The sequence below is a fragment of the Dasypus novemcinctus genome, chromosome 9 (assembly GCF_030445035.2).
Source record: "Dasypus novemcinctus isolate mDasNov1 chromosome 9, mDasNov1.1.hap2, whole genome shotgun sequence".
Taxonomy (NCBI): domain Eukaryota; kingdom Metazoa; phylum Chordata; class Mammalia; order Cingulata; family Dasypodidae; genus Dasypus; species Dasypus novemcinctus.
Window position 1 is genome coordinate 24,673,845 of NC_080681.1, and position 61,264 is coordinate 24,735,108.

General features: G+C 39.0%; 1 protein-coding gene, 1 long non-coding RNA gene and 1 pseudogene across 3 annotated transcripts; 1 reads left to right on the forward strand and 2 right to left on the reverse strand.

Moving 5' to 3' along the window:
* Positions 1-2,856: 2,856 nt before the first annotated feature.
* On the reverse strand, positions 2,857-8,624 carry LOC131279701 (uncharacterized). Its single transcript, XR_009187116.2, has 2 exons — positions 8,501-8,624; positions 2,857-7,910 (listed from the first exon to the last, which is right to left on the reverse strand). It is a non-coding gene; the product is annotated as an uncharacterized lncRNA (long non-coding RNA).
* A 5,599-nt stretch (positions 8,625-14,223) lies between these two features.
* Positions 14,224-38,428, reverse strand: RTCA (RNA 3'-terminal phosphate cyclase). 2 transcript variants are annotated; one of them, XM_004471683.5, is made up of 11 exons: positions 38,153-38,428; positions 37,947-38,047; positions 36,602-36,745; positions 33,017-33,140; positions 32,012-32,070; positions 30,556-30,697; positions 30,158-30,282; positions 29,072-29,130; positions 25,160-25,254; positions 16,933-17,037; positions 14,224-14,597 (listed from the first exon to the last, which is right to left on the reverse strand). In XM_004471683.5, the coding sequence occupies exons 1-11, from the start codon at positions 38,195-38,197 to the stop codon at positions 14,496-14,498; spliced, it is 1,101 nt and encodes a 366-aa protein (XP_004471740.1). In that variant the 5' UTR covers positions 38,198-38,428; the 3' UTR covers positions 14,224-14,495. The 2 variants fall into 2 exon arrangements, with proteins under 2 accessions (XP_004471740.1, XP_012385786.1); XM_012530332.3 differs by lacking the exon at positions 38,153-38,428 and having other exon boundaries at positions 36,602-36,760; positions 37,947-38,042.
* A 658-nt stretch (positions 38,429-39,086) lies between these two features.
* LOC101418408 (double homeobox protein A-like) lies at positions 39,087-42,664 on the forward strand (annotated as a pseudogene).
* Positions 42,665-61,264: the final 18,600 nt, after the last annotated feature.

Consider the following 61,264-nt stretch of genomic DNA (forward strand, 5'->3'; position numbering starts at 1 on the left):
GAAAATAATAACTTCTTTTAGCATCTCCTAATTGTTACATCTTTGTAAGTTCTGAGTAAGTTTCTATGGATTTATTTTTCTCATAATTATGGGTCAGATTTTCCTGCATCTTTGATTGACCTATGCATGTAACTACTACATGACTAGAAAGTTAAAACAGATTTATAATTTAATTATAGTCAAACCCATAAATGAATAAAATTTTAGTTTATATTAATTTAAGGTGACAAATGATGTGATTTGTTTGAAACTAAGTAGGTACTGATTTCTCAAGTACAGGTTTGTTTTAGTTTGACTGTTTTATGCTATGTGATAACTCATTTCTCCCATTAGTTTTCTATATTTGAGCCCCTGAGAAAACTTTCATCTGTGCAATGCACCATGATGTCATTTCAGCCTGTATTTAATTCAAGTGCATCATTTACATATTAAGTCCACCTCTGGTGGCAATTATGTGTACAACTATGAATATGAAAATATTTTGACAGTACTTAGCTGTTAAATGGGTATCCAGATAATCTCATATAGGCTTATATTAATTTTTAATAATAATTGAACTGGAAAAACAAAATTTTTTAAATTCTTGTAGAGAATAGGCAATTTAATATACACTGCTTTAATGCAAGACAATAAAACTCTTCTCAGTTGGTAAGCCAAGCTGAGAAGCTAAAGCTGTGTTTGAGCCAAGAGTTTCCTAAGAGAGAATTTCTACTTTGCCCAAAGGATTGGTAATGGGGAAGAAACAGAGAGTTAATTGTGATGCACTAAAAAACATACCTGCATGGAAACGGACTTTGGCCCAGTGGTTAGGGCATCCGTCTACCATATGGGAGGTCCGCGGTTCAAACCCCGGGCCTCCTTGACCCGTGTGGAGCTGGCCATGTGCACTGCTGATGCGCGCAAGGAGTGCCGTGCCACGCAAGGGTGTCCCCCGCGTGCGGGAGCCCCACACGCAAGGAGTGCGCCCGTGAGGAAAGCCACCCAGCGTGAAAAGAAAGTGCAGCCTGCCCAGGAATGGCGCCGCCCACACTTCCCGTGCCGCTGACGACAACAGAAGCGGACAAAGAAACAAGATGCAGCAAATAGACACCAAGAACAGACAACCAGGGGAGGGGGGGAAATTAAATAAATAAATAAATCTTTTTTTAAAAAAAATTTAAAAAAATAAAAATAAATAAAAATAAAAAACATACCTGCAAGAGGAAGGAGTGGGAAACTCTAAAAGAATAACAAAAAATATCTGCCAGAAAAAAAGCACAGGGTAGAAAAGATAGTGTGACAGCAGGGCAATGAAAGGAGAAAAATAGGAGAAAGAGAAGCCCAAGAGGGAGAATCCAAAGAATAGTACTGTCTGATGGAAAAAACAAAAATAAGGAAACAAGGGAAAATTAGATTATCCAGAATCTTTATGGATATAACAGGAGTGACAGAAAAAGCAGTATGTCTAGGACAGGAAAAGAGAAGACACATCAGGCAAAGAAGTGCCAAGATCAGTGCACCTTTTCCCAACAGTCACAGTGTGCATCTGGAGCACAAACAGGACAGACTCAAATCCTCTCAGAGGAGGCAAGTTGATTTTTAGGTTCTGCACTGGATCAGCCTGTCTGGGAAACTAAGTCACTGGGGTCCTCCTACAGCAAGAACTCAGTGAGACAACAAAAAGAGAGTACTGTACAGTGTTTCCTTTTTGCAGGAGACTTCTTTTACTTTCAAGGTCTTGTGTTTGCTCCAGATTTCCTAAATGCTCTCCTGTTTGACCTGTAACTTCTCCATGACTTCTGGCTTTCACTGATTTTTTTCTCAGTGTGACTTGAGAGTGCTCCTTCAGTTTTCATGCTTCATTTTGGGCCTTTACATTGGCTTTCTTGGACCTGCTGAATTTAATCTTGTTTCTCCTTGATTCACTGCTTCCTGCCACTTACCTAGGTGAGAAAAACAGTCTCCCATCGGGCAGAAAGGCCCACAGTACAGAAAGGAGCAAAAGGGCATTCAAAATAGCTATATTCCTATGGGCAAGGTCCTTATAGAGGACCAATAGCTAAATTGAATGCCAAGAAAAGTATCTGTTCAGTTTTAATTACAGGCCCTTTGGCAAGAATGCATAACTTGGGGCTTTAACACTGAGCAAAGCCGACTGAATGATATCAAGAAAGCTTGAGAAGAAATCTCTAAGGCTTATGCCTCAGAATCCCCACTATGTAATAAAAGTCAGTTGTCTACATAAACCTAAACAATGTGTGTTCGAGTGGACAACATGGGTGCCAGAAAAGTGAGATAAAGTGGGAAAAGGCAGGAATTGTGGCTCTCGGTTTTTGATAGGACATCTTCCCCCTTTGTATTCTCTGGTGGTGACTGAGAATGGGAAACCTGAGACAAATCAGGGGTAAAATGAGATGTCATGCCCTATTTCTGCTCAAAGCCTTCTTAGGAATTTAGTGTCATTCATTTTTCTTACACCCCACTTTGAGGTAATTATCTTCAGGGTTAGTGTGACACAATTTCAGTTCCTCATCACTGGCCATTCTCCTTCCAAGACAGAAAGTCCACTGAGGACACTCAAAGGATTTGTCTGATAGGGCAGTATGCAAGGGGCAGGTCCAAAGACTGTTCTTAGTTCAGGAGACCCTGCAGCTGCACAGTGTAGACTCATTTCATTTCACCTGAATTAATCACCATTTTATCTGTCTTTATTCAACTGACTTTTTAAAAATTGTCCAAGGAAGCAGAATTATTAATGGCTTTTATCTCAGCATTGTGATTTTGTTTTGTGCAAGTTATTTAAAGGCTTTCACTTAGTTCATAATAGAAATAGGAATCTAGTATAAAATTCAAATAAATTTAGAGCTGGAAAGGACATCAGAGATTTTATTTCTCTTTATTTTATGAAAAAAGTGAGGTATAGAACAATTGAATATTTCAACTCAGCATAATTCTGTAAGAGTTAAAAAATATGTATTTTTCCCATGGAAACTCTAAAGCTCCCTCTAGAGAGCTTTAGTTAATGCACTTGAAGTAGACAACTAGTAAGTGGTGAAGCTGGTATTCAAACTCAGATCTGTCTCCACTGCCTTTAGAGGCAGCTGTGATATGGTGGTGAGAGAGCAATCTAATACCAGAGCCGTTATGTCGGGAGGTCTTTCTCATGTCGACAGAGAACTGTTCTGCTTACCTAGATTGGTCATGTGAGTGCAGTGACTGCTGTATATTTCATCAATGCTAACCAAAGGCAAAAAGGACTTTGTGCTGTCTGTCTACTTGTGTTTTTGGAATCTGATTCTATTGGCAGAATAACATTTGCACCTTCTTATTGCTGAGTCTTACTTGAACTCTTCCTAGCTTTTTCTCAGCCTTGAAGGTTCCTGTAAATCTAGAGCAGTGTTCTTTAAAGGATGTTTATGTGAACCACATAAACTAGAGTCACTCATTTGGGATCTTTAAAAATATATACAGGGAACGAATGTGGATCAAGCAGTTGAGTGCCCGCCCCCCACATGGGAGGTGCCCGTTCAGTTCCCGTTGCCTCCTAAAGAAAACAAACAACAACAAAACAGACCAAGTGCAGACAACAAGCAAAAACAACAGATGAGTAAAAAATACTAAAAAGCACTGAATTGTACACTTTAAAAATGTGTGAATTATAAGGTTTGTGAACTATATATCAATAAAATTATAAATATATATTCCGGGGTCCCACCCAGAATTACCCAGATTTTCCTTGGGAGAAGAGTGGGCTAGGATTTTGCATTTTTATAAGTCTCCCTGAAGATGCTTATGTACGAAGAAGTTTGAGAGTCACTGAGATAACAGAGAAAATGGACATTGGCTGAGATTGCAATAATTTATGCCTGAGTGATTGGAATATAATAGAATTTAAACTCTGACTAAAATCACAAGACCCTGCAAGCAATCATCTTAGTCAAGAAACTATACAGTCAGGAGTGCCGTTTTTAAATTAGCTTCATAATTTATTTTAATATATTTTCCAGGTGCATGATAATTTGGAAAACAGGAAAAAGCTGAAAGAAGAAAAAAATTTTATGCTAATCCCCATTAAGCAGAGAACTATTTTCTTTTCCCAAGTTTAAGAAATTTAATGTAGATATAAAGCTTGCATTGTTTCCACTTTTTTCTTTTTTTAACAAGTCAATTTTATTGATACACATTAATAAAGCACACAATTCACCCAAAGTGTACAATTAGTGGTATTCCATATAATCACATAGTTGTGCATTCATCATTTTGATCATTTTAGAACATTTTCATTATTCCAATACTAATAATAAACAACAAACAAAACTCATCACCTCTCAATCTTTCTATGCTTCCCCTGCTATTCTGTTTCTGTCTCTCTAGTTTATTTGTATTTATATTTTGTAAACTTAGTCTTATATATGCAATATCACCTATATTGATGTTTTACATGAGGTTTTACTATCTTATACAGTCCCACGTTACAGTTTTTAGCTTTCTTTCTAGTAATGTACATGACCTTAGAATTTCCCTTTCAAGCACTGTCATACCCATATAATAGCACTGCTAGTTACAAACATTATAATGTGCTTTCACCATTTCTATCTGTTTCCAAAGATTTATAAATAACCTTTTTACCAATTCTGCATAGATTAACCTTCAGCTTTCCATTCTCTACTTTCATTCTATTTTCTGGTGACCTGTATTCTAATTATTAACTCTGTGAGTTTACACAATATATTTAGTTTATAATAGCACAATCATACAGCATTTGACCTTTTGGATCTGGCTTGCTTCACTCAACATAACGTTCTCCAGGTTCATCCATGTTATCATATGCTTCTGACTTCAGTTCTTCTTACAGCTGCATAATATTCCATCGTGTATATACACCACAATTTGGACAATTCTCTTTCCAAGTCTTTTGCACCCCTCCCTTTTTTTTTTCTTGTTGTCTCCTCATTGTTTGTCTTCTTTAGGAGGCACCAGGAACTGAATCTGGGACCTCCCATGTGGGAGGTAGGCACTCAACTGCTTGAGCCACATCCACTCTTTTTTCCTTTTTTGAGGTACCCAGGCTGGGGATTGAACCCAGGAACTCATATGTGAGAAGCCAGCGCTCAACCACTGAGCTACACTGGCTCCCCTGAGTTGTTTTTCCCATTTGCTTGTTGTTTGTTTTTGTCATTAGGAGGCACTGGGGACTGAACCCGGGAACTTCCATGTGGGAAACAGGCACTCAACTGCTTGAGCCACATCCACTCCCCTTTTGCCCATTTTTAAATCAGGTAGTTTATCTTTTTATTATTGAGTTATATCATCTTTTTATATCTCATGGATATTAAACCCTTATCAGATATGTGATTTCCAAATATTTCCTCCCATTGAGTCAGCTGCCTTTTCACCCTTTTGACAAAGTCCTTTGAGATGCAAAAGGGTTTAATTTTGAGGAGATCCCATAAATCTATTTTTTCTTTTGTTGCTTGTGCTTTGGGTGTAAGGTTTTAAGAAACTACTGACCACAGGATCTTGAAGATTCCATTCATTTTCTTTTAGGAGTTTTACGGTTTATCGTTTTAATATCTAGGTCCTTGATCCATTCTGAGTTAATTTTTTGTGTAAGGTGTGAGGTAGGGGTCCTTTTTCTTTATTTTGGATATGAATATCCAGTTCTCCCAGAACCATTTGTTGAATAGACTGTTCTGGCCCACCTGGGAGGGCATGACAGCCTTCAGACAACTACTTTTAACCTACTTTTTTTTTTTCCCCAAAGCATATGGCAACATGGATGAACCTGGAGGACCTTATGTTGAGTGAAACAAGCCAGACACAAAAGGACAAATACTGTATGATTGCATTACTATGAACCAAAATATTGGGTAACATATAGTATGATTCCATTATATAAAATGTGAATATAAATCAATTTATAAAGATGAACTTTGATTAATGGTTATGTAGGGCTAGGGAAGACATCGTAAGGGGTGGGGAGTTTTTCTTTTCGGAGTAAAGAAATAATTGTAAATCTTTTTGTTATGATGAATGAACATCAGTGTGACTATACTAAAAGCCATTGTTTATACACTTTAGATAGATTGTATGATAAATGAATATATCTAAATAAAAATGCTTTAAAAATTAAAAAAAAAAAAAAAGAAAAGAAAGAAAGCTGGCTTTTCCTAACATAAGGATGATTCCAAAATGAGTTCCTTGGTCAGAAGCTGTATCAAACATCCGTAAGTACACAGCCATATTGGCAGAAGCAATATCCTGCATATGTTCTTTCCAGTGAGGACAACTGGCTGCTCCTCCATTGGTCATCTACCTACCATGTCCACCTGTCATGAGGTAGTCTGATGGTCTTTCCCAGGGAAACATGCTATGCATCACCACCAATCTCTACTGTTGGCAAGTTAGGTACTCCACAATGGCAACAGCCAGACTAGACTCAGTAAGGAAAGTCCTTGTGGTGGAGCCCGTGCACAACCTTTATCCCCACCACTGTGGTTACTCTGTGCTCATTCTTTAAGGTTAATACACATACCTCTTCCTTGTCCCCAATTTGCCAATCTTTTTTTTATCTGAGTCCCCAAGCATTCAACCAGTCAGTCATGATCTATGAATCAGTGTGTTTGTACTTCTGACCATCTCTCAATCCAGACAGTGGACAATAAAATTAATGCTTGAAGTTCAGCTCACTGGAAGGATTCTCCTTCACCAGTGTCTTGCTGGGCCAACCCTAAGAGGGGTTGTAATGCTGCAGCTATCGGCTTTCAGTTAATACATACCAACATATTGTGCAGAAATATCTGTAAATCAGGCCTCAGCTTTTTCTTCCTCAGCCAAGTGATGACAGGGAACTTCCCAAGAGGCTATAGACATGAGTTAAAAGGAAGAGTGTAATGCAGAAGTAGGTACAACAAAGACTGAGCCACCTCTCATGCAACTTGCTTATGTCCTCAGAACCTGCTTGTGCTTAATCTCATTTATACCATTTCTACTTGATGTTGGATTCTGATGCCTTCAACCAGACTTATGTGCTGGTGGCTCAGAAAACATCCAGTATGGGAAGCGGACTTGGCCCAGTGGTTAGGGTGTCCGTCTACCACATGGGAGGTCCCTGGTTCAAACTCCAGGCCTCCTTGACCCGTGTGGAGCTGGCTCACGTGCAGTGCTGATACGCGCAAGGAGTGCCCTGCCACACAGGGGTGTCCCTGCATAGGGGAGCCCCACGCGCAAGTAGTGTGCCCCCGTAAGGAGAGCCACCCAGAGAGAAAGAAAGTGCAGCCTGCCCGGGAATGGCACCGCACAGACAGAGAGTGGACACAAGATGACACAACAAAAAGAGACACAGATTCCTGTGCCGCTGACAACAACAGAAGCAGACAAAGAAGAACACGCAGCAAATGGACAAAGAGAACAGACAAGGGGGAGGGTTGCGGGGCGGGGAGAGAAAGAAAAAAAGAAAACATCGAGTTTGTTATGGGCAACTCAGATCATATGGTCACTAAATGTTCTATGACTCAGTGAGGGTCCAGTAGCAAACCAAGAGCTGTTTCTGAAAAGAAGAGTTATCTGTTTCAAAATCCTAGTGGTCTGTGCGTCTGCCAGTCTGACTGTTGCAGGGAGCTTCTGAGATGGCCCTCAATGACCCCTACCTCCTGTTGTTCATGCCCTCGTGTAATTCCTTCCCCTTGGATATGAGCTGGATTAGTGTCTTGCTTCTAATTAATAAATACAGCAAAAGTCAAAGTATATCACTTCTGAGGTTAGATTACAAAAAGATCCATACTTCCATTTTGTGGGCTCTCATCCTTGCTCTCTCTCTTTCAATCACTCACACTGGAAAAAGCAGCTGCCATATTGTGAGAAGTCCTATGGAATCCTCCATGTGGCACAGGAAGGAACTGAGACCTTCAGCCTTTTAGCCTGTGAGAAGCCTGCCAATAAACACATGAATGAGCTTGTAAATGGATCCTTCAACTCCAGTAAAGTCTTGAGATGACTACAGCTCAACCCTCTTGCAATACCATGAGCCAGAACTACCCAACAAAACTGCTCTGGATTTCTGACCAACATAAATTGTGAAATAAATGTTTGTTGATTTAAGTTGGCAAGTTTCGGTATAATTTGTTACACAACAACAAAGTAACAAATATCATGGCTATCCATGGATATATAAGTATTCTACACATTATTCCTTCTGAACAAGGAACTCGTTTCTCAGCTAAAGAAGGATAGCAATGAGCACATGTTCATAGAGTTTACAGATCTTACCATGTATAAAATACCTCAGAAAGAGCGGGTCTGATGAAACAGCTGACTAAAGATTGTTATAGTGCCAACTGAGCGATAGCACTCTGAAAGGTTAGGGCACCATTCTATAGGATTCCTGGAATCAGGAACCAATATAGGGTATTCTTTTTCCCAGAGCCAGAGTACATGGATCTGGGAATCAAGAGGTAGAAATGAGAGTGGCTTCTCACTATATGGTTAATTACCCACAAAATTTTGTTTCCCATCCCTGCACCTGGGATTGCTGTTGGTTTAGAGGTTTTAGTTCCCAGTAGAGGAATGTTTCCACAAGAAGTCATAACAATGGCTCCACTGATTTGGAAGATGGGACTTCCACTGTCCATGTTGTGTTTCTCATGCTATTGAAAAAACAAAGAAAGGAGGGATTATTGTTTTTGTTGGGCTATTGCTCCCCATTATCAAGGGTAAATTGAGTAGCTGCTTCAACAATGGAGGGAGGGAAGATCATGTTTTCTGAGGTACATTTTAGTACTATCAGATCTAGTAGTACAAGTTAAGGTAAAACTACAGCAACCCATTAAAGACAGACATCTTAGATTCAGGCCCTCTGAGAGTGAAGGTTTGAATCGCCTCCAAGAAAGAACTCCTTCTGGCTGAGGTGCCATTTGAGGACAAAGGGAACATACACAGGATAGCAGGTATGAGTACACAGGTCTGTAGCAGTTATGCAAATTTTCTTCCTTGCTTGTTATGTATATATATTTTTTTCTTTTCTTTTTTTAAAAAAGATAGATGACACAAAACGTTACATTAAAAAACATAACGAGGTTCCCATAAATCCTACTCCCCACCCAATCCCTGCTCTTCCCACATCTACATTTCCTTACATCAGTGAAGCACATTCACTGTATTTGGTGAATACACCCTGGAGCACTGCCACACTTCATGGACCATAGTTTACATTGTAGTTCACACTCTTCCCCCAGTCCATGCAGTGGGTTATGGCAGGATATACAATGTCCTGCATCTGTCCCTGCAATATCATTCAGGACAACTCTAACTCCTGAAAATGCCCCATGTCACACCTCTTCCTCTCTCTTCCTGCCCTCAGCAGCTCCTGTGGCCACCATTTCCATTATCAATGATACAATTTCTTCCATTGTAGAGTCACAACAGTTCTATAGTAGAATACCAGCAAGTCCACTCCAATCCATATTATATTCCTCCATCCAGTGGTCCCTAGGATAGCGATGTCCACTCCACCTCTAAATCAAGAAGGGGCTTACACTGGATGGAGTGGGGAGGAGTGTGGGCCATGGTGTGGACCGTTGTCTGTGGGGTGCGGGGGTGCCCAGGGATGTGCTTGCCGGGTCCAGTGGATGTGTCATGATGGTGGGGACGAGTGTTGTTGGGGGGGGGAGGGGGGGTGGGGGGGTGGGGTTGAATGGGACCTCACATGTATGTTTTTGGTGTGGTATTGTTACAAGGTCAACAAAAAAAAAAATAATAAAGGCTTTTTAAAAATAAAAAAAAAAAAAAAAGAAGGGGCTTAGATCCCACATGGCTGATGGACGTGATTCTCCTGCTTGCAGTTATAGACACTCTTGGTTCCCTGGTGTGGTGGTTCGTTGGACTTACCCAGGTCAGCTGACGGGGAGGTGTTATGTATATATTGATATATATTTACTTACTTCTCCCTCCCTCTTTCTGTCCCCCTTTATTTTATATAAGAACTGCTATTGGCTGTTAACGTTACCATTTAGTCTATATGTACTATAGACTATTCAGGTAAGATTGTGTGAAATAGACAAGGAATTAATATCATCCAGAGATGGCAATGGTGATTGTTAGATCTTTAGGTCTCCTTTTTGAGGAAGAGAGTGAAAATAGATTTCGTAAAAAACAGTTGCATCTTGGGAAGCGGACTTGGCCCAGTGGATAGGGCGTCCGTCTACCACATGGGAGGTCCGCGGTTCACACCCCGGGCCTCCTTGACCCGTGTGGAGCTGGCCCATGCACAGTGCTGATGCGCGCAAGGAGTGCCCTGCCATGCAGGGGTGTCCCCCGTGTAGGGGAGCCCCACGCGCAAGGAGTGCGTCTCATAAGGAGAGCCGCCCAGCATGAAAGAAAGTTCAGCCTGCCCAGGAACGGTGCCACATACATGGAGAACTGACGCTGCAAGATGACCCAACACAAAAAGACAGATTCCCGGTGCCGCTGACAACAGAAGCGGACAAAGAATATACAGCAAATGGACACAGAGAATAGACAACTCCCGGGGGGGAGGGAGGGGGTAAGGAAGGAGGGGAGAGATAAATAAATAATAAGTAAATGAAAGAAATCTCCCAGAAAACAAAACGAAACAAAAAAAGTTGCATCTTGTGCAAAAGGCAGAAGATGCTGTTGAGCAAGAAATATGTATTTGGAAACTAAATGACCAAAGTGATAGATTCTTTTGGCTATTTATCATCTCTCTGTCCCATCATGTTTGGGTGTGCAAACTATAATTACCAGACTCCCTTGCCATCTGGCCTTTGGTTAAGTCCTGAAAAAGGGAAGCCCTCAGTGGAACCTGGAAAGGAGAAGGGAGAAAGGACTCTTCTGCTTCCAGTTTCTGTCAGGAAGTCTCCTGCAACATACAACTATGTCTCTAGCTTCTAGTTGTTGTTTTTTTTAATTAGTCAAGGCTTTTTTAATGGAGTATATACAATCAACTTTCAACAATCTATGGCTAGATTATCTATGGCATGCTTCTCAGACTTCTTTGTGCACACTAGTGTCAGTTTGAATTTCGTGAAACCCAGAAAAGATTATATTCTTGAACTAATCTATTCCTATAAGTGTGTGTGGGGGGGATGGTCTTTGATTGTATTAGATTCAATTAAGAGACCCTTTGATTGGATCACTTTCAATTAGATTTCTTTAGGGCTTTTGATTGGGATATGTCAGTGAGGCAAGACACAGGTTGGGTCTCTACCGTCTTGCTGGGTCTTATACGAAACGAGAACAGAAAGAAAGAGAAAAGGAGCTCTGCCATTTTGACCCTCCATTGAGAGAAAGGGCTCCAGGTTTGCCTACGGCTGCAGAAAGACAGAGAAGCCGCAAGAGGCTCAAGGAGATGAGGCCCAGGGAGAGATGCCTCATTGCCCATAGCTGACCTTGAGGAGAAAATAGAGAGGGACAGGCCAACCCGCTATCTTGCCTCACCATGTGGCAGGACTCTTAGGATCTGCTAGTAACAGAACTTTGATGAGAAGGGAGCTCCGATGATGCCTTGATTTGGACATTTTTGCAGTCTTCTACCCCCTAATAAATTCCCTTTATAAGTGCCAATCCATTTCTGGTATTTTTGCATTGGCAGCCTTTGGCAAATTAATACAGTTGGAAGCTTCTTTATCCATGTCAGGTATCCAATATTTCCATCTTTCAAAAAGGAGGATCATTATTCCAAATATAATCTGTGAAAGTATAAGGGCCTGGCACATGTTAAACTTTCATTATTATTAACTGAATGAAGTTACTTAAATGTATATTTTGATTCTGCAGATCTAGGGTGGCTGCTGAGATTCTATATAACTGAAAAGGTCCACTAAAATGATGCTAATTTTCCATGGAGCATACTTTATGTAGCAAGGTCTTATATTTTCTTTTACTTCTGTAGTACTTTTCCGGTAACAACATAATTTAATCTAATATTGAAAGCTTCACATTGAGGCCTTTCATCACTGTGTAGCCCAAACCAAATGGCCCTCCTGACCCCCAATGATGAGTTGACTTCAAGATCATATGATGTTGTACATGATCTGAAATAGAACATGTTGACTTTAGTCAATTCACTGTCCAGAATTAATCAGGCTAAAGCCAGATTTCTTCTGAATCCTCATCTTCATGTAGTTTCAGGAAGGGATATCATGGTGTCAGAGGCTAGAAGGCTTGCTTCCACTGAGTTGGTATCTTCTGGCTGGCCAGCAATCTTTAGGGTTCCTTGACTTTTCCGTCATATGGCAGCATCTTCCCCTTTCTCTTCTGGGTTCTGTTGACGTCCAGACAGTGGTTTCTGTTTTCCTGACTGGGCGTTGAATGATTCAATTGCACTAGATCATAAATAAAACTGGGTGAAATATTAAATCAGTGTTTGGGCCATGACTGGCTTCGGAGAACAAACATATTGTAGAAAAGAAAACTCAAAATAAGCCTCATGAGTGATGTGGTAGATGGATCTATTTATGTGGTAGAAATGGTTGCCTCAGTGGTCCCCTTCTCCTCCCCCTCCCTCCCCAATTCTAACTGTCCTAAACTCTTACAGGGTAGTATATATGCTTTTTATGTATTTGGCCAACAGTGGCAGCTTTACACAATTTCAAATTGTTCCTTTATTTGGTGCCTTGGAGATTCTCTTACATTCTGGGGGAATGTACCATAGTAAGATTAGGATGGATAAAAAAATATACATTTGTTTTGTAAAGCAAAGTAGTGTAACTGTGAAATAGAAAGTGAAAAAAAGAACTGCAAAGTCCTACCTTAAAAATGCAGGTATGTTTGCAGGCAGCACAATTTTATGAAGAAATATATATTTGAGAAATTTAGAAACCAATTATCTTAAAACTACTGATGTCTGCAAAACTGAAACTCTTGGAAAGGCTCTATGAAAATTTAGGAGTATATATATTCCTGTTTGAAGGACATTGATTTAAATAATATTCTTAAGAACAGTAGTACATACAATGTCCTATCAATAGAATTACCTATTTTAGGTGGTCACTGAAATAGATTTTGTTTTGGCAAAAGCAAAAGGAATTTATATCACTTCTAGGACATATAATGACAAACACAAGTCACAGGTAATAATCAATCACTATGTACACTGTTAAATTTGGTCTTTCAGTACAAGACTCCTAATCTATGAACTCCACCCTACCTCTTTAACTCTGCTGCATGCCCAAGAGAAGAAACAATGATCACAATAGTCCAAGGAGCCCCAAATTTATTACAATCCCTCCAACAACTACATCAGAGTTTTATGCTTAAAAAAAGATATCTTACATCTCAGTTGTTATAGAAATGGAAACAACTTACTTATAGAAATTACCCTTTCAATTGAAATATAAATATCAAGCAATACTACTATCATCATCTTTAAAGCACATTGAACCCAACTGTCCTAGGCCACAGAAATCACTTAAAGACAAGAATTATGATTACGGACATGGAGTAATTTTTTTCATTACACCAGTCTATACAGACTAATTCAAAACTCTGTGAATTTATTATAATTTTATCTCTTGGATCTACAGCTGGACTATGTTTTAATCCTTATCAGATAAAGTCCAAGACAGACTCATTTTAACGAATGCCTCACTATATTATAGTATGTATATTCAGCTGATACATCAAAAACCAGTTTTCATTTGAGTCACAACCTCAACTGTATACAGGGGTCACGAAGCAATCTAAGGGCAGAAGCAAGCTGAGTTTAAGATGGCAGAGAGTAATAAAATGCACATTTCATTCTAAAGGAACTCAGTTTTTAATACCATAATCCAAACAAAAACGTATCTGGGTACTGAATGTGGTAAAATCTATTAAGATTTTAAATTTGGCAACTCATTTTAATTGTTTGGTTTTAAAACCTACTCAATAAATTCAAATTCAGAAGTGTTTAGCAAGTGCCCAGTAGGTAAAACATATACATAATAAGCATGAGACAATGCTTTTAAATATTACTGTTGGGAAGCATCTGTGGCTCAAGCAATTGAACTCCCATTTACCATATGGAGGACCCAGGTTCGATCCCTGGGACATCTGGTAAAATTAAATTAGATTAAATTAAAATAAAACAAATAAAATTTAAAAATATTGTTGGCATAGCAAGTACTTCTGCATAAAATTGTCTCCTATTTTAGATGAGATTTCATCAAGTGATTAGCACAATAAACAAATTATACATCACAGCTACAACCTTATCTTTTACGACATAAAAAAGGAAAGTACACTTACTTCGGGTGAAAAGAATATTTTATTTCAATACTTTACTATTGAAATCAGCTATCGTACATATCTACCAACACTTACATATCATTGTCCCTTTCAGGAGATATTCAGAGAGGTTAATTTGATGAAGCACTCTCAGCAAACCTAGATGACTCTGTACTTCATCACCAAATTTAAGTCAGGTCCTTTAATACATTACTTCTTATTTATTGTATTTAGTATTAATGAAATGAATTAGTGCAATACATTAGTGAGGTATTATTTAAAAGGTAAACGCCCTACACATTTGGATTTGTCATCCCAATTCCTTGGCATTCTATAATATATGTGTCTTTAGAGGAATCTTCTTCATCTTCTGATTTTTTCACAGTAAATTTAGCCTGCAACCAGAAGAGTATTTAATAGATAAGTAACATGAAGAGAGTTAGAGGGAAGAGACCATAATTCCTGCTTAAGGAAGAAGGCAGATAATAAACCCAATTTACTGAACAAGCTACATATACACAAAGATCAAATGATTGAGAGAAATTCAGTGGTGTACAGATAAAATATCTGGACACCACTCCATACCCAAAGAGTCAGAACCCTCAGGAGTATGGCCTGAACACATGTTAATTTTAAAAACTCAACTGTTCATTGTAATGTACCGCCACTCTCTAGCCTCTAAAAATTTTCTTAAAAATGGAACTGAAATATTTATACTTCTTTTACCTAATCAAGTACAAATTACCTTTTAATTTCTCTGAAATGTTTCTTGCCAATTTAATTCCCAAATAAACTATTAAAAAAGATCTAGTTCCAAGAAGGAAAGGGGAGGGGGCATTGATTAATATCTTCTTTCTTCCTTAGGAGACTTAAAATTATATTTTTCACTTGTTAACTCATTGAAGTTTGGCTTTGAAATATTTTATCCCTATAACTGTATTTTGGAAACATGATTTTTAAAAAGCAAATGTATTCATTTTAACAAGACTGAATTAAATCAAAACAACCTGAGTAGATTGAATGAGCTATGGCAAAAAGACTTCAAGTATTCAGTTTCAGTATTATGTGGCAGTGTACTGACACACAGTGGACATTTGAAATTCTTCTTGAATGAAGAAAACAATGAATTCTGAGCTAGATAGCCAAATTATTTATATAGTTTATATTTATTTCTCAAATTTCAAGCATTATTTAAACATGAAACAAATTTATAAGCTATATATAAACCAACCTAAAACTACAAAAGTTTCTAATTGAAATGAGCCTTAAGGGACTACCTAGATCAAATATCTGATTTTCCACAGGAATTATCTGCAGTGAGGCACAGAAAGATGAAGCACCTTATCCCAAATAACCTAGTTATACAACAAACCTGAACAAGAAAGTACAGCTGCTAATTTCCAACTCACAGTGCTTTGCACTATATACACTTCAAATAACATGAATATTAAATGCAAGGTACAGCATAAAGACTATGAATAAAACTTGGTCTCTCCTATATAGGACAGCACAAGCTACAAGGAAAACAAATGAGTAATAGTTACAAAAACCATGATAAGTAGAATAATAAAAAAGGAAAGTGGAGTTAACTATCTCTTGCTAATCAAATGTAATTTGCTTCAAATAGCCTTTTCCTACAATTTAAACAAACTCATCTATGTTTTCTAATAACAAAAAAAAAGATAGTATATGTTATTAAACCAACTGTTAGGAGAAATGCAATAGTTGCTTTTTTCTTCGTACATTCTGCATGTTTAATTTTTTTTTCTTTTACTAGTACCCATTATTTCTGTAATTTAAAAAATATTTGAAGCACCTTCCCTTGAAAAATGTTACACTATAAATGTTCTATTACATTGCAAAATTAGCTTACAAAATTATATTAAAAAGACAATAGTAAAATGGAAATATGATTCCTGTTACTGAAAAAGGCAAGAAATGAAGCTGTATGCATTAACTGTAAAGAATGGAAAAAGAAAATTTCAAGAGGAAAGAAACATATGCAAATATTAGCAATGGTTTTACTGGCAAGGGGGACTTCTGGGTAGATATTTTTCCTCAATTTTTCCTATTTTTAATAAAGAAATTTATATTCGTTTCATGATGAAAATCTATATACCAACCATTTTAAATTAAGAATCTCATAGAAAAGGTATCAGTATGAGCTCAATGTTAAATCCTCTTGCACTAAAAATTGTAAATCGACTAAGTTATGAAAATTGTAAATCTACTTCTCTAAGAGAGGACTAGAGAATGTTAGAATTTCAAATATTCTTTGTACTCTACATCAAGATAATTGGAAGAAATTAAAGCACTTTAAACTTCATGTAAGTATTTAAGTTTATAAACAAAAAGAATTCCTTGTGATTTGACTTCATAATTCCTATCAAAAAATCTTTTACTTATTCTGTAAGGCAGTACTGCGCAGTGATTAGAGCATGGTCTTTTACATATGCCTTCCTGGATTTGCTCAAACCCAGTCTCTGATACTAAGAGATTATGAAGCCTTGAGCAATTTACTTAATCACCCTGCTTCTGTGGACTCATCAACAGTCACCTACAATGGTTATGCTGAGCTTTTAATAAAATAATCCAGGTAAACTGCATTAGCCAAAATGCCTGCCACATAAGAACTGACAGCAATTATTACTGTTACGTTTTCTATACTTAAATTTTGACCTAAAGTTGGCTACCATAAAAATCAACTATTCTTTATGATAGAATACTTACCTTTGCTAGCTGTTCAGCAAAATGTATAGCTGTTTGTGTATGTAGCGTAACTGGTCCTGTTTTTATTCTGGAAACACCATTGGCTAATGCCATGAAAATGATCAGCTGTATAAAATAGGAACCACAAAGAAAAAATCTCACACATTTAGTAATATTAGAGTTTATAACTATTGCTGGTCATAATGAAAATATTACTAGAAAGCAAAATATCTAAAAAAAATAAGTTCTATTCCTTTAAGTTTCTAGAAACTCTGAGATGTCAGAAAACCCAGGCTGTGGTGTGGTAAAGAAATGCTTAGTAGCAGTTTTAAATCTACGTTTTAAAAAAATGTTTAAGAATAAAAAATGGAGTTGAAAGTTAACAGATTTAATCAGACCAGCTATCTCTATAAGTGGTATATGATAGGATGTTTCCTTCTCTCTCTAAAAGTATAGCATTTTAACAGTTAAATGAGTAGAGAAATACAAAATTATTGGGAGAACAGAATAGACCAGGGCAGGAAGAGACTAGAAATAAGCAAAACTGTCATAAGAGACTAGTCAAAAAATCTTGAGGTATTCATTTCTAACTGTAGACTCAGATTATATGAGATTAAGGAGAGAAAAGTATGGTAGAAAGGAAAACCTATCAACAGTGGACCTTAAATAAGACAGGTCTTATTTGAAAATATTCAATATCATTTCAATATCATTCAATGTTACTGGATGTGTTACATTTGCAATGTCTGACACTCAAGTAGAGATGTTCAGTTGGCATGTGGATATATGAATATATGGTTCAGGGGAAAGGTTTGGGCTGGTAGTATAAATTTAGGATTTGTTATCATACACAATTAAGTCATATTATTTTAGTTTCCTATGCTGTTTAAGTAAAAACCATGAAATGGGTCTGGTTAAACAATGGGATTTATTTGCTCATGGTTTTGAGGCCAGGAAAACGTCCAAATAAAGGCATCATCAAGGAGATGCTTTCCCCCCAAAGACTGTGGCTTTCTAGGGCTGGCAGCTGGTGATTTTTGGTTCCTGTCACATGGCGAGGCACATGGCAGCATCTTGTGATCTCTTCCTTTTCTTTCAGGTTCCATTTCAGCTTCTTGGTTCCTATAGTTTCCTCTGTCTGATTTTATTCTCTTATAAAGGGCCCCAATATTAGGATTAAAACTGATCCTGACCGAGGTGGGCCACCCCTAACTAAAGTAACCTCATCAAAAGGTCCTACTTAAAATGGGTTTACACCCATAGGAATGGATTAAAGAAATATCAAGAGAATAAAGCAACTTTATACTCTGATTCATAAAAATGTGACTACACGGGAGAAAGGCAAATGCTCTTTAACTTCCAACTCTCCACAGGGGTCAATAACTTACCTGTTACAATAATCTAGAAACAATTACTAAGTTGTCTGAAGAAAAAAGACTTGCATAAAACCAATGAACTATTATGGAGGACAGGAATCCAGTTTAGGCCTTATTAGAGGCATCTTCTAATGCTCACTATGGCCAGGATTGAAGGGCAGTACAGTATACAATTTGTCTAAAACTCTTAAAAAATAACTTAAATCTCACTGTTTCTCTGTTTGGAGTGGGTGGTCATTCACCAGAGATAACTGGAAAAAAGTCTTCTCATTGGGTAGTCTGTGCTTTAGACTGAGTTTGTGCAGATTAAAAGTACAGCATCCCTTTCTCCTCCACAATCAAGCTCCCCTCGTATCTTGAATAAATAAAGGTTCTCGTGATTCTGAAGACTTAATAACATTACCAATATAATTACTGAAATCCTTGTAAGTAGTCTCAGTGGATATTTGTCATTTCTTTAATTGGGGTTCTCTGTCCAGCCCACTTTGGTATCTTTTAAAACTTGTTTATCCTTGGATCATTGTTCTTCCTTCTCCATATGCTCTCCTTGGGACATCTCATTGATTATCATGTTTTTCCATTATCTATTTGCCATTGACTATAAAATTTGTATTTTCTGCCGGAACTCCAGATAGGTTATTTTTCAGCAGCCTGGTAGTTAACTCCTAGCTGTCCCTGACTTGGGAATTTTCTTAGCCTTGAACTTATCATAACTGTCACGTTATAGTTTCCACTGTATTCCTATGCCTAGTACATTAGCTTGTATGAGATATGGGGAACAATAAATAATCGCCTAAGGAAGCATAAATAAATATACAATCTCAACATGGGATATAAGAAAAAGGGAAAACAATGCTAGGGGAATGTTATAAGGTCTAGACTGGTCTGTAGAGTAGTGAGACTTCCATGAGCAAGTGATCTTTAGGTTGAGATCTGAAGGATGAATAGAACACATCCACATAGATGCCTGACAAGCATCAACAACTCAGTGTTGTCCTTTGGGACCACATATTTTATGACTTCTTTTATATGAAATGTCCAGAATAGACATAAAGAAGTTTACTTTTTACCTTAATTCTATCTTATTTGTCATATAACCTATTAACAAATTCCTGGTTTTAGGATGCTGTCATCTTTGAGGGGGAATTATTCTGTCTACCACAGGGAAAACTATCTGTGAATGGTATGGGTTTTTTGGGAGGGATGTTGAAAATGTTCTAAAATTGATTGTGGTGATTGATCCACAACTCTGAAGATATACCAAAAACCATTAAATGGGTGAATTGTATGGTATGTGAATTAAATCTTAATGTTATATATAAAGTGGTTATATATAACACTCAAAAAAAAAAAAAAAACCACCGAGGAGACTGAGAAAGCATGGCCAGTGAGACAGGAAGAGAACAGTGTTTCAGAAACCAAGCAAAGAAAACATTTCAAGACGAAATGAGTGATCAACTACACTAAGTGCTGTAGAAAGGTCAAGTATGATGAGACTTAAATTTGAGGAAGTATTCCAGAAAGATACTTAAAAACAATGATTGACCTAGGATTTGCTAATTAGTACCTGAAAGTCAATGATTAAAATTTATACTCAACAACTCAACAACAAAAACACAAACAAGTGAATGAAAAAATTGGCAAATGGACTTCCAATCAAATTAGATGATGGCATAAGACACTCCAAGGTTCCATTCTGCACAGAACTTTTGAACAACTAGCAAAAACTGGCAAATCATCTTCCTCGAAATTCTGATTTAAATTACTGTGTGAACGTCAAATCAAGAAAGGCAGCTTTAAAAAAAAAAAGGTAGAAGTGGGAGCAGATGTAGCTCAGTGGTTGAGCACCTGCCTCCTAGCATAAGGTCCTAGGTTCAATTTTTGGTACTTCCTTAAAAAAAAAAAAGGAAAAAGTAGAAGAAGCTCATGGTATCCTTGCTGGCCATTCCCCATGTTCTAGTTGGCATGGTGTGGAGACAAGTGTGCGCTCCCACTGTGGGTCCTTGGTCCTATTTCAGAAGGAGCAGAGTAACACCTATATACATACTTGGGTGCCTGTATGTTGATGCCAAGATACAAATCTATCAGGTGACAGCCAGAAAGCCTGAATTAGGATATTCTTCAGATCATTCTCCCAGAACATGTCCTGCATACAAAAGCGACTTATAGACAGGAAAAGCAGTTTAAGAAACAAAGTGCAGCCTGCCCAAGAATGACACCACACACACAGAGAGCTGACACAACAAGATGATGCAACAAAAAGAAACACAGATTCCCAGTGCCGCTGATAAGGACAGAAGCGGTCACAGAAGAACACAGCAAACAGAGAGAGCAGACAACTGGGGGGGGGGGGAGAAGAAATAAAATAAATCTTTAAAAAAAAAAAAAGAAACAATTAAGGGGAAGCAGACTTGGCCCAATGGACAGGGCGTCCGCCTACCACATGGGAGGTCCACGGTTCAAACCCCTGGGCCTCCTTGACCTGTGTGGAGCTGGCCCACATACAGTGCTGATGCGCACAAGGAGTGCCCTGCCACGTAGGGGTGTCCCTGTGTAGGGGAGCCCCACGCGCAAGGAGTGCGCCCCGTAAGGAGAGCCGCCCAGCGCGAAAGAAAAGTGCAGCCTGCCTAGGAATGGTGCTGCACCCAAGGAGAGCTGACACAGCAAGATGACACAACAAAAAGAAACACAGATTCCCATGCCACTGATAAGGATAGAAGCGGTCACAGAAGAACACACAGAAATCAGACAATTGGGGGGGGGGGGAAGGGGAGAGAAATAAATAAAAAATAAATCTTTAAAAAAAAAATCACTTACAGATTAAAAAAAAAAGAGAAACAATTAAGGCAAAGCAGTCTGGGACAAAGGATTACCTGCTTTATAAATCATACAACAGCACCTGGAGCAGGAGAAAGTCTATACCATAGGGAGTAAAAGGTGTGTTCAAATTCTTCTAAACAGGAACTCCGAAAGCCAAGAACAAACACAAGTCCTGGATAAGATGTAGAGGACTCTGCACTTCACATTCACCTCAGGCTGAACTTAATATTAATAGGAGGGCTAAATTCTGAAGAAGAGCAACAGCAATGCAAAGGCTGCAAAGATAGTAAAAGGTGGTTCTTGTATTGGTTTGCTTCTTTCTATTAGCTCCTGGCATTCAAGGTAAACTCTGATTTAACCCTGGATACAAACTTAAAGAACAGACAGCTCAGGGACTAAATCCCAAAGTTAACACTTTAAAATATTAATATGTATTGTACACAGCAAAAGATTACAATATTAAAGACCTAAACAATCCTCAAAACCAATTAGATCTGAAAGGCATATATAGAACACCTCACCCAATAGCAGAATACATCCTTTTTCCTAGTACACATCAATCATTCTCCAGGATAGACTATAGGTTAGATCATAAGACAAGTTGCAATAAATCCAGAGATAATGAAATCATACAATGTATCTTCTCTGACTGACCACAATGGAATGAAGCTAGGAACAGCAGAAGATCTAGAAAATCCACAAATATGTGGAAAGTAAACAACATACATATTTTTCAAAAACCAAGGGGTCAAAGAAGAAATAATAAGAGAAATTAGCAAATATCTTGAGACAAATGAAAATGAAAACATGGCATACCAAAAATTTATGGGATGCAGCAAAGGCAGTGAATGCTGAGAGGAAAGTTTACACCTCTAACATTAAAAAACAAGAAAGATATCAAATCAGAGACCTCACACCTAGAAAAAGAAGAACAAATGCAACCCAAAGGAAGCAGAAGGAAAAAAATAATGAAGATTAGAAAGGAGATAAATGAGATAAAGAATAATTATTAAAAAAAACAAAATCAACAAAACCAGAAGTTGGTGCTTTGAAAAGATTAATAAAATTGACAAACCTTTAGACAGAATGGCAAAGAAAACAAGAGAGTGGATATGAATAACTAAAATCAGAAATGGTAAGAGACCTTATACCAACATCAACGGAATAAAAAGGACTATAAAAAGATACAGTGAACACTGGTATGCCAACAAATTAGATAATCTAGATGAAATGGACAAATTCCTAGAAACATGCAAACTACTTAGAGTGACTCAAGAAGAAATAAGTCTCAACAAACTAACAACAAGAGATTGAGCTAGTAATAAGAAAACCTCCCAACACAGAAAAGCCCACGACCAGATGCCTTCACTGGTGAAGTTTAACAAACATTCCAAGAAGAATTAGCACCAATCCTGCTCAAACACTACTAAAAAATTAAAAAAGAAGGAATACTTTCTACCTCATTCTATGATGCCAACATCACATGCTAATACCAAAACCAAATGAGGATACCACAAAAAAAGAAAATTATAGACTAATATGCCTTATAGACTAATATGCCTTATGAATATAGATGGAAAAGTCCCCAAACAGTGAACTGTAATATAAACTTCGGACTATAGTTAATAGTATAATTACATTATTGTTTCATCGATTGTAACCTGTAAGTGTAACACTAATGTATAGTGTTAATATAGTGAAAACTGTGTAGGGGGGTTACATAAGAACTCCATTTTCGGCATGATTTTTCTGTAAAGCTACAACTTCTCCAATTAAAAAAAAAATGAGCAAAGGGCTTGAATAGGTATTTCTCCAAGAAAGATATTCAAAGAGCCATTAAGTTCCGTATCAGTAGCCATCAGAGAAATGCAAACGACAATGAGATACCACTTTACACCCACAAGGATGGCTACTATTTTTAAAAAATGAAAAAATAACAAGTATTGGTGAGAATGCAGAGATGTGGAACCCCTGTACATTGTTGGTGGGAATGTAAAATAGTGCCATCTCTGTGGAAAACAGTGACACTTCCTCAGAAAGTACAGAATTACATTATGACCCAGCAATCCCACCTCCAATTATATATGTAAGAGTACTGAAAGCAGGACTTGAACAGATATTTGTACAGCAATATTCCCAGCAGCATTATTCACAGTGGCCAAAACGTGGAAGCAACCCCAAGTGTCCATCAACAGATGTAGAAATAAACAAAGTGGGGTATATCCATATAATGAAATATTATTCAGTCATAAAAAGAAGTCCTGATACATACTATAGAGTGGTTTGATATTATTTATGAATTCCAAAAAAAGATATTGATCATGTTTGTAAACTGGTCTGTTCCTCTGGGCATGATACCCTTTGTATTAAATTCAAAGGTTTGACATTTACTAGATTAAATCAAGATTAGAGCTTTGATTCAACCACATCAGTAGGGTGAGACTCAGAGTTGAGTCCCTCCCCCCTTGGTGGGCTATATATATGGACACATACTCAAGACACACAGAAGATACATGGAAGAAGAGAGAGAAAACTTTGTCAGTTTTCATCCTGGGGCCTGAGGAAGTGCTAAGCCATTCACCTGATAGTTTGTGGCAAAAGAGACCAGAGTTCTGAACAGCTGAGAAGGACCAGAAAGAAACAAGTCCCCCAGCCTACAGCTGAGGTCAGGAAGAAGCTGGGCACACTGAGTCTTAAGAGGAAGAGGAAGGCTGAGTCCTCCTAGAGATTGGCAACCATTTTCTTGCTTCAACAAGTGGCAACAGACTTTGGTAAGAAAATACCTCTTATGGTACCTTGAGTTGGACTCTTTAGGGCCTTGTAACTGTAAGCTTTTACCCCAAGTAAATACCCTTTTTAGAAGTGAACAGATTGCTGGTACTTTGCAGCAGCACCCATTAGGCTGACTAATAAATACTACAATGTAGGTAGTCCTTGACGACATCACATTAAGGGAAATAAGCCAGATACAGAAAGACAGATATTGCACAATTTCACTTAAAATAAACAAATTCAGAAGCAGAAAGAAGATTACAAGTTATGGGGTGGGGGGCATAAGAAGGGCGGGGTCAGGACAACTAACAAGGAGATGATGATGGACAACAACCCTCCCAGGGAACACAGTCAGCAACTGCAAGCAAGATGGTCCTATCCATCTGTCCCATGGGATCTAAGCTCCCTCTCAAGTAGAGGTGGAGTGGGCATCACCATCCCAGAATCCTCGAGATTGAAGTATGAATGATGGACTAGAGTAGACTCATTGTTATTCTACTATAGACTTATTGTGGTTCTAGCAATGGAAGAAATTTTATCATTGATGTAGATGCAGTGGCCACCAGAGGTTCTCAGAGAAGGGAGAGGGAAAAACAGGTGTAATAAGGGGGCATTTTTGGGACTTTGGAATTGTCCTGAGTGACACTGCAATGACAGATACAGGCCATTATATATCTTGTCATAACTTACAAAATTGTGTGGAAGACAGTGTAAACTGCAATGTAAACTATAATCCACACTTAGTGGCAATGCTCCAGAATGTGTTCATTAATTTTAACAAATGTACCACACTAATTAAAGATATTGTTAATGTAGGAGGGGTAGGGAGTGGAGTATATGGGGAATCCCCTATATTTTTTATGTAACATTTATGTAATGTGTGAAACTTTAAAAAAAAGAAAGAAAGAAAAGAAAGGTAGGGTGAGGGGCTAGGAGTTATAGCATATAGCATAATGGTACAAATTTGGGGAGATGGTCAGGTTTTGGTAATGGCTGGCAGATGGCAGGACAATATTGTGAATGTTAGTAATACCATTGACTGTACATTTCAGGTGGTTAAAATGGGCAATTTCATACTGTATATATAATATTACCATAAAAAAAATTTATATTTTATCTAATTACCAAATACTGAAATCTAATAGGCTAGAAGGTTTTTTTTTAATTTGATTTTTGTTTTTTTTTAGGGGATTGAACAGAAACCTCATGTATGGGAAGCAAGTACTCAAACCACTGAGATATACATACTCTCCAGGTTTTTATCTTAAAAGTATAATTACCTGATCTTGCAGATACTCATCCATAGCACCACCATGTCTAAGATTAGCTAACAGCATTTCAGCAGCTTCAATTCCAACTTTGTCAGCATTTACTCCTAGGACAGGCAGAGAAATTTTTAAATCTAAGTTAATTACTAAGAGGCAAAAGGTATAATTAATACATGCCAGTTAGCACTGATATAACTTTCTTTTAGGGCCCTAACTCACCCAACACACCCTTATCTTTAAATACACTAGAGAAGGAAAAAGCAGGCTGCCTTGCCCTGTTTATAAAAGTAAGAATTATGAAGCCAGTTTACAACTAAGTTATGATTCTACAATCCTGTCTCATTTCAAAATTGTGATTTACATGTTATAATTAGTTTCCAGGAAATTTCATCAGAATTAAAGGATTAAAAAAAAAGTCCAGAATGTCAGATTAAACGTCATCAGATAATTATCAGATCAAATACTTTGAATTTTTTTCCTTTTAAGATTTGAGTTTTTACAAAATTATTTTAAATATTTCAGAACATTTCTCTCCAAGCACTACTCTCCCTGCTTCTCCAAACATGTTCCAAATCTTTAGTTCAACACTTGAGCATAGAAGAAGTCTGTCAGAAGTAGTGGAATATCAAATGATTCTTTTAAGCTATTCAAACTAAAGAATCTCTTTGCTATAAATGAAAATGTCTTTCAACAAATGACAATGTGGTTAGTTTTGTTTCTATTTTATAATTGGAAATTCACTTGATCATATATCGCCTTGTTAAAATTCCTTGGAAAAGGTGAAATTTCAAGTTTTTAACTCTATTTTTCCTTATGGCAATTATTATAATAAAATTATAATAAATTTACTATCTTTATAACATCCATCAGCCAGTTATTTACATGACTTGAAAAAATGGTTTAGCACATATAGCAAGTATCTTGGTTTCCTTGGTAAGCTAATTAACCACTTCCATTTCCTCATCCAAACAGAGTTGGCGATGGAGACCATAATGCCTATATTGCAAAGTTGTTATAAAAATTAGAGATAGTATTTATAAAGCATCTATCACCAAGACCAATGCCTAATGAACTGTTAATATACTTATGATTGAGCACCTACTACATGCATATTATCCTAAGTAATAGGAATTGGTGCCTTTGCTAAGTAGGTATTTAAAGGAAAAAACGGTATATTTGAAAATTAGAGGATAATTAAATATTAAACTCCGTAGTATAAACTACATGTATCAGGGAAGTGAATTTGGCTCAACAGATAGAGCATCCGCCTACCATATGGGAGGTCCAGGGTTCAAACCCAGGGCCTCTTGACCCATGTGATGAGCTGGCCCACGTGCAGTGCAGATATGCACAAGGAGTGCTGTGCCATGCAGGGGTGTCCCCGGCTTAGGGGAGTCCCATGTGCAAGGAGTGTGCCCTGTAAGGAGAGCTGCCCAGGAGTGGGGCTGCACACACAGAGAGCTGATACAGCAAGATGACGCAACAAAAAGAGACAGAGTCCCCATGCCGCTGACAAGAATATAAGTGGACACAGAAGAACACACAGCGAATGGACACAGAAAGCAGACAGCAGTGGCGGGGTGGGAGGGGGGATGAAGGGGAGAGAAATAAATGTAAAAAAAAAAAACTGTATGTATAAAGGAATTTTGAAAAGGAAAAGATCACAAGTCCTAGAATAATTTGAGAAGGCTTCATAGAGCATGAAGACAATTTTTGAAACAACTGTGAAATTGTCTCTGAATACACTTATAGAATGCACAGTATTTCTTTTTAGACTGAAGAAATAGGAAATAGAGGAAAGAACAATATACTCACTTGGGCTGACTGACTCTTGCTGGCTCCTATCCTCTGCTTTATATTTTGCATTATCTTTGCCTTCTCAAGACTGTTGTAGATATTGTGTACAATGGCTCAGGCTGATTCCTTGTTGCATCTAACACATAATTGCTATACATGAAATGTATTTTTAGATCTCTACTTCTCCAACTTCAGTATGCTTAAGTACATGGAGAGCTTATAAAAACAGAGTCCTGGAAAGTGGATGTGGCTCAACTGATAGAAAGCTTACCACATAGGAGGTCCAGGGTTCAAACCCAGGGCTTCCTGACCTGTGTGGTGAACTGTCCCACGTGCAGTGCTGATGTGCACAAGGAGTGCCGGGTCACGCAGGATATCGTAGGAGAGCCCCATGCACAAGGAATGTGCCCTGCAAGGAGAGCCACCCTGTACAAGAAAGAAAGCGCAGCCTGCCCAGGAATAGCACCGCACACATGGAGAGCTGATGCAGAGAGATGACGCAACAAAAAGAGACACAGATTCCCAGTGCTGCTAACTAGAACGCAAGCCAACACAGAAGAATACACAGTGAATGGACACAGAGAGCAGACAACGGTGGGGGCCGGAGGGGAGAGAAATAAATAAAAAATAAATCTTTAAAAAAAACAACAACACAGATTCCTGGACCACACTCCCAGAGATTCTAATTTCCTAGGTCTGAGGTAGGGCCCAAGTATTGGTATTTCTAACAAATTTCCAAATGATGCTGATATGCTACCTGTCTGCCAACTACACCTTGAATAATGCAGGTTTAGATAGAATTCATTTATGTAAGGTCAAATGGAAATGTTGATTTTACTTGCTGTCCAACTAGTATCCAAATCTACCAAAGAAGTATACTAAAATTATCTGAATTTTTTTTGTATTCATTAGTAATAATGTAGTTATACAGTCATTCTAGAGTAAGCATCTTTTAAAGATACCACAAAGTAGGAGTAAGACAATCAACTGTCACAGGAACTCAGAAATTTGAGGAAAAAACCTTGACTGGTAAAAGTTACTTTAAATATTAACAAACAGATGCATACACATATATCCCCACCCTAACATGCCAAATCATACAAAACAAACTAATTTTCCTTTCACAGAAATAATCTATTCAATATTTTGAAATCACCAATGTAATAAGTGAGGCAGGAGAAATTAATAGACACAAAACCATGGGGTGAAAGTTATATGAGTTCAGGATATTCACATGGTCTCAAAGTAGTATCCCACTTATTACTTACAAAAAGAAAAGGTAATTAATTACCATTATAGCAGAGAGATCTGGAGGAGAGACCACCTTAATCAAGTGATCACACTAAACATAACCAATTAAGAACAAATTGACATTATGTGCCCCTGACGTGATGCAGCAGAATGCACACAAAATCACCTATGCAATATTCTTACTAAAAATGTTTGAAATGAATATATCTAAACATGAGACAATCAGACAAACCCAAATTGTAAGAAATTCTATGAGAAAACTGGCTTGGAGTCTTCAAAACATCAATGTCATGAAAGGAAAATAAAAGGTGAAAGGACTGTTCTGTATTAAATAAACAGAGGTGACAACAAAATTGCACTGTATTATCCAAGTAGATCCTATATTAAAAAACATTATTTTAAATGCCACATTAGAGCACTCTAAATAATATCTGGGAGACATATGTGTATGTCTGAATATGTATGCTGCCATGTCTGAATATAATATATAATACAGATCCACTGTGTATTATCATGGTATTTTGATTATGCACGCATTGTTCTTTGGCGATACATGCTGAAACACTACGGTGGGAAGGATGACATCTGCAAATTAAATCGAAATGGTTCAGAAATACACTATGCACATCATGTAGCTAAATATTCACTACTGGTGAATCTAGGAGAAGGGAATATGAATGTTCAGTGTACTATTCTTTCAACTTTGCATAGTGTAAAATTTTCAAAGTATAAAGTTGAGGGGAAGTCTGGAAGTTTAAATGACTCTAAAACAAAAATCAATTAACTATACCATTTTAACTTGCTATCACAGTATAAAATGACAGATAGGAAAAAAATTTTACAGTGGCAAGTCAGATACCCTTCATTCATCTATACCTCGTTTCCCAAGTGATGATCCAGCAAACAAACAGCCAGTCGATGTTTCAGCAATAATGCTAACAAAAAAACAAAAAAGTATTACTACATATAATATATTCCAAAATTACAAGCAAATAAGACATAGAAAAACAGTGATTATTAAACAGGTAGAAATATTTCTAGCCAGTACATAGCAAAAGTAAAATTCTTCATACAGAGTGGCACAATTAACATTCTCCATCAGCCTTAATTAAGTCAGTAATATCTTTCAGCACTTCTGACACGGAGAAGTCACACCAGTCTTCTCACAGTGGATATCTCACAGTCTACTCACAGCAAAGGAACAGCCCAGAATTTATCATGTCACCAGCACTAAGTAGCACTGTTCTACAGGCAAACAGTACTACAGTAAGACCTTAAATGAAAAGGTCTTTATGGAGGAGCTTTTGGTTTTGTCCTAGTTTTAAACATCAACACATGTAGAACAAGCATTTACATTAAATTCTTTAAGACACACAATAAGAAGCTTTAAAATTTAAATATCCAGTAGGACACTTTTATACTTCAAAGCATCAATTTAAGAATTTTGTGTGTAGAGTGGATGTAGCTCAGTGGCTGAGCATCTGCTTTGCATGTACGAGGTCCCAGGTTCAATCCCCAATACCTTCCTTAAAAAAAATAATAATAATTTTTAAGAACTTAGATCAGTAATTCCTAATTAGATGACTATGACAGTTATATTCTCTTTTCTAAACAGATCCTTGCCATATTTAATATTTTGTGAACTGATTTCATATTTGAGTTACATAAAAGCAACTGGAGATATTTCCCTTAGGATCAGTTTCAATACTAACTTAAACATTTAAGTTAAGCTGATAACTCAATCAGCTTAAACATTTAAGTTCAGTATATTAAATAAGAGGCTCTTACAATGTAATAAGGGCAAAGCATCCTCAGAAAAATCACCTTAATTCATCACACTGCTGTTTTAGAGAAGAATGTCCTTAAAAATATGTCCTCTTAAAAATATGTCTTCCTTTAAATAAAATAATTATTTCAGAGGTCTCAAGTAATGTCTAGGAAAAAGTTGATATACTGACTTACATTATTCCATTTCCATTGCCAAAGGCTTGGTCTTTAGGTTCCTGAATAGGTTGGATGTTAACATACAGATCCCTAATCTCCTTTCTGATGCATCTTACTGCTGCTGCTGCCATATCTTTTGCTACCTATTTTGGCAAGATGGAAAACAAAGTAATATAAATTAATGAAAAATTATTTTGACAATTATTTTCAAGTCTTCAAAGACACATAAAATAATAACTTTTATACACTTTCTTATATACTTATATACTTTTATAAATATTGATTTTCAAGAATATAGAGAGAGCATTGATGTTCAAGAAAAATTTTATGAAAAGATGAAAAGCCAAATTCTTTCAATAATTTCAAAATTTAGAAGACATACTGCTCATCAAGACATACATACAACTTCAACTTACTTTAAATGGTAGAACACCTGCAACAAAAGCTCTTCCATATATCTTAGTCACAGAACCACGGTCAATTAAATTTATTGGGTTCAACTGCTTAACTGGTGACATTCGGACAATTACTTCACCACCTCCTTTTGGATAGTAGCCCCTGTGAAAAGTATGGCAAATACATAAACTGAGATGATCGATATTTCCAATTTAAAAACATTATTAATTGATGTCCGAATATAAATTCTTGGAAAGTTCTAAATATTTTAAAACTGCAGTGTTCAATATGGTAACCTCAAGCTACATATGACTAAGTTAAAATTATTTAAAATTAAAAATTCACTTCCTCGGTTACATAAGCTACATTTCAAATGCTCAATAGTAACATATGGCTACTGAACAGTGAAGATAAAGAATATTTTCTTCATTACACAATATTCTACTTGACTACACTGTTTTAGAATATAAGCTCTGTGAAAGCAGGAACTTTGACTTGCTCTCTGCTATATTCTCAGGGCTCAATAAACATTTACATCCAAATAAAACTTTAATTCAAATATTTAGTGTCAGTTATTCAACAGAAAATACTAAGAACACAGAGATGAGAATGATACTCCTACCCTCAAGTAGTGCACATCTAGTAGGGAGTGAGCTCCACAAACCATCTGCTAGAATAAAAGTCAGGCTATAAGGGAGATTATAATAGAGGCATAAATATGAATTCAACCGAGACGTACTCACAGAAGGGTCAGCCAAGAAGTTACAAGTTTCATTTTGAAAAAAATATTATAGGATTTCCCATTTTTAGAGGAGCACAGGAGGAAGAACAAGAACAAAGATATGAAAGTCTTAAACACACAAAGGGTATGTTTAAGGAATATCAAGAAATCCTTTAATTAGAATATATATGTTGAAAGGAAGAGAGGGAGAATGAAACTAGAAAGGGAAACTGGCGCAAGACTGCAAAGCACTCAAATGTCATGCCAAGAAATCTGGCCTGTTATTACATGACAGAATGGAAGCCCTAAAGAAAAATAAACTCAATGTACAATGCGTTTCTTAGGAAAATAATACCGAGATGCCATTGAGGAAGGCTAGAAGAGAGGCAAACTTCTTCCCTTCCATGACCCCCCAGTACTTAGTTATCTGCACAAAATAAGCATTCAATCTGTACTGGGGCACACATACCACTAGATTTAAAGGAACCTCAGTGTGGAAATTCCCGAGAAATATTTTTCCCAAGAAGCAAATGAATAACATACATAACTGCTTTTGAGTCCCAACACCCCTGCTGCTTATTATTTTTAAGCCACAAAATAAAATTATTTCTTACAATAAACAAAATATATAGAGTGGGTTCCAGACTGACAGTTCTCTCAGGCCTTCCTAATTATTCCACTATTTTCAGCACAAGTAATATGTAACATGTTAACAAGGAACATGGACCGAAAGGGATAAGAAATAAGCAACTTACCTCATTTTAATGTCACAATTAAATTTGATACCAAATTTTTCAACGATTGGCTTGAAAACCTGAAAAAACAATTCACTGTTACTTTAATCACCAATGTTCACTGGCCTGACAAGTACAATCATAACATCTACGTTTATTTAGTGAAGTGTTCTGAACTGAACTAGGCATCAGGCAGTACATCAACAGTGATAGAAAAAGAATCTAAGCTAGTTCCACTTTTTCAAATAACAAAAAGTATAATACTTCATCAGGGCTGTACAAGTCTAAGGGAAAAAATATATCAGAACTCAGATACTTGATCCCAGTGTTTTGTTTTGTTTTTTATTACTTCAGAAGCCAATATTTCCTAACCCTTGCCAATAAAGTACATCATAAGAAATTAGGTGTTGGTGAAAAGCATTTCATCCTGTTGTCACAATTTTTTTATACAGTTGAATTCTTACTGCATATATAGTGTTTTAACCTAATTTTCTCCATTTAACATTATTTTATCATATGGGTTTTCCTAGTTTCATGAAGTTGTTCCTAAACAACAATACTTTAACAACTGCATGGCATTCTGTCATTCTTTACCTAGCCATTTCCCAAGTTTTCACTGTTATATAACACTCTGTTCAAATAAATTCATTTCACATTTACTTTTTACTCTAATATATATATATATATATATTTTACAGGGTAGTTTCCTTGAAGTGGAAACAGTAGGTGAAAAGATATAAACTTTAGTCTCATTCTACATTCCATAACTGACTTAAAAAGATTACACTACCTTTTGGTAATTTACGTAATTACTACAATTGCGATTTTGAAAGAATTCACTATGAACAATGTTCTGAGATACAAAACCTAAACATAATCCCCTATCCTCTCCAGGAACAGACTGGACACCAAAAGGAAATAAAACAGGAATATACACAAAAATACTCAGAATAGATTTAAATAGAGAAAGAAGATTCAGAAGAACATATATCATTTTAGTTTGTCAACAAAACAAAAAATCCTCACCATCACTGTGTAATCAATCTGTGGTGCCATTTCAGCATTAGTTCCACCTTTCAAACGAAGTTCTGATGGAGAAGCAGCAAAAAGAGCACAGGGCATTGAGACCTGCATCAAGAGGCACACACTCCTAAGGAAAAGGCAGAACAGGTTTAGCTGTATTTTTGTATCTGTTCTCAGGTAGCATATCAAGAAAGCAACAATTCTACACATCTCCACCAGCTAAAGTATACACAACTGAGAAGGCAGGTCCATACCTTAACTTTGAAGTTTAAAAACACTTCAGTATCTGAATGATAAACTCCTAAATCTCAAAGAAACACAGTATTGCACAGTAGAAAGAAATGGCTCCAAATAACAGGAAAACTTGGGTTTGAATCCCAGCCTAACATTTCTGACCTTTTTCTTCAAATTACAAAATTTTAAAAATAAATAAAGTATCAAATCAAATCAAGCCTTCTTCGAAATGTTTTTAAAAAGGTTCTTCTACATAACAGTTTGTGAAAATGCATTCAAAACAGTAAAGGTCTAGAAATATTCAACTGATTATATATATTTGAGTCTCTATTGTGGCTAAAGCATAGTTCCAATCCTCGTGGACTTCATGATAAAATAGAAGACACCATTTTAGATAATATTTTATAAGAACTAACAGCTTAATATTTCACATGGAAAAAGGCTTCCTTTACTTGTCTCTCTGGGCCTTATAAACAAATAACATGAAAAAATGATACCAAAAAAATTGATCTTTTGGGAAGCAGACATGGCTCAACTGATAGAGCAACTGCCTACCATATGGAGGGTCCAGGGTTTGATCCCCAGGGCCTCCTGACCCATGTGGTGAGCTGGCCCATGCACAGTGCTGCCGCATGCAAGGACTGCTGTGCCATGTAGGGGTGCCCCATGCGCAAGGAGTGCGCCCCATGGAGTGCGCCCCATTAGGAGAGCCACCCTGTGTGAAAAAAGTGCAGCTCGCCCAGGAGTGGCACTGCACACACAGAGAGCTGATGCAGCAAGACGACACAACAAAAAGAGACACAGTTTCCCAGTTTTGCCAGATAATGCAAGTGGACGCAGAAGAACACATAGCAAATGGACACAGCAGACAATGGGGGGGAAGGGGAGATAAATAAATAAAGTAAATCTTAAAAAAAAAAAAAAAGCAGCTAAATAACTTATGGAACTAAAAGTTCTGTCCAGGCACTTTTATCTCATCTAATTACCATTCTCAATACCTTATAATAGAACAACGTTCCTGTATTTATATTATTAACCACAATCCTCATCTACTGCCAAAATCATTGTTATATATTCCCTATATTATCATTCAGCTGTCCCCTGACACTGATCTCCCTAGATTACCCATTTCAGCCACAATCACATCCACAAATCAAGTGTTTGCTATATTCATTATAATGTGTCACCATCAAGTCTATCCATTTGGGGTGGTGGACTTGGCCCAGTGGTTAGGGCATCCATCTACCACATTGGAGGTTCGCGGTTCAAACCCCGGGCCTCCTTGACCCGTGTGCAGCTGGCCCACGTGCAGTGCTGATGCGCGCAAGGAGTGCCCTGCCACGCAGGGGTGTCCCCTGCGTAGGGGAGCCCCACTCACAAGGAGTGTGCCCCAGGGGTGTCCCCCGCGTAGGGGAGCCCCACTCGCAAGGAGTGTGCCCCATAAGGAGAGCCGCCCAGCACCAAAGAAAGTGCAGCCTAAGAATGGTGCCGCACACACGGAGAGCTGACACAAGATGACGCAGCAAAAAGAAAAACACAGATTCCCATGCCGCTGACAACAACAGAAGTGGACAAAGAACACGCAGCAAAATAGACACAGAGAGCAGGCAACTGGGGTTGGGGGAGGGGAGAGAAATAAATAAATAAATCTTTTTTAAAAAAAAAGTCTATCCATTTGACCTTATTAAACATTCTACATACATCCAGCAACTTCACTATGTCAACTATATAGATACACACACACACACACACACACACACACACACACACACACACACTTAACTGGAAAGTCTCTTATTACTAAAAATGAATTCATTAATTCAATAAATATTTGTCTCAGTAATGTCTTAGGCATAGTAAAAGAAAAATGCAGGAAATACAATCTCTGTTCTCAAGACGTTCAGTGTGGGAGCAAATGAAAGAGACTTGGAAATGTTCAGTTTACCATAAATCATAAGTTTATATATAATCACTGTACTTTTCATTGGTTATTCCCCAACATTTAAAGGATTTTTTGAAAGGATTTTAAAGGATTCATTTAAAGGATTTTCTCCTCAGTAAAGCCAGATTCTAAGAATAAAAAAAAAAAAAAAACCTTAATTTTAGAATATAAGTAATCATAAAAACAAAGGTAGACACTTTGAGAAAACCTATGGTACAGTAATCACAATTAGGGATAAAAATGCAGAACATGAATATAATGGATTTTCTTGCTAACATTCTGCTTGTTTTAATCTCCTGAACAGAGGTGAATAATCAGATTTAAACTCATTTCCCATATATTCTAGTGATTTAGAAGCCAGACCTGTTCTAATTCTAATTCTGCACCTGACTTTATGATCTTGGGTAAACATAACACCATGGGCTCAGATTTCCTAAATCAAAATTGAGGATTGGGATACACAGTTACTATTTTCTCTTTTGCAGCTGTAAAATTCTATGATTCTGTTTTAGCTAATTTCTAGACAGCTGGTTAATTGTGACTTCCTACCCTCCTTTCTTATACAGGAGAATACTCTAAATAATATTCTATATTATCCTAAAAAGATATGTCAAAATTCCTTTTTTCTCTTAGGAAAGTTCTCACTTGGCAAACTTCACCTTAGGCCTAGCAGCAGTCCTAAAGGTCTATTTACATCATAGTTCAAATCTCAATTATCACTAAACATTTTCTTAAACTAAAAAAATCTTAATCTTTTAAAACTGTTATTTCTGAAACAAACGTACCAGCATTACAGAACCATTTCTTATTTTATCAAATATCTTAGGATTTTGGTAAAGGATGCTGTTTAAAACAGCAATCAGTCAAATGCCACAGTAAAGTAATAAAAAAATTAATTGCTCTCTATATTTTGTCAATAAAAGGGGGGATATCTGAAAGATAAAAAGGTCCAATCTAATTGTTAAATATCTATTTCCCAAAGGGAAAAAAAAATCAGGATATCAAAAATATTGTAAATAGGATTATATAAGGAACTATTAAGACGACAAAAATAGACTAAAACTAGTGGACTATGGTTCATAATTAGCTGTAACAAACTAAATTTGCTAAAATGCTAAGACAATAACTACAGAGCATGAAATTTACTTTCAGATATTCAGGTTTTAAATATTAAAAAGAAAGAAATATGCTACACCATCCTACACAAATGAGAAATTCCAAATATAGTTATAGCAACAATTAAGAGCACTTAAATCCCTAAAACTTTACATACGTTGTCTCCATCACTGAAAGGTGTTTTATCTCCATTTCAAAGGGGTGGAAACTGAGTCTCAAGTAAGAGATAGAACATGGACTTGAGCCCTGGTCTCACTTCAAAGCCCATACTTAAATGAAACGTACATGACACATACCCCGCTGTCTTGGTATCAGCTGTGTGGGTTCCACCTCTGATCTTCTCTGGTGTAAAGGTGATTTCTGTTGATCCAATTTCTGCCCCCTCGAGTTGCCCATCACACAAATCCCGAATCATTTCCAGTCCAGATAAATGTTGAGGCCTTCAGGTCATAATACTGCATCAAAACGTGTGCATTCAGACTGCCTATCTCCCCACATTTTATGACAAGAAAAGTAATCACAAGAAAATAGCAATGTGTAACCTTAAGTGTCACATCTTCAGTTTCAAAGCTTCATTTTGGGTTTTGTTTTTTGCACCTAGGTGACCTGCTAATGGGCATCATTTTAAGTTTCCTTCAAGACCATTTATTTGGATATAACTATACATTAATATATTGATGTATTGTTGGAAATTAAAAGTGTGCAAAAAAGGAAAACTAGTAAAACTACCTAAGAGCCAGACGTCACACTTGCACTTGACCATTAAATCTATGGTACCTTAACACAGTTTTAATGAAACTGTGTGAAAGGGATCGCTGCCAACTGCTGTGACAGAAGGAATTAATATTCACATATATCAGTTAAATGTCTTTTAATGACTTCGAAATGGGGAGTGGATGTAGCTCAGTGGTTGAGCACCTGCCTCCCATGTACGAGGTCCTGGGTTCAATCCCTGATATCACCCAAAAAAAATAATTTCAAAATGGTTTGTGAATAAAAGACTAAGATAAGTGATCTATTAAAAGGGATTTTATAGATGGAATACACAAAAAGGAATCAGTTTGGCCTCAACCCAGTTCCTCTTCTAATATTGCATATATCTGAAGGTTATTTAGTATATGCCCAGCCTCCCAGACAGGTGTAACCAGAAGGTCAAATTGTTTCCCTCTCCACAAGTAATTCTGGTCTTATTCACAGCTACCCGTAAGTCGGAATAACACACATTTAAGGTCCTTTCCGGTTCTATGATGCTAAAATGTACTACAGCTGAGGACGAAGCGGTTAGAAAACGAGCTTTCCACAGGCCTTATGGACAATTCTAATCTATCTTCCTCTTCCACACTGATAAATTCTCTCCGGAAAAGTGGAATGCCCGATGAGGTAGACACACATTTTAAAGGGTAATTTTGTAGGAAACGGGACAACCTGAACCCCGTAGAGAATGTTTGGGCCTATTCTAAACTCACCTCTCGATGCTTTCAAGAACGTACAACCCAGGCCACCACTAACAGTCCAGACAGAAGGTCCGGAGCTAGTGCAGGAGGCCCGGGCGCCGGCCCGCGAATCCCCGGCCCGCCCCGGCCCCGCAACGCGACCCCTCCTCCTATTTCCCATCCCGGCGCCCGAGCCGCCCCCACTCACCGCAGGCCGGGGGTGCTGCGGCCGGCCCGGATCTTCTGCACCCGCAAGGGGACACCCAGAAGACAGCTCAGGGCCGTAGAAACCCGCAGGATCTGGCCGCCCTGCAAAAGGGGGGGTGGGAGAGGAAGAGGACGTGAGGCGCCGAAGCTCTCCTGCCGGCCCAGGGCTGCGGCCGCAAGCCGCCCTGCCGCGGGTGCCGCACTCACCCCTTCCAGGATCCCGCCGTCGACCTCCACCCGCGGCCCCGCCATGGGGGGCGTCCCGAAGCCCGCCCCGCGGCGACGAGGCCCCCGCCGCAGCGGGAGGAGGAAGAGACGCTGGCTTCCGCCCCGCAGCTCTGGAACCTCGGTCCTTGCCTGGGCCCGCGAGAGCCTAGAAGTAAAGAGAAGAAAGCTACCGGTCCCCAGGAATACGACTCAGCCGAAAAGCACACAACCCGACACCCGCAGTCGGCTGCGGCCGCCAGAAACCAGTGCGCTTGCGCGCTGCGGGCCGCTTGGGCTCTTAAAGAGGCCGCGCAGGCAAAGGCTGGCCCTGGAAGTCCTTCGCGGAGGCCGCTTGGCGCCCGGGGAAGTGCCCTGAATCCTGCAGGAAGCGTGGTCCTTGCAGGCTTGGTTCTTGAACACAGCAAAACCCTCAGGTTGCAGCAAGCCTCCCTTTCCACTCTAAAGGGATCTTCCTGTGGTCCTGTAGACTTGTGCAGACATTTGTTTTTATTTCTATTATCGTGAGGATCTTACAGTACTAAGAATTAGAGCAGAGATTAACTTCTTTTGTTCCACGGACCCCTTACTAAGTCCCTACTATTATTATTTAATAAATACATCACTACCACACCACAGGTACCCGCAAGAATAATGTTTTTCTGAATTTCAGTTAAAGCTCACAGGCCCCTTGTTAAGATGCCCTGAGCTAGAGACTCTTAGAATTAAGATAAAAGAAAGGTACAGGCCCTGTGCTATACCAACCACTTTCTCTCTTGTTGGGAGTACTTTACTTGCAGACTATACCTCCAAATGTTTGTGATACTGAGAAAAAGTAGGTTCTTTTCTCCCGATGAGACTTTAAAGCCAATTCCTGAGACATGGGGGGGTTTCAAAGAAAAAGTTTATTTGGTTGCACAAGCAAACCAATGACGTCATGAGCAGACGTCATGGCTCAAGACTGCCTCCTGGATCTGCAGAAATGCTAGTATTTTATAACATCAGTTTGCTAATGAGTAATTTGGCGTAGTGTTTGCACATGTTCTTTTTGTTTTTTTAAGATTTATTTATTTATTTCTCTCCCCTTCACCCCCACTCCCCACCCCGGTTGTCTGTTCTCTTTGTCTATTTGCTGCCGACTTCTTTGTCTGCTTCTGTTGTTGTCAGCGGCAGGGGAATCTGTGTTTTTCTTTTTGCTGTGTCATCCTGTTGTGTCAGCTTTCTATGTGTGCGGCGCCATTCCTGGGCTGGCTGCACTTTCTTTCGTGCTGGGCGGCTCTCCTTACAGGGCGCACTCCTTGCGCGTGGGGCTCCCCTATGCGGGGGACACCCCTGTGTGGCAGGGCACTCCTTGCACGCATCAGCACTGCGCATGGGCCAGCTGCACATGGGTCAAGGAGGCCCCAGGTTTGAACCTTGGACCTCCCATGTGGTAGACGGACACCCTAACCACTGGGCCAAGTCCACCACCTGCACATGTTCTTTTGTTAATAAACATTAAAGGGCTAAACCAGGATGGGGATGGGTACTGACCAAGGTGGGGGGGTGGGGTATGAGTTAGAAAGTTACAAACCTTAGCAGAGATAAGGCATAGAAGAAAGGGTACCAAAACCAAAAGTCCGCTACAAGGTTTTTCATGTGGAGATCAGAGGAAGGTGGAGTGGTCACCAGTTGGAGAAAATACAGCGCTTACTGGGACATGGAGACTGATATGACTATAGACAAAGAAAGAATTTATTGAGAAGCTCTCCCAATGGAGGGGGTCTGAAGAACAGACTTCAGCCCCCCTACCAGCGTGGTGGGGGACTGAACAGAGAATTCAGCCCACTCCTGGAAGGGGGGGGATTTGGATTTATACAGAACTTTCTTAGGCAGGGAAATGAGAGTTGGTAAGAGGGGGTTGAGGGTCTGAATGAAGTACAGGAGCCAATAGGAAGCCCTAGAGATGAAAATTTTCCCTGATAGTGGCTAGAGGATTAACCTAGTGGGTTAAGGAGTTATGGTTTCTTGGTATGCTGCAGGAGCAGATGTTTCTTTGATCTGCAGAGATTTTATCTCTCTCTGATATGCAGGTAGGGAAGGTTTCCATTTCCCTTTACTCCTGTCTCTCTGTGGTTTCTTTTTTTTTTTTTTTAAAGATTTATTTATTTATTATTTAATTTCCCCCCTCCCCTGGTTGTCTGTTCTTGGTGTCTATTTGTTGTGTCTTGTTTCTTTGTCTGCTTTTGTTTCTTTGTCCGCTTCTGTTGTCGTCAGCGGCACAGGAAGTGTGGGCGGTGCCATTCCTGGGCAGGCTGCACTTTCTTTTCACGCTGGGGGCTTTCCTCACGGGCGCACTCCTTGCGCGTGGGGCTCCCCCACGCGGGGGACACCCTTGCGTGGCAAGGCACTCCTTGCGCGCATCAGCACTGCGCATGGGCCAGCTCCACACAGGTCAAGGAGGCCCGGGGTTTGAACCGCGGACCTCCCATATGGTAGACGGACGCCCTAACCACTGGGCCAAAGTCCGTTTCCCATCTCTGTGGTTTCTTTGTTTAACCTGTGGAGAAGTGCCGTGCCCTTGTACATGTAGGCTTATGGGGGATGGGGTTAGCCTTTCCCCAGTGCATATCAGGGGAAACTGAGCTACAGCTTGTTAGTTATTGTAAAACTCTAACATCACCCTTTCCGTAGAAATGTTCATATACAAAGGTGAGATCCATCTGGAGGAATCATCACAATGAAAGTTTTCTGGTCTGGAGTAATCATTACTGAGTTTCCACCTTATCAGGTTTGCAATGATTAACAGGTCATACGGCTGTGATTCCATTCCGATTCATTGAGCAAAGCTGCCTACGTGGAAGGACTGTGTATTTCCCCCCAAGGATGAGCCATATCACAGTGGGAATGGAGCAGATTAGTGAAGCAGGCTAGTAAGATAGGAAATTAATAGATGGATCTGGAACCTGGCAAGAAGTCCCCGTGGACATCAGCAACCCCGAGATGGCTGCTGGAAGGCCCTCCCCAAGATTCTGCCACTCAGAAGAAGACTTCTCTGCAACCAGGAGTAGCCCCGGATATTCCCCCAAGGACTTTATCATTGGGCCCTCCTAGGAGATTGATGGGGGAAATAAGCAACCAAAGTGGTGAACAGCTGGAACTCCTCCCCTGCCATTAGCAAAGGGGTGGAATAATTAGTTTAAAAAGCAGCACTGGGACCAGTTCGCTCCCGCCTGGCTCTCTTGCCTCTGGATCCGGGCTCCAGCTGCTTCTACCTCGCTTGGATCACCACGGAAGTAACACCTGGGCATTTATAACCTATAATGGGGAATTGTAGCCTATAAATCAGCCCTCTTTATCACTTTTCAGTCCCTTCCTCTCTACCTAGGACCCCTGCTCTGTTATTTTCTCCCATTTCTCTTCCCTTCCTACCTGAATAAATTACTGGCCTAACTCACCCAATGTGCTCTTGAAATTCATTTCTCCACCATAGTCAAAGAACCTTACCGAAATCCGGTAATAACATAAGGACCCTCATCCCTTCCAGGCCACCAAACTCCCAAATTCCGACACCCATCCCTTCTAGACCACCAGACCCCTGCATTCCAAGACTACCCTACCTCCTAGCCTACTACCCCCAAGCTATGCATAAGAAGAATTCACTTTTACAGCCCCTTATTAAGTCATATCCACCACCTTCCTCAATCCGGCTGAACTCTAATGTTCAGACCCCTTCCATTGGGAGAGCTTCCCAATAAACCCTGCCTGCCTGCAATCCTCAGACTCAGTGTCCCAGTGAGCACCGTTTTTTTCTCTAACAATTACAATGACAAGTTTTCAGTTGAAAGTGGCCACGTACAAAGGGTGAAGTCAGCCTAACCAGTTTTGGTAATTTTGGATATTAACCCCTTTGGCTAATTTTTAAATTATATTATGTTTTAGTAATCATACATATCAAAGGTGCAGTCATACAGAATTCACAATGAATCAAATGAAAATCCTCATTGATACTTTCAACCAAAAACCTTACCTGAGTTATGCTACCAAATGAAAACTTGCTTTAGAAGTTAACCCTGAAGATTCTAGAATCCAGATTTGGTTTCAGAATCAAAGAGCTAGACATGTACTCCAGAGAACAGAAGTTGAGGAGGCCTTAGAAACAAGTCAAGACCACAGGCAAGATCACTCTGCAAAGGTTCAAGATAGAGAAGCCAGATAGTGCAGTACCTCCTATGCCTTACCTTTTTCCAATTATGTGCTCTCATCAAGGCATTTAAGAACAACCCTTACCCTGGGATTGATTCCAGAGAAGGACTTGCTAAAGAAATTGGGATTCCAGAGTCAAGAGCCCAAATTTGGTTTCAAAACTGAATATCTAGATTCTGTGTCCAGAGAAAAAGAGAACCTGTTGAGGTCTTAGAATAAAGACAAGACCAAGGACAAAATCTCTGAGATGATAGAGTTCAAGGCACAGAAGCTACACAAAATATCACCAACCTCACTAGCAACTGTTTGATTTCTCTGGAACTAGAATGATGGGCCACAGAAACAAGTTCAGTGTATCTGATATTATCACCCTGGGACCCAAATCTTTCTCTCTCACTCTTCCTGGGAATGTGCCCCTCCGCTGAGACTGCAAATTGAGCAAACTGGACATTGTAAGCAAGACTGCAGGAAGCTGAGACAGGTCCAAGAGGTACTTCACAGTGCTACTGACCCAGCCTGGCTCTAGAGTTCAGCAGAGCGTGAGGAGAGTGAAAATAAAACTAATACAGGGAAGCGGACTTGGCCCAGTGGTTAGGGCATCCGTCTACCACATGGGAGGTCCGCGGTTCAAACCCCGGGCCTCCTTGACCTGTGTGGAGCTGGCCCACGCGCAGTGCTGATGCATGCAAAGAGTGCCGTGCCACGCAGGGGTGTCCCTGTGTAGGGGAGCCCCACGCACAAGGAGTGCGCCCCATAAGGAGAGCCGCCCAGCACGAAAGAAAGTGCAGCCTGCCCAGGAATGGCACCGCCCACACGAAGAGCTGACACAGCAAGATGACGCAACAAAAAAAGAGACACAGATTCCCATGCCGCTGACAACAACAGAAGCAGACAAAGAAAAACACACAGCAATAGACACAGAGAACAGACAACTGGGGCAAGGGGAGAGGAGGGGAAAGGGAATAAAAAAAAAAACAGTACTGAATTGTATGCTTGAAAGTGATTAAAAGGGAAAATATTTTTTTAAAAAATTAAAATACATCCACAAATTCTTAAAAAAAAACCAAAAAGCTAATACATGTCATTTTGCAGTCATCAGAGTAATAATTGATTCAGGCAAAAATCATCAGTGTATGTAAAAACCTTGAAATGAATATTTATGAAGAACAAGATATATATTGTCTCAAAGAATCTCTCCACAGGTTACTTACAAATTACAGAAGGAAAACTGGTGAAGTTTCAACAGAGAAATTTGGCAGACTCCACCTTAACCAAGTGTTCAAAATTCACTTCAGCAGTTTCACAGACTGGCATGAGGCTCCTCCTGATATGAAGTATCTAAAGAGGACACAATATCTTTCTGTGGTATTATTGCCAAAAGTGCATAAATTTAAATAAATAAATAAATTTTCAAAGTGCATAAATTTAATTTAATAGTAAGGAAACACCAAACAAGCAAAACTGAGTGACATTCTATAAAGTTACAGATCTATACTCTTCAGCAATGGATTGAATAATTGCAGTAAGGATGGAGAGAAATTATGCTAACTCAAGAAATAGAGAGTAAGTCTTCTGAAGACTTATCTTCTATATGTAGATTGTGCTACCATTATGTGGGGAAAGGGCACAAATTCAGAGACCTGTTTATGCCTAAAATTTCTCTCCAAAGATGCTCAAGAAACTGGTAACATTAGTTATCTCTTGGGAAGAGAGGTGGAAAACTGGTATTGGAGATAGAACTGTTTTGTATGTTAATCTTTTTTCTTTTTACTTTTTATTGTCATATCATAGGTACAAATCAAATTTCTCATTTTAACCTCTTTTAAGTATTCAACTCAGTAGCAATAATTCTATTCACAACATGTTCTACCATCATTAATATCCATTACCTTAACTTTTTCATCATCTCAAACAGAAACTTTGCACCCATTAAGCAGTAAATCCCTCTTCAGTCCCTCCACCATGGCCTCTGGTAACTTGTAATCTACTGTCTGAAGCAGGCTAGAGAGGAAATCAATAGACAGATCTGGAACCTGGCAAGAAGTCCACATGGAAATCAATATCCCCAGGATGGCTACTAGAAGACTCTCGCAAGAAATCTAATTTGCATTGAGATTTCTTCTGGAAGCCAGGAGAAGCCCTAGATATTCCGCAGGGACTTTATCATTGGGTCCTCCTGGGGGCTTGAAGGGTGGGATAATCAATCAAAAGAACAAACAACTGGAACTTCTCCCCTGCTGTTAGCAAAGGGGTAGAATAATTAATGGTTTAAAAAACAAGCACAAACTGAACTCTCTCTTGCACTCTCTTGCCTTCACCCAGTTCCAGTATCTGTATGCGCCTTATTCTGGCTTCTTCATCCCCACCTGGATTGATACACAAGTAAAACCTGGGCATTTATAATCCATAATGGGAAATCGTAGTCTGTAAATCAGCCCGCTCTATCACTTTTTAGCCCCTTCCTGTCTACCCGGGACCCAGGATCTGTTATTTTCTCCCATTTTTCTTCCCTGCCTACCTTAATAAATTACTGGCCTAACTAACCTGATGTGCTCTTGAAGTTCATTTCTGCAGCATAGTCAAAAACCTAGACAAAATCCAGTTACATATCTGTCTATTTTATAAAGTTTGCTCACAGGTACTTAATGTAAGTGTTTTCATAAAATCATACAATATTTGTCTTTTTGTGTCTGGCTTATTTCACTCAACATGACGTCTTCAAAGTTCATCCAGGTTGTAACATGTATCAGAACTTCATTTAATTCTACCTGGGCCAGTGGCCATTCTTCTGTTCAAATCTGGTTAAAGCATGGACTGTGACACCCACCCAGTGATCCATCCAAAAGCAAGGACTGCAACCTAAACTCCAAATACCAGAGATGGAAATCCTTAGCCTTGCTAAGGGAACACCTCAATCTCTAAATCTTTATTGTATTGTTTTGCACAGGGCATTCTCTGTACTAGTTTGTTGTGGTTATAAAAGAATTAGCAAAACAGCTTACATTTGTATTTATTTTCTATTTCATATTCTCCCTGTCCCATGTTTTTTCTTTCAAAACCCATTCCTTTCAAAGAAAATAAATCTGTTGGAGAAAAAAAATTGTAGTTATGGGAAGCAGATTTGGCCCAACGGATAGGGCATCCGCCTACCACATGGGAGGTCCAAGGTTCAAATCCAGGGCCTCCTGACCCGTGTGATGAGCTGGCCCACGCGCAGTGCTGATGTGCGCAAGGAGTGCCCTGCCACACAGGGGTGTCCCCTGTGTAGGGAAGCCTCACGTGCAAGGAGTGCGCCCCGTAAGGAGAGTCACCCAGCACAAAAAAAGTGCAGCCTGCCCAGAAATGACGCTGCACACACAGAGAGCTGAAGCAGCAAGATGATGCAACTAAAAGAAACACAGATTCCGGGTGCCACTGACAGGAATACAGGCAGACACAGAAGAACATGCAGCGAATGGACACAGAGAGCAGACAACTGGAGGGGGGGAAGGGGAGAGAAATAAATAAAAAATAAATCTTTAAAAAAAAATTGTAGTTATAGATTTGCCTTGCATCTCCTTAAAGTACCCCCGTTCTTTCTCCTATATGCTTTTTTAAGGAAGTACTGGGGATTGAACCCATGACCTCTTCCATAGGAAGCAGGCACTCAACCACTTGAGCTATATCCACCTCTCTTAAAAGTCCCTTTTTGTTGAAGATGAGTTGACTGCATGCTCTTTTAGAAAAGTATCAGAGCAGAACACCGTACCCTATTAGAGATTTCAGTTGTTTTCATAACATCACATTTTTCTAAGTATAACTGAAACTGTAATCAATGATATCATCATGTAGCTCAGTATTAGGCTAGAATAGACAGTGAGAACTTTAAAAGTCTTTAAGAATTTTATACAACCCCCAAATATTTAAATAAATTACACATTTAATTTCTGCTTTGTGTTTTCTCTTTTAGAAAGATACTGGTTACCACAAAGAAACTTCAGCAATATTGGAAGAAAACTATTTTTCTAGTAAATTTACAAAAACTTAAGATTCCCAATGGAATCAAGATTATCTTCTTGATACCACCATCTTAATATAATTAAGTCCTTATTGAAACATTAATATCCCCACTCTAAGAACACTTTAATTTCAACAATGAGGGTGATTCTTTAAAATTGCAGAGTGCAGATCTTTGCAATCTGCAATCTGCAATCTTGCAGATCTTTACAAGTACTAAGTGTCTGAAATAAGCAGTCAACAATGGATTTGATATTATTTTATAAGTAATATTTCCTTTAGCAGTAAGCATAAGTCTGCACATTTACAATAGTCTTAGGAAATAAATGTATGATTATGTACAGTATTTTCTGATACACAAGTTTTTTTTAAAACAGAAGATTAACACTGATAAAAATTCTGATCAGAATAAAATGTGACTAAAATTTAAAACATTGTCAAATATAACATCCCATCTAAACTTTTCCACAGTTTATGTGAGTATTATATTTTTCAGGTTTTGAATATATTTCTCCATTGTGAATTAAAATATAAAAATATTGATAATATTAATTTTCATGAACATATATATTTAAGCACCTCACTTTTTACAAGGTGAAAAACAAATTCTTCTATAACAGTTTGCAATTAAAGATATCCTTAAGGATTTTATTAGAATATTAAAAGTTGTCAGGTTTGTTTATCACAGTGACAAATAAGTTATTAAAATAGTTTGGAAAAGACTTAACTTCCAAAATAACAATAGTTTTATGTTTTGTTTTTTAAAATTTATTTTATTTACTTATTTCTCCCCACTTCCTTGTTATATGCATTTGCTGTGTCTGTTTGTCGTATGCTGGTCTTTTTTCTTATGAAGCACTGGGAACCGAACTCAGGACCTCCCAGTGGGAGGGAGGTACCTAATCGCTTGAGCCACCTCCATTCCCTGTTTTGTTGTGTCTCTCATTATGTTTTCCTCTGTGTGTCTCTTGTTGCATCATCTTGTTGGGTCAGCTTGCCACACCAGCCCATCATGTCAGCTCACTTTCTTGCTTGTCTTCTTTAGGAGACAGTGCGAACAGAACCCAGACCTCCCTTGTGGTATGGGGGAGCTTAATCTCTTGAGCCACATCTGCTTCCCTTTATGTTCTTTTTAGACAATAAGGATATGGTAAGGCCAGAATAAAGTGTATTAAGCCATTCTGATAAAGCACAGAGTCTTTATTCTTTATATATGGATCACTTCAAAAGGACTTCTAAATTTTTTCACTTAAAACAAATTAACAATTTACTAAAACTGTAGTACTTTAACAGAGAGAAAATCAAACTCTGATTTTGCATCAGTACCCTATTTGGCAAACAAGTCTGAGTTAGCATAGATTATAATAAATTAAGGTGGCATTGGACAGGTTTTTCTGCTTTCAAGTTACTTTAAGACAAATTTCACCTTTCAATACGCTTATTGAATAATAGTCAGCAATAAGTAAAATTTGCTTCCACCAACTGTTCTACAACTTTCCATATCCATTCAAGTCTTGTCCTACATATTCCCGCCCTGATTTTATGAAAACCAGCCATCTTGTTTTAGGACAAAACACTCCCACAGCATTGTTTTATAATCCAACATTTTACCGCTTTTGTGACAGAGGATGTTATGGGAACATCTATGACATATACTTAATCCTATTGGGAACATCATTAAAGACTTTAAGGTATTTATCAAGAAAGTTTTATTTGCGTTTTAGATAATGGCTTTGGCAGAATGTGGAGCATGACTTAGAAGTTTGAAGAGTGAATGCCAGTGTTGCAAATAATCCAGGAAAGAGAAGTTGAAGCAAGGCAGTGGCACTGGGGATAGAATATAAATGATCTACTCCTATCTAATGCTTTGGATTCCTATTACAGAAACTTATCCTTCTCAGAAGCCTTGGCCTTCTTTGATTCTAACTTAACTATGACTTCCTGACTCTAACCCATTTGCCCCATTCCATCTACCTTCAATGATAGAAGCAAACGAGTAAGATGCTAGTATAATGGAGAGACCAGCCAGGCAAGAGTGGATAATAACGACTTACAGTGCTGCTGAACGCTCTAGGTTCTGGGTTTCTAGGTTCTTGGCTATGTCACATAAAGGAATTTAAGGACTTGCCATAGGTTAGGCAAAGGAGGAAAGAGTTTATTAAGAAATGAGAAAAAGAAAAAGTACGCAGACACGGGGGCAGGGCATGGTACGGGGCGAGGCACGTGCATAGGGTTCCGGGGTAGGTCTTTTTAAGGCCGTTTCTCCTCCCCCGTTGCCATATTAAGGAGGCATCTCAGCTACTTGCTGATTGTTGCCTTTCTGCCTTCACCTGGTAGCTTTTAAGGAACTTTTCTGTCTGGCATTATCCAGGGCTTCTTTTGAGCCTGGGTGTTGCAAACTGAACTCAGAAATAGTGTCTTGGCAGACTTGTCGTCTGTAAGGTTACAGCTGTGTTCTAGAGCAGTGGCCTTCCCTCAGGGGGTGCCCTGGCAGGCTCTTGTGGCCCTGTTTTGACCAGCAGGTTCTAGCTGTTACAGCTTTATTCTGACCAGCCCCCTTCCCTCCCTTCCTAGAGTAACCTGCCTCAGTGCTTTCATATCCGTTATCTGAGTTGATGTTCACAACAAAGCTGTGAGATTGGTGTTATATTCTATTTGGCCAATGAGAACTGAGGCCTAAAATGAAGTGCCGGGCCAAGAAGACCAAACAAGTCAGAGGCAGAGTTCACTTACAGGCTGGGTCTTTTTAATGATCTACAAAGAAAGGACAGTTAGGCTGACAACAGATTCCCCAACAGAAAAATGGAAGTCAGAAGATAGCGGATACAATCGAATGCTCACAGAAAACGACCATCAACTTAGAATTGGGTACCAAGAAAAATTATCTTTCAAGAATGAGGGTCAAACAAATAAAATAATTTCCAATTACACGGAGTCTAAGTTTAACATCTATGTACACAGTCTAAAGGAATTTCTAAAGGACATACTCCAGGAAAAAAATTACCCTAGAAGGAAGGTCTGAAATATAAGACATGATAAGCAAAGAAGCTGGTATACACTTAGGTGGCTCTAAACAAACATTATATAAAATAAAATCAAACAACAAAAGTGTGTAAGTCAGGGGAAGCAGATTTGGCTCAATTGATAGAATATCCACCTACCATATTAGAGGTCCAGGGTTCAAATCCAGGGCCTCCTGACCAGTGTGGAGCTGGCCCATGCACAGTGCTGATGCGCACAAGGAGTGCCATGCCATGCAGGGGTGACCCCGGGAAGGAGAGCCCTACGTGCAAGGAGTGCACCCTGCAAGGAGAGCGGCCCCACATGAAAAAAGCACAGCCTGCCCAGGAGTGGCGCCGCACACACAGAGAGGTGATGCAGCAAGATGATGCAACAAAAATGAGACAGATTCCTGGTGCCACTGACAAGACTGCAAGCGGACGCAGAAGAACACACAACAAATGGACACAGAGAGCAGTCACTGGGCGTGGGGGAGGGGTAAGGGGAGAGAAATAAATTTTTAAAATTGAAAAGAAAGTATGTAAGTCAGGAGGTGAATGATCAAAGTTAAAGACTTCTAAGATTATACTTGGGTGCAGGGAGTTAAGATATAAATTCATTTAAGACTTTAAGATCAGAATGCATGGTTAAATTTCAAGTGTAACTAATAAAAGAACAGTGGTTATAACTCATAAATTTTTTTGTTTTCTTTCGTTTTTCTTTTTTTATCTTTTGTAACTTATAAATTAACCAAAGAAAAAAATAGACCAAGAAGGGAAAACACTTTAATTAAAAAAAAAAGTAAACTCAATACTTTAGTCAGCATAAGAAAGGAAGATAAAATTAAAGCACTAAAGTAAGAAAGCAGAAATGTCTACACTATATTAGAAATACAAAGTAAAGTAATTTTTCTGATTAAAAGCCAGAGAAGAGTCGAAATAAAAATAATATGCTATTTATAAGAGACTCACCAAAATCATTAAAGAACATGAGCAGTTGAGAATAAAAAGATGGGAAAGATACATCAGATAAATAGCAATCAAAAGAAAGTTGTAAATATAGAAACAAATTAGACCTTAATACAAAAAGCATTATCAATGATTTTTAAAAATCTCAAAAAATAATAAAAGGTGAATTCACCAGGAAAATATAAATTTTTAGAACTTATATGCACTTTAGTAATATATATTCAAAATACGTCAGTCAAAATTTGGTAGACTACAAAAAGAAATCGACAAATCTATTACCACATTGTGAAATTTTATTGACTTTCCTCATTATTGGTAAATTAAGCAGATGAGAAATTGTAAAGAAAATTTGAAAAAAAAAACAACTAAATTTGATCTAATGGCAATTATATATACTACCTTCAATCAATTATTATAAAGAACTCATGACGTATTTGTAAAAAATAACTGTCATAAAGCAAGTCTCAACAAAATCAAAGAATTATATCCTACAGGTGACATTTTAAACCCAAAAGCAATCATGTTAGAAATTAATCCAAAAAGTCAACTAAAAACAACAACCAAAAAACACCTATATTTAGAAATTAATAAATACTTCTAAATAATTCGGGGGGGGGGTGGATTTGTCTCAACTGATAGAACAACTGCCTGCCACATGGGAGGTCCAGGGTTCAAACCCAGGGCCTCCTTGACCCACGTGGAGCTGGCCCATCTGCAGTGCTGATGCACACAAGGAGTGCCGTGCCACACAGGGGTTTCCCCGTGTAGGGGAGGCCCACGTGCAAGGAGTGTGCCCTGCAAGGAGAGCCACCCTGCACGAAGAAAGTGCAGCCTGCCCAGGAGTGGTGCCGCACACATGGAGAGCTGACGCAGCAAGATGACGCAACAGAAAGAGACACAGATTCCTGGTGCTGCTGACAAGAGTTCAAGTAGACACAGAAGAACACACAGTGAATGGACACAGAGAGCAGACAACTGGGGTGGGGGGAGGGGAGAAAAATAATTAAAAATAAATCTTAAAAAAAAATTCATGGGGAAAGAAGAAATGTTAATGGGAAATTTAAATAACTCTACATATGAAAATCTGTGGAATGCAATGAAACCAATACTTCAAGAGAAATCTTTTATCATTGAATATTGATATTAGAAAAGAAGAAAGGCTGAAAATTAATGACCAATATGTCCAATTAAGAAATTAGAGAAAGAACAAGAGAATAAATCCAAAGAATGAAGAAAGGCGGTAAGAAAGAAAAAAGCAGGAAGGTGGTTGTGACTCAACTGATGATGCATCCACCTGACATATGGGAGGTCAGTGGTTCAAACCCAGGGCCTCCTGGCCCATGTGGTGAGCTGGCCCATGCACAGTGCTGCACGTGCAGGGAGTGCCGTGCCATGCAGGGGTGTCCCTGCGTAGGGGAGCCCCACATGCAGGGAGTGTGCCCTGCGGGGAGAGCTGTCCTGTGTGAGAAGCACAACCCACCCAGGAGTGGTGCCACACACATGGAGAGCTGATGCAGCAAGATGGCACAGCAGAGGAGAGACACGGATTCTTGGTGCCGCTGAAAATGCAAATGGACACAGAGGAACACACAGTGACTGGACACGAGAGCAGACATTAATAAATAAATCTTTAAAAAAAAAGATAAAGGCAAAAATTAATCATTTGAAAACCAAGTTAGTTCTTTAAAAGAACCAATAAGTGGAGTGGGTGTAGCTCAGCTTTATATGTATGGGGTCCTGGGTTCAATTCCTGGTATCTCTAAAAAAAAGAATGACTGCTCTTGGGGATGGGTTTCTTTTAGGGGATGATGAAAATGTTCTGGAATTAGATATTGGCAAGAGTTACACAACTTTTTAGTGGGTATACTAAAAAAACATTACATTGCACACTTTAAAAGAGTGAATTTTATGATGTGAACTATATCTCAATAGTAAATTACAAAAGAAAAAAAGACTTACATGTAAATATGTATCATTGTACTTTTAGGATTTTTGGATAGGGAAGGATTTCCTAAATAAGACACAAAAAACACTTACCATAAAGAAAATTTCGATACATTTAACTATGTTAAAATTAAGAATTCTGTGAATGGGGGGTAGTAGGGAGTAGGGTATATGGGAACGTCTTATGTTTTTTTAGACTAATGTTTTGTGTGATCTATTTATCTTTTTTTAAAAAGACAATAAAAAAAGTCATATGAAAATAAATATGAATGGTTTATAAACACACACACACACACACGAAAGAATTCTGTGAACAAATGACACGTTCAATAAAGTAAAGAAAAGCCACAAACTGGAGGGAAAAAGTAATACATATAATTGAGAAAATCCAGGATTTTCCTATACGTTTCCTATACATTTTAACAAGAGAAAGATACACATACAGCAGGGGGAAAATGAGTCAAAAACATGAGCATAAACATACGAAAATGTGCTCAACTTCATTAAGGAAACTCAAATGAAGACCATGATGAAATACCACTTTATACCTAGTATATTGGCAAAAAATTTTGTTGACAATATCAAATGGGAAACAATGGTTACTCCTTTACACTGCTGCTGGACATATATTTTTATACGATCTCCTTGGAAAAGAAAGAATAAAGTTGAAGGTAAGCATAACCAATGTCTCAACATTTCCACTTTTAGATATATACCCTTGCCTTAACAAATCCAGGGGTGACCTCTAGCATCTATATTGTTGTCAGAGTTTCTCAAAGTATTTGGCTGAGCTACAAGAAGTAAATTTTGAGAATAAGCCAGGTTAGTTAGGCCAGTAATTTATTAACTAATGGTAAGAAGAGAAATGGGAGAAATAACAGATCATAACAGATCATGGGTCCCGGGTAGAGAGGAGGGGGCTGCAAAGAGATAAAGTGGACCAATTTACAGTCTACAATTCCCCATTATAGATTATAAATGCCCAGGTTTTACTTGCGTGTTGTTCCAGGCAGGGGGGAGGAAGGTAAGAAGCAGAAGTAGAAAGCAAGAATAAGGGGAAAAAGGCAAGAGCAGGGTCAGTTCGGCCTTTGCGCTTGCTTTTTAAACCATTAATTATTCCACCCCTTCGCTAATGACAGGGGAGGAGTCCCAGCTGTTCCTTGTTTTGATTGATTAGCCCACCCATCAGTCCCCCAGAAGGGCCCAATGACCAGGCCCCTGGAGAATATCTGGGGTTTCTTCTGGCTTCTGGAGGAAATCTCGTTCTGAATGGGATTCTCCCAAGTTCTTCCACCAGCCATCTTGGGGGTACCGATGTCCACGTGTTTAATGGTGGTGGTTTTCTGCCAGGTTCCAGATCCATCTGTTGATTCTCTAACTAGCCTTCTTCATTATCACCTGAGAGATTCTGAGAAATGCAGAATCTCATTCTCCACCCAGATCTACAGAATTAGGACCTGCATTTTAGCAAGATCCTCAGATGACATAAATGCTCACTAGAGTCTGAGTAGCAGTGCCCTAGAGAAACTCTTTCACATAGAAGAGAAATGATCAAGAATGTAGGGAAACGGACTTTGGCCCAGTGGTTAGGGCGTCCGTCTACCATATGGGAGGTCCACGGTTCAAACCCCGGGCCTCCTTGACCCGTGTGGAGCTGGCCATGCGCAGTGCTGATGCGCGCAAGGAGTGCCGTGCCACGCAAGGGTGTCCCCCGCATGGGGGAGCCCCACGCGCGGAGCACCCGTGAGGAAAGCCACCCAGCGTGAAAAGAAAGAGCAGCCTGCCCAGGAATGGCGCCGCCCACACTTCCCGTGCCGCTGACGACAACAGAAGCGGACAAAGAAACGAGACGCAGCAAATAGACACCAAGAACAGACAACCAGGGGAGGGGGGGAAATTAAATAAATAAATAAATCTTTAAAAAAAAAAAAAAAAAAGAATGTACATAGCATCATTAATGATAATAGCAAAGATTTGGAAATGATACAAATTTTGTTCTTCCCCTCCCCCACCCCGCCCTGCTGTTTTTCTGTCTGTTTCCATTCACTGTGTGATCTTCTGTATCTATTTCTCTCTTCTTTTGCCTTCTCTTATTGGCTTTCTCCTCTAGGATTCACCAGGATTTGATCCTGGGAACCTCTGATGTGGAGAGAGGTTCCCTCTCAATTGTGTCACCTCAGTTCCTGGTCACTGCTGTGCTTCACCTTGACTCTCCCCTTGTATCTCTTTTTTTTTTTTTTTAAAGATTTATTTATTTATTTAATTTCCCCCCTTCCCCTGCTTGTCTGTTCTTGGTGTCTATTTGCTGCATCTCGTTTCTTTGTCCGCTTCTGTTGTCGTCAGCGGCACGGGAAGTGTGGGCGGCGCCATTCCTGGGCAGGCTGCTCTTTCTTTTCACGCTGGGCGGCTTTCCTCACGGGCGCACTCCTTGCGCGTGGGGCTCCCCCACACGGGGGGCACCCTTGCGTAGCAAGGCATTCCTTGCGCGCATCAGCCCTGCGCATGGCCAGCTCCACACGGGTCAAGGAGGCCCGGGGTTTGAACCGCGGGCCTCCCATGTGGTAGACAGACGCCCTAACCACTGGGCCAAAGTCCGTTTCCCGCCTTGTATCTCTTTTGTTGCATCATCATCTTGCTGTGTGACTCACTTGTGCAGGCACTGGCTCACCACGTGGGCACTTGGCTTGCTGTGCGGGCACTTGGCTCACCATGAGGGCACTGGCTTGCCACACAGGCACTGGTCCACCACGCAGCACCAGTGTGGGCACTCAGCTCACCATATGGGCACTTAGCTCCCTGCACAGGCTCTCAGTTTGTCACATGGGCACTGGTTCACTGCGCAACTTCTTTTTCACCAGGAGGTCCCAGGGATTGAACCCAGCTTCTCCCATATGGTAAGCAAAGGCCTTACCACTTGAGCCACATCTGCTTCCCTAAATGGATAAAGAGTGGTATTGTCATAAAAGTTAGTTGCAAAAGATTTGATATATAAAGGCATAAAAGTTAGATATATACTGTTTGATATCATTTTCATAAGACTCAGAAATAAGCAAAAGTAAACATTGTATTTTTAGGGATTCACATATATATGTATATATACATACATGCCTATGAAGTGGTGATATTCTAAAGGAAACAAAGGAATGATAAACACACAATTCAAGATAATCCTTAACTCTGGAAGGAGGGAGGGGTAGAGAGAAGAGTAGACTTTGACTATCACCAGCATAGAACAGATTCTATTTTCTAAGTTGGATAGTAGGTCCAAGGTTTTGTTTTGTTTTGTTTTATCAGAGAAGATGCAGGTTCACAGAAAAATGCTAAAATACAGATTTCCCGTAGGTCACCATATTATTAACACCTTGTATGGTACATTTGTTATAATTCATGAAAGAACATTTTTACAATTGTACTATTAAGTATAGTCCATAGTTTACAATAGGGTTCACTGTGTTGGGTTCAAGGGTTTTTGCTATACTATTATGTGACATATAAATGTTACATTATTCCCAATTTTCATAAAATCAGAATGGAAATATACAGAACAAGACCTGAATGTATATGGCAAGTTGTAGAAGGTATTGTGGTAACTTTAAGTTAGTTCGGTAACATTTTGCCAGAGCAATCACATCCACATTTCCCCATGTATACTGTGCAAAGTTCAAATGTTTCTTTCTGCAATTACGTTTTGTTCTGGACAGTGTTCTGTCCTGAAAGAACCTGATGTTCTAAGGCCCGTCCCCTATTTGCATTATGGAAACATTTCAACATCCAGTCATATCTCCACAGAACTAACTGATGACACTTTGAGGTAAATTGTCTTTAACATCACAGACATAACACTTTGAACAATGCAGAGATGTACAACTTAAAAGTCGCATACTGACTTTATGTAATAAAAGAAGTGTTTTGAACTTAATAACAAAACAAAATGAAACAAAACATCCTATGTGAAAGTAGTCAGACACAGAAGGTCATACATTGTATGAATCCATTTATATGACATATCCACAGAAGGCAAACCTGTGGAGCCAGAAAGAAGAGTAGTGGTTGCCTGGGGTGGGGTTGGGAATGGATATTCACTGCAAATGAGCATACAAGAGCTTTATGTGTTGATGGAAATTTCCTAAAACTGGATTGTGGTGATGTACTATAAATTTACCAAGAATCATTGTTATCACATGGGCAAATTTTATGGTATGTAAAAAGTGTATCTTAAGGGAGCTCAAGTAGTTGAGTGCTTGTTTCCCACATGGGAGGTTCCAGGTTTGGTACCCGGTGCTTCCTGAAAGCAAAAATATGAACAACAAGCAAAATAATGAATAAACCAGGTCAGGGGAGTTGATGTGGCTCAGCTGAGCACCGGCTTCCTCATATGTTAAATTTCATACAAGGCCCTGGGTTCAATCCCAGGCCCTGGTACCTAAAAAAAAAAAAAGTATATCTCAATAAAATTGTTAAAATTGTTAGATTTGATACTTACAAAATAATAATGTTCCCTTGGTTTTCTAAGAAGAAGCAAGTCTCATCACTTTTAAAGGAACGTAATGCTCAAACCTGCTTTCTCAAAGTCAAATCCTGAGAAGTATCTTTTTATTTCAAATTATTGCAAAAGATTTTTTTACCTTGAAAAAAATTAAAGTAATAAAATAGTTAAGTTCCTTTAATATGTTATAAGTTCAATGGAAAGTGTTTAATAGTGTTATAAAATTAAAAGGATTCCTTAAGCCTTTATTAATCAAAGTTATGTGAGTAAAAAATTCATATGAATACTTAAAGAGTGTATAAAATTCCTGAAAATTTACCAATGGATCCGCATAATATTAGACAAAAATACAATGTTATTAATCATGGTTGTAATTATTTAATAGTATGTGTCACAGAAACAACCCCTATGGTAAATTAAAGTAACCCCACTGCTGTATGCAGCAGTCCCATTGCTAGTTTGTTGCAAGAAATTAATATCCAACTGTGTCACTATCGCTTTGTTTTAAAACTTGCTAAGACTTTCTTTAGTACCTTCTTAGGCAAGTCAAGCCAGCCTACATTCTCCTACCTGTAGAAAACCCAACAACAATGGACTTTTGCAGTGCTTCCCCGAGGCTGAGTGCATAGCCCAACCATCTTCTCTGGCCTGGTGGCAAAGAATGGGGCTGCCTAGAAGTAATCTGTGGCTGAAACCTTACTTATGACATTATGTTAATCAGTAATCCTTTTTTCAGATTAAAAGAAACAACAGAGACAATAGTATCTTATCTTAAGAACTTGAAATAGGCAAACAATTGCGAGAGGCAAACAATTGGGACAGGCTACAAGGTCCCTGCTGCACTTTCAAATTCTTAAATGTTCTTTGCTTGGGTAAAACAAAACCATACCCTCTGCTGTAATTGATAAAGTACAATGTTTTCTCATGTTAATGAAGTTTGTAATATTGTTGGAATACTAAAAATCTTTCATGCCTCACTTAGCTCAAATATTAAAACCATTGTATGTGTTAATTGGGAAAGGTCCTTCATGGGAGTAGGAGGACCTCCAGCAGGCTGCTTTAAAAAATAAAAAAAAATAAAAAGAGGGAGAAGGTGAATATTGACTTAGCCTGTGAATTGGATGTGACCAGCACCAATATTGGCTTTGGGAGGGGTTTGTGGCAAAGGAAACACTCTAAACAAGTACCCCTTGGGTTTTAGTCACAATTCTGGGAAGGGGCCAAAAGTACAATAGAAAAAAGCAATGTGTGCAGTGTAGGGAGCCCTGCTGAAAGTAAAGATTTAACCCAATAGTGTCTGGTCACTCTGAAGACTGCCCTCCCTATCTAGGGGTGGATTGCAAATACTGAAAACAAGAAACAATGGACTGTTGTGAATCACCCTCAATGGGGGAGAGATTTGTGGAAGAACATCTGGGACGCCGGCCAGCTGGGACAGGTAACTGTCTATCACGTCCCTGCCCATTCCTCTAACACCCCTTTCAGGACTGTTGAAGCAGATGCCTTTGTGAAGATCCAGAGCCACACCATTGAGACCTGAGATGAAGCAGAGTGGCTCCACCAGAAAGGCGAACATCATGGATACCAAACCTTGTGGTGCTTAGCCCAGCACACCCAGCTGCCTGTTACTTGCCAACAGTTAGTGGACATCACACGCGAGTGCCCTTCATGCTCACTCGAATGACTCTGACATCGGACCCCTCCTGCTCTTGGGAGGGAATAAAGTATGCTTTCACCGCTGTGGACACTTCATGGGGACTCTTATAACAAGCCAGCTACTATTTTCTGCCTAGAAAATGATTCCTTACAACATGGACTAAGTTTAAATTCAACTCTGTGTGTTGCGGCCCCAGGTCCAGTAAAGATACTAACAGCAAAACCAACAAAGGCAATTTTATAGAATCTCATACCATTTACAAATATCTTCTGTCAGTTCTCTTTCTCCAGAGAACACGAATACATATATGTTGTGAGAAGAATTATTTTCTACTATTCCGTTTAGCTCAAAGAAGAATAAAGAATTTGGGCCAAAATTATAATCATATTATGATTAATTTTTTGAGCCAAAAAGGCAAAGAAACACAAATGTTAACAAAGCTTCTCTTCATGTGGCCTTGTACTCTTTTGTCAACTGCATCATTAAAAATCCTGATCTTAACAATAATCTTTACAAGCCATCCATCAAAACAGGCATTTGGTCAATAAGAATTTAATTTCACACCAATTAAACTTACTTTAGACTTTAGAATCTAAAGTCTAGATTTATCTAAAGTTTAGATTTATTTAAGCCCATTGCACATATTTTTAGATTATTTATTTTGCTCCAGACAAAGACAAGACAGCTTGTCACCCTCAGTGAGATTCTGGCTTTACCTACATAGTTAGAGGATAGCATTAGACACGGAAGCTTTTGATTTGTGGCACTGAAGGATGATCAACAGAGCTTCCTCCAAATGCTACGATTAAGGATCCACCTAACTTTTCAGCAATACAAGCCCGATTGCGGTCTTCTGCCCACTTGCTTGACATTCGTGTTTCAAGGCTCAAAATTTCTTTTTGATCGCATCCTTGTAGCTTCAGTGGATCATTTCAGAGGTGCTAGTTCTGGTGTCCCACCCCCACCCCTAATCAACTCTTCTGAAGTCCTTGATTTCAACTTCTGCATCATACAAATAGAGGGGCCATCTTTTTCGGGAAGCATTCCCACAAAATACTTGAAAGGATCATTTGTGGACACCCCAACATCTCCAACCAAGATCTCTTTGCCTTCTACAGTGGTGCACTGCTTGTCTGCCCTGAAACAAAAAGCAACAGCCTTCTTTCTTTTCTTGATTTCTTCTGGCGTAGAGTACTTTCGAACTTTCATATCACAAAAAATGCGACGTACTTCATCAGCGACTTGTATTCCTGAGGACTTCTTCACTGCGGAGATCTTGGGGACGCAGGGGAGCTGGTAGGAGAGCGCCAGGTCTGCGCAGCGTCCTCACAGCGGCCAGAACAAGCGACTGAGTGAGGAATCCACCTGGCCTACCAGGACCTGCCCCGCAGTTTGGCATTTTTGAGGTTGGTCCATGTTGCAGCATGTACAAGTAATTCCTTTTTATGATTGAATAATATTCCAGTGTGTGAATATACCCCATTTTGTTTATCCACTCAGGTAGTTTTAGTTTTGGGCTGTTATGAATAATGCTGCTATGATCTTTCTTGTACAATTTACTGTGTGGACATGTTTTCATTTCCCTTTGCTCAAGTGAAGGAATTAACTAGTGAACAAGGAGGAAGGATATTATACTGATTCTTCATATATTTTACTGAATATGCAATCAGTGATCCACTGAGGTAATAAAAGGGCAAAGGAAATAAGTAAACAAGGTATTTTCTGTGGAGAAGGTAAAGTTAAAAGGAAAATTTAAAGAGGGTAGTACATTAGGTCAGCTGACAGGGAGGTGAAGATGGATCAACGACCACACCAAGGAATGGATAGAGTCCACAGTTGCAGGCAGGAGAATCCTATCCATCAGCCCTGTGGGATCAAAGCCCCCTCTCAATTGAGAGGTGGAGTGGACATCGCCAACCCAGAGTCCTCAGGATTCGAGTGGATTTACTGGTGTTTTACTGTAGAATTATTGTGACTCTAGCAATGGAAGAAATTATTTCATTGATGTGAAGACAGTGGCCACTGGAATTACTGAGGGCAGGGAGAGGGAAAAGGAGGTGTGATATGTGGGCATTTTAGGGCCTTGGAGTTGTCCTGAATGACATTGCAGGAAGAGATGCAGAATGTTATATATCCTGCCATAACCCACTGAATGGACTGGAAGAAAGTGTAAACTACAATATAAACTATATAAGCTATAATCCATGCTGTGTAGCAGTGCTCCAAAATGTATTCATCAAATGCAATGAATGTACCACACTAATGAAAAAAGTTGTTGATGTGGAAAAATTGGCGGGGGTGGGGTGGGGAATGGGGCCTATGGGAATCTCCTGTATTTTTTTTTTTAAGATTTATATATTTATTTCTCTCCCCTTCCCCCCCTCACCCCGGTTGTCTGTTCTCTGAGTCTATTTGCTGTGTCTTCTTTGTCCGCTTCTGTTGTTGTTAGCGGCACGGGAATCTGTGTTTCTTTTCATTGCATCATCTTATGTCAGCTCTCCATGTGGGCGATGCCATTCTTAGGCAGGCTGCACTTTCTTTTGCGCTGGGCGGCTCTCCTTACGGGGCGCACTCCTTGCGCTTGGGGCTCCCCTATGCCGGGACACCTCTGCGTGGCAGGGCGCTCCTTGCGCGCATCAGCCCTGCGCATGGGTCAGCCCCACATGGGTCAAGGAGGTCCGGGGTTTGAACTGTGGACCTCCCATGTGGTGGACGGACGCCCTATCCACTGGGCCAAGTCCACGTCCCATCTTGTATTTTTTAATGTAACATTTTTTTAAAATCTATGTATCTTTTAGAAATAAATAAAAATGTATTTTAAAAAAAGAGGCTCAGGGAAAAAATAATTTTCTTTAAATATATGACTACATCTTCCTTTT

Coding starts and splice junctions, on each gene's coding strand:
- RTCA (XM_004471683.5), bottom strand. CDS start 38,197: ATGGCGGGGCCGCGGGTGGAGGTCGACGGCGGGATCCTGGAAGGG. Junction 32,071..33,016: donor AGATTGATTACACAGTGATG/GTGAGGATTTTT, acceptor TTGTTTTTTCAG/GTTTTCAAGCCAATCGTTGA. Junction 17,038..25,159: donor ATGAGTATCTGCAAGATCAG/GTAATTATACTT, acceptor TATTTTATACAG/CTGATCATTTTCATGGCATT.